Source organism: Miscanthus floridulus, chromosome 14 (genome assembly GCF_019320115.1).
Source record: "Miscanthus floridulus cultivar M001 chromosome 14, ASM1932011v1, whole genome shotgun sequence".
Classification (NCBI taxonomy): Eukaryota; Viridiplantae; Streptophyta; class Magnoliopsida; order Poales; family Poaceae; genus Miscanthus; species Miscanthus floridulus.
Window position 1 is genome coordinate 38,719,818 of NC_089593.1, and position 60,948 is coordinate 38,780,765.

The 60,948-nt window shown below is 43.7% G+C and overlaps 4 protein-coding genes and 2 long non-coding RNA genes across 6 annotated transcripts; 4 read left to right on the forward strand and 2 right to left on the reverse strand.

Moving 5' to 3' along the window:
* The first annotated feature begins 30,559 nt into the window (after window positions 1-30,559).
* LOC136505307 (uncharacterized) lies at window positions 30,560-33,360 on the forward strand. Its single transcript, XR_010771167.1, has 3 exons — window positions 30,560-30,927; window positions 32,211-32,358; window positions 33,094-33,360. It is a non-coding gene; the product is annotated as an uncharacterized lncRNA (long non-coding RNA).
* A 6,772-nt stretch (window positions 33,361-40,132) lies between these two features.
* Window positions 40,133-42,596, forward strand: LOC136504877 (glucuronoxylan 4-O-methyltransferase 3-like). The gene has a single exon (XM_066499914.1). The coding sequence runs from the start codon at window positions 40,637-40,639 to the stop codon at window positions 41,579-41,581; it is 945 nt and encodes a 314-aa protein (XP_066356011.1). The 5' UTR covers window positions 40,133-40,636; the 3' UTR covers window positions 41,582-42,596.
* An 835-nt stretch (window positions 42,597-43,431) lies between these two features.
* LOC136504196 (uncharacterized) lies at window positions 43,432-45,150 on the forward strand. The gene is made up of 3 exons (XR_010770808.1): window positions 43,432-43,570; window positions 43,701-43,860; window positions 44,857-45,150. It is a non-coding gene; the product is annotated as an uncharacterized lncRNA (long non-coding RNA).
* Window positions 45,151-49,176: 4,026 nt separating this feature from the next.
* LOC136502535 (putative methyltransferase At1g22800, mitochondrial) lies at window positions 49,177-52,266 on the forward strand. Its single transcript, XM_066497805.1, has 10 exons — window positions 49,177-49,596; window positions 49,730-49,868; window positions 50,355-50,424; window positions 50,540-50,604; window positions 50,705-50,783; window positions 50,997-51,084; window positions 51,351-51,415; window positions 51,516-51,605; window positions 51,771-51,907; window positions 52,001-52,266. The coding sequence occupies exons 1-9, from the start codon at window positions 49,269-49,271 to the stop codon at window positions 51,885-51,887; spliced, it is 1,041 nt and encodes a 346-aa protein (XP_066353902.1). The 5' UTR covers window positions 49,177-49,268; the 3' UTR covers window positions 51,888-51,907; window positions 52,001-52,266.
* Window positions 52,267-52,799: 533 nt separating this feature from the next.
* Window positions 52,800-57,987, reverse strand: LOC136502534 (probable serine/threonine-protein kinase At1g54610). The gene is made up of 9 exons (XM_066497804.1): window positions 56,771-57,987; window positions 55,956-56,410; window positions 55,595-55,879; window positions 55,200-55,517; window positions 54,482-54,709; window positions 54,277-54,377; window positions 54,081-54,183; window positions 53,495-53,821; window positions 52,800-53,400 (listed from the first exon to the last, which is right to left on the reverse strand). Exons 2-9 carry the CDS (start codon window positions 56,379-56,381, stop codon window positions 53,257-53,259), a joined length of 1,932 nt encoding a protein of 643 aa, XP_066353901.1. The 5' UTR covers window positions 56,382-56,410; window positions 56,771-57,987; the 3' UTR covers window positions 52,800-53,256.
* Window positions 57,988-58,223: 236 nt separating this feature from the next.
* LOC136502533 (pentatricopeptide repeat-containing protein At1g71460, chloroplastic-like) lies at window positions 58,224-60,516 on the reverse strand. The gene has a single exon (XM_066497803.1). The coding sequence runs from the start codon at window positions 60,471-60,473 to the stop codon at window positions 58,383-58,385; it is 2,091 nt and encodes a 696-aa protein (XP_066353900.1). The 5' UTR covers window positions 60,474-60,516; the 3' UTR covers window positions 58,224-58,382.
* Window positions 60,517-60,948: the final 432 nt, after the last annotated feature.

The window sequence follows — 60,948 nt, forward strand, 5'->3', positions numbered from 1 at the left end:
GATACCCTCTGAGAGCTTCTGTTTTTCAACTTGGAGAGCTAGACCAAGCAACAAAAGACAAGTCAGTAGAAAGGCAAATCTGAATACAAAAGGAAACAAAAAAGAACTCACAATACCATGGCACTCTTTCTTCATGGCCTCCACATTTTTCAAGGCCTCCTGGGTAGCTACATCCTTCTGCTTTTTTGCCTCAACTACCTAGGCACGAAGAGCCTTCTCCTCCTTCTGATGCGTCTGACGCTCAGTCTCCAACTCAGCCCAACAGAGGTCAAGCTCTACCTTTAGGGTACTCACCTCAGAAGAAAACTTTTTCTCGGTTTTAGACGAGAAAAAGAAGCCGGTATGATCATGAGAAAAAGACTGAGCAAAAAGAGAGAAAAACAAGACATAAGGACAGAAGAAAAACAAACATCCAAAGAAAGAACTTTAGAAAAATTTACCTGGAGCTTTTCCCCAAAAGAAGTCACAAGGGTCGACAAGCTTCCCTAGGTGGCGGTTAGCTCTGACAATCGATGAGTGGCATCAAATTGCTGCACCACGTCATCGGCCAAAGGCGGACCGCCAGAAGCAAGAAGAGGAGAGGGAGAAGCTGGCCGATGCAAAGAAGGCACGACCAGGGCAATCTCCTAGGAAGCCACGGTCAACCCCTCAGATGAATCCGCCGCCATGAACATGGTCACCTCAGGAGTCAGCAATTCAGCGGCTGCGTACTCTGTCCCCCTCACAGCCACCTCGATGACCGTGCATTCCGAGTCCTGAGACTCAGTACATAAGGGCGCACCAGAGGTCTGACAAGAAGTCGACTGAGGGTTCAGGGAAGACGAAGGCCTAAAAGTTGATAAGGAAACTCGCCAATAAGAATAAGAAAAAAGGAGAACAGAAGCGAAGAAATAAAACCAGAATTCACTCACTCAGCTATCTTCTTCTTCATAAAGCCAAAAGAAGACCTCGCAGGGGGAACCACAGCAGCAAAAACATCACCACCACCCCACGATGGGAGTAGCACGGCTGGTACTGGAGCCCTAGAAGAACTCAAACCCGATGACCGCTTACTACAAGGGAACAAAACCAAAGTCAAAACAAAAAGAGGGGTTCAACAATAGGAAAACAAGAAAACAACACACCGACGAGTGACAAGGGTGGCATCATCATCCTCCTCTTCTTCACTCTCGACTAAGGCCGCCATAGCACCAGCTGAAAAAGGACAAAAGTACTCGATCAAAGATAAAAACAAACAACAAAAGGACAGAGCGTATTAATATGCTCACCTAAGAGCATGCTAGCTACAACTGGAGTACTTGGATGAGTACTCGACTGATGGGACTTCTTGGCAGTAGATGGAGCAGAAGAAGAACTATCCGCTTGCCCCCTCTTTCCGAAAGTATGAGGAGCTCGAGGAACTAGACGAGGAACATACTCTTCATATACGTTAGAAAATGCGGAAGAAACACCAGGAAGCATCATGGTAGTTTGAAACTTACTGGTCAAGGATGCCCCAGCAAGACTACCCCCAGCCTCCACATTTGCAGGGCAATCATCAAGGGGAATTGGATCGACAAAATTACACCCCAATTCCTATAAAAGAGTAAAACAACAACACAAGGAAGATTAAGCAAAAAAAGTGGATACAACAAAAGACATTCAAAAGTACCCGCATAAGAAAAGAATAACTCACAGTAGGGGCGGGTTGTTAGCACTATACTCAAGGACAGCAAGTGGGACAACGCTTACTCCTTTCAGCATCTTCTGAAGATGCTCGAGCACCTCTTCATCAGTCAACTCAAGGGCAGGGACCATATGAGAAGGGTCCTCTGCCTCGGAGTGCTCAAAACCGAAATGTTCTCGCTCTTTCAAAGGTTGAACTCGGCGATGAAGAAAACTAGAAATAATCCCAAAGCTGGTCAAGCCTTGTTGTTTTAGAGTGCAAATCCTCTCAAGAAATGGCTTGATCGCCTAGAGCTCAGCCGCCATCACAGGATTATTTTCCCATCAGTCATTAACCAAGGGACCAGATCCAGAATGAATGGAAAGAGGAGGAATCAAATTGGCGGCATAAAACCAGTCGGTACGCCAATCCCTCATAGAATCAACCAGGTCACAGTCAAAGAATTTGCTCTTAAGACCCTGGTGAAACTGAATCCCGCAGCCACCAAGAACATTGGTGTCATCGCGGTGGGGTTGTGGCTTCAGACGAAAGAAGTAGCGAAAGAGAGAGAGAGAAGGAGGAATTCCAAGGAAAGTTTTGCAAAGATGAACGAAAATAGAAAGATGAAGGACAACATTAGGAGCAATATGATTTAGGCTAATCCCAAAATAGTTGAGAAATCGGTGAAGAAAAGCAGAAGTAGGAAGGCAGAGACCGGCATGGATAAAGGAGACGAAAAGAATAATCTCACCAGGACCTGGAGCAGGGACCCGATGCTCGCCTGGAGCTCTCCAATCAGCAATACCATTGCTCTAAATTAGACCATCGCTAACGAGCTCGCGAAGCTGATCTTCAGTTGTTGTTGGAGCCGGCCAGATCTTCTAAGCAGCCCTCATCGCCATGAATTCTTGATTTTCAATAACGGAGAGCGATGCTTCCTCATCGACAAAGGTCGCCTAGGACATACTCGTCGACTTCTTCCTACCCATATACTCACTAAGAATCGAGAAGGCTCAGACGATAGGGCTTAGATGACGGCAACAATGGCGGCAGCGGAAGTTTGAAGACTAGGGTTTTGAAGGAAAATTAGGGCAGTAAAGAAGAAGAAGAGGAAAGGCCCTTAAATAGATTTTACACCAGTAAAAACGCGGCCCACCAGGCCCGTTTTAACACGGCATGAGGACGCAACGGTCCATTTACTGACACAGCTAAAATGACGGACACCATAAATCCACACAATGGTATAGTTCAACAGGTGGATTTTAGACTTATCCATCCAGCGCCACGGCAGAGTTATCATATTACTACAAAAAGAACTCATCAACAATGAAGCAAAGAAGGGTTACCTCACAAGGAATGCAACAACCTGGTCCTTATAGAAAGAACTCGGGAATCTCATCAATAATTGGGACATCAGGAGAATAAAGAATGATAACTCAGAAGACAAGATTCTTTCCATTATAAATGGTTTCAAAAAATAGAAGATTACACATCTTACAAGACCCAACGAACTCGGTACTACGACAAGCAAAGTAGCAAAGAGGAACCCAGATACGGCTAGGCTCTGGAACGACTATGTGTTCCAAATTGCTACTCGGTAGAACAAACTGCTCTCAGCTATACTATTTTCTTCAAAGGACAGACGTAGTGCATCCAAGGCAGAAATCAGCAGCACGGCGGGACAACATGGAGCAGAGAAGGCCGGTAGGCATCTGTCTACCCAAGTCTGATGTGATGCTGGATATGGTGTTGATCTGCACCAGACAGTCTTAGGGCAGGCGATGAGGATCAACCCAGAACTACCAGAGGAAGGATCGTATCCCACATCACAAGACTCCCTCCAACTACCGCCATGTACTTCCAAGTACAATGCTGCTGTGGGATTAGCCTACCTCTAATCCTTATCACAAGACTCCCTCCAGCTATGGCAAGATACACAAGAACGGCAAAATACGTCCGGAGGCTGCTCTACTTCACAAACTACCATATTCATAACTACGGAGATTTCAGACCACGCAACAAAATGCTCGATGAATCAAAACAGCACACAAGGAGGATATTTATAGGCCAAAGAAGCGGTGCACCTAGACCAGGAGCACCAGCAGAACAAACCTAACAAAGGACACAGTGAAAAGATAGAATTCAATGAAAGAGGAGTCAGGCGTGAAGGAGCAGTACTCGAGAACGAGCATATTCAGAAGAATATACCAATACTGTACAACTCGTGAACAACAGCATTTACTATCAACCACCACCATACAACTACATTTGACAACAGCAGACCACCAGAGAACATGCCAAGAACCTATATCCAAGTTCTTTTTTATAAAAGAACCCAGCAAGAGACTCGGGGGCTACACTCATAGAGTGCGCTTTTTTCAAAAAAAAAGCGCACATCACTCAGAAGACTTCCTCAAGACAATAGTTTTTCAAACGACATAAGATTCAAGATCCTCCAACTTTTTGTTCCAAATAGCAAGAGGCTCAGGGGCTACACTCAGTGAGTGCACTTTTTCCTTCAAAAAAGTGCACATCACTCAGAAGACTTCTTCAAGACAGACCACTTCAAGGCCACATGACAAAAAGAACCCGGACATAGCTATATCTGAGCTCTTTTCGACAAAGAACCCAGGTATATGCTCAGGAGCCCTTCGACAAAGAATCAGGGCGATTTCAAGAAAAGACCCTCCAGCTCCTTGTGCCAAATAGCAAGAGGCTCGGGGGCTACACCCAAATGGGAGTACTTTTTTCTTCAATACGATGGCGGATGAAGATAATTTTTATATGTAAATTGTAGACCTCGATGAGATCTACAACTTTGTAGTTTTAAGTTTTTTCATTTGAGGACAGTAAGATGCTCGAAAAAATAATATAAAATTTCAGCACCATAATAATCGTCAACTAGCGCTTGCCGCATTAGAGCACTAATATATTATTTGTATGGAGTTAAATGAAAATACTTTTTATACCAAGGTTGTAGCTCTCAATGAGATCTACAACTTTGTAGTTTTGAGTTTTTTTTATTTGAGGACGTTAAGATGCTTAAAAAATAATATAAAATTTCGGCGCCACCTGGAAATATCAAAAGTACTGTTCATACGCAAAAACCGCCTAGAAGGATGAAAGTTGAACTTTTTCAAGAGTTGGAGGGCCAAAGTTATCCGGTTTTGAAGTTCTAGGTTGAACCAGGTACTTCCTTTAAATTATCTTAAACATGTATGTACCTGAGGTATGTTCTCACTTCAAGACCGATTTGTAATATTCACATATATATGAAAGTAAGGTGTCACTCTTTGATTTCCTTGATTGTAATCTCCTTTACTAGTAAATGAATTGGGAGACAGAGAAGGTTCAAAATTGGAACCTGTATTTTCAGTTATACGTTTATGGATCCATATACTTTTTCCTCACCAAGTTCATGTCCTGTGTTTGGCTATCAGACCATAGTAGTCATATATATTTACAAATTTACTGATCGACCGTGTACATTGTGATTCCTGCCCACCTTGACCTGTGAGGCATCGCCAGATGAAAGAATCACAACAATACATGACACTCAGACACTGCATATGTACCATACATACTGCAATGTCTCACATGCTAGTAAGGGCAAAAGTGATTATTGGCCCTGTTCTACGGCACTACTTCAGCATTACTTTTTAGTGAACAAATAATATTCTATTCTTATAATAAATCAGTATAAGCATCAGCATAAACCAAATTTTAGCGGAAATATCACACCCCTCGTGCTGATGACACGGTCTTCAATCAAACAAATTAAACCTACGTGCTCCTCTTTCCAGATAGCAGCCATACCGGACGACCTATCCGCTCCGGCACCGAGCAGGAGTCAGTGTCTCCGCTGGACTCATCCGAATTCGTCAAAAAGAAATTCCAGCATACAGGCCCCATAATTGCTGAAAAGTCTAGGTCACCAACCTACGCACAGTACTATGCAATTATTAATTAAGTATAAAACTAGTGTTCGCCTAAACGGCCCGTTTAAACGGCCAGTAAACGATAAATGGTGGTAAACTGTTTTATTTAGGGGATAAACGGAAATTAAACGGCTGACCGTTTAAACGGTAAAAAAACGGGAAAAATGGTCTAAACGGAACGGAGATAAACAGCATTAAACGGGCTAAACAGCTGTTTAAACGGCGGTTTAGGCGAACACGAGGTAAATCTAGTTCAGTTTTGTATGGATAAATTTATATACTTAAATTTATTATATTTATAAATGTGTACACTTGATATGTTACATGCATAAATATCTATATTTGGTTCTTTTCATAAGCATAATATATATACATACCAAAATAATTGATTTTTACTCGGATAAATATGTATAAATGCTAGAATACTTGATTTTTTACAAGCACATATATAATTATATATATGTATTTTTTTTAAAGTACAAAACCGTTTAGATCGTTTAACTTCATTTAAACACCGTGTAAATAACTTAAACGCTAAACGAAGGGTGACCGTGTAAAGATCGTTTACTGTTTAGAAAAACATTGGCTATTTGTTGAGTGTCCATACACTTTTGATGGCACACACTTTGCACGGTAAAAAAATTGGATGACATGTAATTTTAAGTTTATTTCTCCTCAAATGTGGTGGATCGTAGATGTGAGCTTTTCTCATGCTTTGAATAAAAAGAATGCAACTCAAGCGTAAAAGAAATGCCTACATCTCAATTGCTAAGCTACTAACATATTTTATCAATCTTTGAGTGATAAGATATTTGGGGAGATCATGTACATGAAGACTGCCCATGATATTTGGTTATATCTCAATTTGATATATGGGAGGGTCTCCGATGATGATGATGAGCCCAAGGAGGAGGTACATGAGTGTGTTGAGCATGACCACAATTTGGTGATTGTGGTAGATTACTCCACCTTATGGTTAAGTGATGATGATGATGACGATCGATCTACCACAAGTTCACTTGACAAGATGGATGGTGATGCCCCAAATGATGCAAATGATGATTCTACCTCAAGCGCACTTGGTGATGATGGTTCATGCTCGGGCCATGATTGTGATGCTACTACAAGCTCATCCACTACACCACATTGCTTCATGTCACAAGGTGACACCAAGATATCTAATGCTAATGTGGTTGATCATGTTGGTTCATATGATGAGCTTGTTAGTAGACTTGCTAGTATGACCATGTCTTTAGAAAATAAGAAAGCTAAAACATTAAAATTGGAAAATAAAAACTCATTTCTAAAGAATTTATGTGAAGAACATAAGCACTTACTAGATGTTCTTAAATCTTCACATGATGAGCTAAAATTAACTCATGAGAAGCTTCTTGTGCCTCGTGAAGAATTATTAGAACAACATGCTTCTCTCATTAAAATATTTTCAAAGAAACTTAAAAATAATGAGAGCTCATCACATGAGTCAAGTGATCAAATGCAACATGTGACTAACTCTTGTGATGTAGGGAAGAAGCATGTATCCACCTCGTGTAATGATTTATTAGCTATGCCATGTTCTTCACAATTAGATATGTGTTCTACTTCTATGTCTTATGAGACTAACCTTTTGAAGGAGAAAAATGAGCTCAAGAATGAAGTAAAGAAATTAAGCAACAAGATAGAGAGATGCTACAACTCCAAAGTCACCTTTAAGCACATGTTGAAGACTCAAAAAAACTTCAGTGACAAGAGTGGCCTTGGCTTCAACAAGAAGATGACAAAGGGTGAAAGAAAAAGTGAAAAGAAGACAAAGAAGGAAGCACGAGACAAGCTCTCTCATTTCATGTGCTATCGATGCCATAAAGTGGGTCATCTTCATGATCAATGCCCTAACATAGAGAAGCTCAAGAAGAAGAAAGAAGAAGAAAGGCTCAAGCATGTCAAGTGCCACAAGTGTCATCATTAGGGTCACTACACCTTAACATGTCCAACCAAGAAATTGGCAAAGCAACAAGTTGAGCCTCAACCAAAGCCACAAGATGAGCAAGAAAAGACACCTCAAGAGCAAATCAAGATCAACCATAAAGATGGTGGTGACTTGATAATGAAGAAGAATAAAACAAGAAGGGGTGAAAGAGCAAGGCACCCAATGCTTGATTAAGATGCCAAGATGATGAGCAAGACTCAAGATGAGAAGAAGGGTTTGGAGTGGATCTTGTCAGCTATAGTGCAGCAGTTTTCAGCATATAGCAATGTGGAAGATGTGAAATCTGGTAGCAACCTAGAAGTCCAATAAAGATAAAAATTTTATATATGCTAGATGACTTAGTGAAGTACATCTCCACAAAATTTCGTGGCATTTGGACCTGTACATTGGGAGATATGAATTTTTCTTTGAAGGGTATAGAATTTGTCAGAAAAGTGACAACTATTGAATTGATCAAGAGTCACTTTGATTGAAAGATCCTTAAGTTGAAAACATGTTTATAAGTGGTTGAGGTACCTAAGTTTGGTTTTGAGATTATCTAGAAGTATAACAAGCAAAGAGTACAATGCCATTTGATTGTAGAGTGTACTTGGCACACCATTGGTACTCAAATTGGAAGATCAAACTCAAGATAAAGATAAAGTTTAAGTTCTAGTGATAATTAGAAATCATTTGGTAGAATGAAAAGGATCAAGTAGAAAGAAAAGAAGTTAAAGAAGGATTCATGGTTACTCATCAAATTAAGTCCACCACTTGGGTCAATCAATCAAGTCATTTCAAGTGAGTATCAAGAATAATTCTTAGAGAGAGATCACTTCTCCCTATGTGTAGGGGCTTGCCGCCTTTTGTAGGTAAACCAAGTGTGGTACTTAGAATGCTAACATGGAAGTGGTGATCTAAGGAATATTTGAGGTGCTTAGTTGAAGGAAATCAAAAGGATTGATCTAGAGATCGAGCAAGCAACACCCAAAAGAGAGCTAGTCATGGCAATTCAGGTAGTATTCTAAGTAGTTGTCTCATGCAAGCATTGATCAAGAAATGAAGCAAGACAACCACAACAAGAAGTGCACTTGATCATTAGTGGGTCTTAATTTATATGGGTGAAGAATGGATTTCATTATTGATGATTGGTCTTCACCAAACTTATAAATTAGACTTCACATTGCTATTGGAGAAATGAATTGGAATCTAATGACTATCCTCTACTCCAACATAGCAAAGGTATCATTGTAATGTGCATGATCATTTTTATCCCTTACTAGTATGTGGTTAGTGCATATAGTACATGCTTATAGGATCATGCATGACAAATAAAATTTTAAATTCATAGCCTACCACTATTGCTTGAATGGTTGATTGATCTAGTGGTAGTGTATGAGTTTTGTTCATGAGCTAGTGAACCTAAGTACTTGATTTATTTTGGATTGCCAACAAGTGACGACTACAACATTGGCAAGATAACCCTTGTAAAAGGTGTGAAGAAGCTTGGCATTGGTTCAAACCGAACTTGAAAACTTAGGCAAATCAATTTAGTTCAAGTCAAGAATAGAAGCACTTACAAGTGGTATCCTACTAGTGGTACTCATAAAGATAGAAAATATTCAAAAAATGATTTTTATTGACAAAATCAACAAGTGGCTCCATGATAGAAAATTCTTCCAAGTGGTATCACCTTTCTACACGTGGTATCAATCATACAAGACGGTGGATCCATAAGTGATCCATAACTTTAAGTGATCATCAATGAAGCAAGTTCCCTCACATACAAGAGCTCAAGATTATCAAGTGGATGACCCATGCTATGACATAGGGGGAGGTGCCCCACTAATTGGTATCAAGGTCAAAGATCCTACATGTGGTGTCATTCCAACATTTGTGGTGATTCCATAAAAAATGCAAGATTCAAATGTCAACCATCAACCCCAATGCAATCATTTGTATCAATAAGAAGCACATCTTTTATGGAAATTGATGACAAAGAGGGAGAAGTTGGAACAAAGATATGTAAATGCATCACGGAGATAAGTAGTAGTGGGACATGGACAAAGAGGGAGCAACATTGAAGAATGGAGAAGGATCAAAATTCTTGGACAAGAGAAGCACACAAGAAGGGGGAGCAAGCTCATAAACTTTGATTGATTGCATTTGATATGTGCATATTCATGTGCTTGCTTGCATTGTGTAAGTTTTTGAATCTGATATGAATGCTTGTGTGTTGTATGCTAGTAATAGAACTTGAATGATGATATGATAACTAGCATGCATAGGTTGGTAGCTAAACTTGTGTTTTTTAAACAAAAACTAGAACCTTGCTTATAATGTTGATCTCACGGGGTTTCTAGTGTTATTGTTGTCTAGCTACTCATGATGCTAAGGATTGTGTTAAAAGTGCAACTCTGATTGGTATCATGCTGAAAGGTCCTTGTTTGGTTTTGGTAATTGAATGACAACCTTAGGTGGACTAATATGTGCTTGAGTGAGATACACAGGTGATTAGTCCATAGGTACATCATGAGTGAGCAACCTTTTGATAAGGACATGAGCTCCATGCATATGACCATGCTTGGAGATAGAGGATGAGGAGATCAGCGAGGGTGTCCTAACCGAGAAGGAGGCCCGAAGTTCATCCGGTTCGAGTCACCAAGGTGGAGGCCCAAATCAAGTTCGAGGTCATCTCGGGTTCCTAGATCAATCTGTCATAAAACTAGTCACACAGGCGCATCTAGGCTCTATTTTCAACGATCCACATATGGATAGAAAGCTAATTAGATAAGGAAGCCAATGTAAGTGGTCTCACATCAAAAGCCCTTCGGAATCAACGGGGATCATCAAAACAAGTCAGCGTCCAGAATTTACCAGGGTGCTGTGACACCGTCTTTTGGTCCGTTGGACCGTATATCGTGTTTGGGCCCATTAGGGGTGCGTCCAAGAGGGGTGACGTTCAGGGCTCTATAATTAGCAGTCGTCGCTCTCCTTAGGGTTTAGGGTTTTGTTTAGTTCTTGATTTCCTCATGAAACAGACATCGTTTTACTGCAACTATGCCGCCAAGGCCGCTTGCTGTGGACTAGGGCCCCTATTCTTGATCTTGTTCACCTATGACGATTAGTCCTTTCAAATAAAGACTTGAACTCCTTCTCGTTATCATAAGCCTCATATTTATTTGCAATTTCAAATTGCGTTCATCCCGTTCCTGCTTGTGTTCTCAATTCGCTTGTAGGAAAGCCTTCTCTGTGAGGTCAATCGCGTTCGCATGGTTGATAACCAACGGAGCAGTGGTGTAACGGTTGTGAGGGTCCGAATTGGTCTTGGTTCAAAGCCTAGATCATGAACGTCGAGTCTCCACCAATCGACGCTATCGTACCTATTAGAAGATCGGGCCTTGTCTACATCACCTTTGCCATGGAGGTGAAATGGCTTGGAGATGTTACAAAGCTCACACATGTGATGAAGGAGCTCATTGCATATGAGACATGACATGGAGTCATGTGATCAAGGTGGAGAAGATCAAGTCAAGGCTTGCGGCAGACCGGTTGCAAGAGTGTAGGGCAAGTTGAGTGATGACTTGGCGCCGATGGACCGAGGCAACGATGAAGGGCAAGTGAAGTCAAGATCAGGAAACCAATATGGTCACATGATGATATGAAGTGGATCATATCACTTGTGATTGGTTGGTGCTTGTGTTGCATCAATATTGGAGGAGATGGAATGGAAAGCGCAAGGCAAAGGTATAACCTAGGGACATTTTATTTCACCGGTCATAGGTGTGTAGAGAAGTTTATGACTGAATTTATGATAGATGGCCATACTATCAAGAGGAGCAAACTTGTTTGCATATCGGTCATCTAGTGCCACTCGAGTGATCTAACTTTGCATCGTTGCTAGGATTGAGTGGCGTGGCAAGTTGAGTGGCTAACTCCTTTGGAAAAATGTTTGTGAAATGCTAACACATGTTCACAAGGTATTGTACACTTGGTGGTATTGGCATATTTGCAAATGAGAAGAAGTTGGAGTTGGAACGGATCAACTTGGAGAAGAAATGGAGGCGAGGAGTGTCACTCTGAGTGACTAGACGCTGGCCTCAGCAGGACTTGCATGTCCGGTTAGTAGCAGCAGTAGGGTGCAGTCTCGGTCAAGTGACTGGACGCTGGCACGTAAAGGTGACCTGATGCCTAGGGGACACGTCCGGTCATGCATGACATACGCTGACGTAGACGAGGGATGCGAGGCAGAGGAGGATTGGAAGCAGGAGCATGTTCGGTTAGGTTGGATCTGACATGCCCGATCATGTTTTGACGGCTCTGGGAGCTCTCTGTTGTTGATCGGATGCTGCTCGACGCGAGTCTGGTTGTTTCGTAGAGATGCGTCTGGTCATTAGCTGAAGGCACGCGCGAAGTTAGCCGTTTGGTGCTAATGGCTACATTCAAGCGGTCGACACGGGAACTAGCGTGTTGGCAAGCACGTGAACCTCAGGATAAAATCACCATGTCATCCTTGTCTTTCTATTGGTTTGCATCCCCTTTACACAATCTTGCAATTACTTTCATATACATTATGCTTGTGTAGTTGCTCTTGTAATTTGTTTGCTTGTGTAGCTTGCTACTTACCTTCTTGCTTGTGTAGCATAGAAGTAGCTCCCTTGCGTGGCTAATTTAGTTTTAGTAACCTTGTTAGTCACATTGCTTAGTTTGGGTAGCTAAGTAATTTGCGCTCTCTAATTTGGCTTTGTGTAGCCTTGTTATTGAGCATTGCTAGTGATCTTAGGTGGCTTTGTGCTTTTGCTTACTAGATTGTGTAAGAGCTTAACCGGTTGTTTGAAGTACTAGTGCATAGGTTTGTGTGACCTTGCTCTAGAATTGATTAGAGTATCTTTGTTGCCTAATTAGGATCTTTTTAATGTGCTTGAGAACTTAGATAGAGGGGTATAGTCTTGGCTAGACCGATAGTTTTAATTCCGCATTTGTTTTGGCTAGCCATCGTGTTTAGTTTAGAAAGAACTATTCATCCCCCCTCTAGTCCACCATCTTGATCCTACAAGTGGTATCAGAGCTAGGTCTCTCATTTGTGGTTTTCACTGACCCGAGAGGATGGCGACTTATGGGCTAGATGTTGACTGCCCACACATTTTTGATGGCACACACTTTGCACGATAGAAAATTGGATGATATGCAATTTTAAGTTTATTTGCCCTCAAATGTGGTGGATGATAGATGTTGGCTCTTCTCATGTGTTGGATGAAAATAATCTAACTCAAGCACAATAGAAATACCTAGATCTCGACATCCAAGCTATTAACATCATGTATAGATCTTTGGATGATTGCATATTTGGAGAGATCATTAACATGAAGACCGCCCATGAGATTTGGATTCATCTCAATAAGAAGTATGGGACGGTCTTCGATGATGATGATGATGAGCCCAAGGAGGAGGCACATAAGGTTGTTGAGCATAGCCACAATTCGGTAATTGTGGAAGATTGCTCCACCTCATGGTCAAGTGATGATGATGATGATTCTACCACAAGATCACTTGACAAGGATAATGATGATGCCTCAAGTATTACAAATGATGATGCTACTTCATGCACACTTGATGGTGATGATGATGGATCATGCTCCGGCTATGAGAGTGATGTGTCTACAAGCTTATCCACTACATCACATTGCGACATGTCACAAGGTGACACCAAGGTATCTAATGCAAATGTGATTGATCTTGATTCATATGAGGAGCTTCTAGATAGATTTGGTAGCATGATCAAAGCTTTAGAAAAAGAGATGGCTAAACCCAAGAAATTGAAAAATGAGTTACTACTTGTTCACATGAGGAGCTAAAATTGGCTCATGAGGAACTTAGTGTTACTCATGACAACTTGGTACAAGACCATGTTTTTCTCACTAAAGAGCTTTCAAATGAAAAATCTAAAACAAGTGAGAGCTCATTACATGGGTCTTTTGATCAATCACATGTTGTTGCTAACCCTTGTGATGTAGGCAAGAAGCATGTATTCACCTTTTGTGATGAATTATTAGCCATGCCATGTTCTTCAATTATAGATGTTTGTTCTACTTCCTTATCTTGTGATACTAACCTTTTGAAGGAGAACAATGAGCTCAAAAATGAAGTGAAGAACTTGAGCAACAAGTTTGAGAGGTGCTACAACTCTCAAGTCACCTTTGAGCATATATTGAAGACTCAAAGAAACTTTGGTGACAAGAGTGGCATTGGCTTCAAGACTAGCAAAGTCAATCATCAAGAAAGCCGCAATGACATGAGTGGCATTGGTTTCAACAAGAGCAAGATCAAGGGCAAGAGATGGGGCAAGAGAAGATATGAAACAGAGATGAAGAAGCAAGAACAAGACAAGCTCTCTCATTTCATGTGCTTCAAATGCCATGAAGTGGGACATCTTGCAAATGGTTGCCCAAATGAAGAAAAGCTCAAGTTGAAGAAAGAAGAGAGGCTAAAGCATGTCAAGTACTTCAAGTGCCGCACATGGGGTCATCTCACCTCTATGTGCCCAACCAAGCAAGTGGTGAAGCAACAAGCAAAGCCTCAACCAAAGCCACAAGTTAAGCAAGAAAAGACATCCCAAGAGCAAATCAAGATCAACCATGAAGATAGTGATAACATGAAGAAGAAGAAGAAGAAGAAAACAAGAAGGGGTGGAAAAGCAAGAGAAAGAGCAATGCGTCCAAGGATGAATCAAGACACAAAGAAAGTGAGCAAGAACAAAGAAGAGGAGGTGAAGGAAGTTGCTCACATCAAGTGTCATAGTTGTGATGAATTGGACCACCTAGATTTGGGTTGTCCAAACAAGCTTGAGAAGATGGCTCAAACAAACAAAAGGAAGTAAGGCAATGAGAAGCACTACATGAGCACGGAAGAAAAGACTCAATCAAAGAGGAAGTGCTACTCATGTTGGGAAAGGGGACACATGGCACATTCATGTCCCCTTGGTAACATTTCTAAGCCCATTTCAATTGATGATCATGATATGCTTAGGAAGGATGGCAATGGTACCTCATTGGTTACAATTGCAAAACATCCCGCTACTCATACTAAGGCAATGTCTAAGTATATTGGTCCTAACTTGAGAGGACCCAAACTTGTTTGGTACCATAAAAAGTGGATGAATGTGTATAGGTACCATGGCATTAGAGGCTTGATTCAATGGAATTCATATTGACCATCATATGTTGAGTTAAGTATTGAAGCTTAATGCAATGCTATCCCAATGCCAAGCCAAGAATTAGTGAGGTCCAATTATGCTACAACATAGAAGTGTCATATTCAAGTTGTGGATGATTTATTAGATTATTTGATGTCTTACAAAGATATGAGTTGTGGATGATCATGAGCCAACCAAGGTATATCTCTTGTTGATCATTTCATTTGGGTGCATATGAGTTGATTGAATTGGATAAATATGCAATGTTTCTTGCTATAAGATGATTAAATGGATAAATGCTTAGTAATCAAGTTTGGATTGATTTGTGTTGGATAAATTCATAAGATAATCTTTAGTAAGTGGATTGAATGGATATATGTCTTTTGAAAGTATTCAAATAAGTTAGTTTCAAGTTTGATTCACATTTGATGGAATATAACTCAAGTGATTGAAATATGTCCTATGTTTGAAAATATGAGTGGGCTGTGATCATAGCCATGTTTGGGTGATCAAAACTTATTGAATTGTCATAAAAATTTGTGTACATGCTCTAGACTTATGGTACAAGTTTCTATATGAATTTCATGCGAATTGGATAAGAGATACTTCTGTTTTGGAGTGGATCTTGTCAGCTATAGTACAGCAGTTTTCAGCATAGAGCAGTAGTGGAAGATTTGATTACTGGCAGTTCATATGAGGTCAAATGAAACCCAAATATTTACAGATGCTATATAACTTAATGAAGCACATCTCCACCAAATTCCGTGGTATTTGGATCTGTACATTGGGAGTTATGGACTATTCTTTGAAGGTTACAGAATCTGCTAGAAAAGTGACCATTATTGGATTCATCTAGAGTCACTTTGATTGAAAGGTCCTCAAGTTGGAAACATGATTATAAGTGGTTGAGGTACCTAAGTTTGGTTTTGAGATGAGCTAGAATCATGACAAGCAAAGAGTACAAGGCCATTTGATTGTGGAGTGTTCTTGGCACACATTTGGTACTCAAGTTGAAGATCAAGATCAAACTCAAGATGAAGATGAAGTTTAAGTTCTAGTGACAATTGAAGATCATTTGGTATAATGAAAAGGACTTAAACAAGTAGAAAGAAAAGGACTTAAGTAAGGATTCATGGTCACTCATTAAATTAAGTCCTTCACTTGGATCAATCAATCAAGATATTTTAAGCGAGTGTCAAGAATGGCTCTTTGGAGAGAGGTCACTTCTCCCTAGTGTAGGGGCTTGCCGCCTATGTGTAGGTAAATCAAGTGTGGTACTTGAAAGGCTAATATGGAAGTGGTGATCTAAGGAGCATTTGAGATGCTTAGTTGAAGCAATCAAAAGGGTTGATCAAGAAAAACAAGCAACACCCAAAAGAGAGCTAGTCATGACAATTCAAGTGGTATTCACACTCATAGTTCTCTCATGTATGTATTGATCAAAAGAAGAAGCAAGCCAGCCACAACATGATAGTGCACTTGATCTTAAGTGGTTCTCAATTTATATGGGTGAAGAATGGACTCTATTCATGATGATTGGTCATCACTAAGCTTATAATTGGACTTCACATTACTATTATGGAGCTTAATTGGAAACTAATGACTATCATCTACTTCAAGATAGCAAAGGTATCATTGTAATGTGCATGATCATTTCATCCCTTACTAGTATGCGGTTAGTGCATATAGTACATGCTTATAGGATCATGCATGACAAATGAAATGTTTAAATTCATAGCCTACCACTATTGCTTGTTTGATTAATTGATCTAGTGGTAGTGTATGAGTTTGTTCATGAGCTAGTGAACCCAAGTACTTGATTTATTTTGGATTGCCAACAAGTGACGAGTACAACATTGGCAAGATAACCCTTGCAAAATGTGTTAAGAAGCATGTCATTGGTTCAAACCGAACTTGGAAGCTTAGGCAAATCAATTTAGTTCAAGTCAATATTAGAAGCTCATGATAGTGATAAGAGTACAAGAACAAGACAACAATGCAAATGGATATCTAGTTTTTCAAGTGGTATCTAGACTCAATTGATATCTTCAAGTGGAATTTACAAGTGGTGTCTAGATCAACCTACAAGTGGTACTCATGAAGATAGCAAGTGTTCAAGAAATGGTTTTTATTTGCAAATCCAACAAGTGGTTCAATGCTAGTAAATTCTTCCAAGTGGTATCACATTTCTACGCATGGTATCAATCATATATGATGGTAGTTCCATAAGTGATCCTCAACTTTAAATGATCATCAAATGAAGAAGGCATCCCTCACATACAAGAGCTCAAGTTTAGCAAATGGATGACCCATGCTATGACATAGTGGGAGGTGTCCCACCAATTGGTATCAAGGTCAATGATCCTACATGAGGTATCTTAAAGGCTTCAAGTGGTGTCATTCCAACAAATGAGGTTGAATCCATTAAAAATGTAAGATTCAAGTGTCAACCATCTACCCCAATGCAACCCTTTGTATCAAGAGATGCACACCTTTTATGGAAACTGATGATAAAGGGAGAGAGATTAGTACAAAGATATAAAATATGCAAGAGGCATTAGGGAGAAGATGGATTCGGATATGGATATGGACAAAGAGGGAGCAACATTGAGGAATGAAGAAGGATCAAAATTCTTGGACAAGAAAAGAACACAAGTAGGGGGAGCAAGCAAAATTCTTGGACAAGAAAAGCACATAAGTAGGGGGAGCAAGCTCATGAACTTTGATTGGTTAAATTTGATATGTGCATATTCATATGCTTGCTTGCATTGCATAAGTTTTTAAATTTGATATCCTTGCTTGTGTGTTGTATGCTGGTTATAGAACTTGATTGATGATTTGACAACTAGCATGCATAGGAAGGTAGCTAGACTTGTGTTTTCACAAGTGGTACTAGAACCTTGCTTATAATATTGATCTCACAGGGTTTCTAGTGTATTTATTGTCTAGCTACTCATGATGCAAAGGATGGTTTTAAAACATGCACTCTGATTAGTATCACGCATCAAAGGTTAACTCTTTATACCTTAGCATTATTGGTAGTAATTACTCTCCCACAATTCCCATCCATGCATATGTGCGAGCTTCAAACCAAACACTCTAGCACATATGTAGGGAGAGCTAATACTACCAATTTGGGTTTATGGTACTTGTTCAAAATCATTTACACAAGGTAAAATCACTTGGGCAAGTAACATGAATCCAAAAGTGCTTAATTTCCATATCTTTATAGAGTTGTCATCAATTAAGATTGAAAGGTCCTTGTTTGGTTTTGATAATTGAGTGATAACCTTCGGTGGACTAATATGTGCTTGAGTGAGATACACTGGTGATTAGTCCACAGGTACATCATGAGTGAGCAACCTTTGCCATGGAGGTGAAATGACTTGGAGATGTTGCAAATCTCACACATGTGATGAAGGAGCTCATTGCATATGAGACATGACATGGAGTCATGTGATCAAGGTGGAGAAGATCAAGACAAGACTTGGCTCGATGGACCGGTTGCAAGAGTGAAGGGCAAGTTGAGTGGTGACTTGGCGCCGATGGACCGAGGCAACGGTGAAGAGCAAGTGAAGTCAAGATCGATGAACCAATATGGTCACGTGATGATATGAAGTGGATCATATCACTTGTGATTGGTTGGTGCATGTGTTGCATCAATATTGGAGGAGATGGAATAGAATGCGCAAGGTAAAGGTATAACCTAGGAGCATTTCATTTCACCTGTCATAGGTGTGTAGAGAAGTTTATGACCGGGTTTAGCATAGATGGCCGTACTATCAAGAAAAGTAAACTTGTTTGCATATCGGTCATCTAGTGCCACTCGAGTGATCTAACTTTGCATCATTGCTAGGATCAAGTGGAGTGACAAGTTGAGTGGCTAACTCCTTTGAAAAAATGTTTGTGAAATGCTAACACACGTGCACAAGGTGGTGTACACTTGGTGGTGTTGGCATATTTGCAAAGGAGAAGAAGTTAGAGTTGGAACGAATCAACTTGGAGAAGAAACGGAGGCGAGGAGTGTCACTGTGAGTGACCGGACGTTGGCCTTGGTAGGACCTATGCGTCCGGTCAGTAGTAGCAGTTGGGCATGGGCTTGGTCAAGTGACCGGATGCTAGCGCGTAAAGGTGACCTGATGCGCAGGGGCCGCGTCCGGTCATGCATGACATACGCTGACGTAGCCGAGGGAAATGAGGTAGAGGAGGATCGGACGTAGGGGCGCGTCCAGTCAGGTAGGATCTGACGATCGTGTTTTGATGGCTCTAGGAGCTCTCTATTGTTGATCGGACGCTGCTCGACGTGAGTCCGGTCGTTTCGTAGAGACACGTCCAGTCGTTAGCTGAAGGTGCACGCGAAGTTAGCCATTGGGCGCCAATGACTACATTCAAGCGGTTGACACAACAAGGACTAGCATGTTGGCAAGCACGTGAACGTCGGGATAAAATTGTCATGTCATCCTTGTCTTCCCATTGGTTTGTATCCCCTTTACACAAGCTTGCAATTACTTTCATATACATTGTGCTTGTGTAGTTACTCTTATAATTAGTTTGCTTGTGGAGCTTGCTAGTTACCTTCTTGCTTGTGTAGCATAGAAGTAGCTCCCTTGTGTGGCTAATTTGGTTTTAGTAACCTTGTTAGTCACATTGCTTAGTTTGTGTAGCTAAGTAATTTGCGCTCTCTAATTTGGTTTGTGTAGCCTTGTTATTGAGCATTGCTAGTGAGTTTAGGTGACTTTGTGCTTTTTCTTACTAGATTGTGTAAGAGCTTCTCCGGTTGTTTGAAGTACTAGTGCATAGGTTTGTGTGACCTTGCTCTAGAATTGATTAGGTGGGCTCTAGCTAGCCCGGCATCTTTGTTGCCTAATTAGGATCTTTTTAAGGTGCTTGAGAACTAGATAGAGGGGTGTAGTCTTGGCTAGACCGATAGTTTTAATTCTCCATTTGCTTCGGCTAGCCGGTGCATTTAGTTTTAGAAAGGACTATTTAGCCCCACCCCCCCTCTAGTCCGTCATCTCGACCCTACACATGCTTCAAAGGTTATTCTTTACACCTAAGTATTATTTGGTAGTAATTACTCTCCCACAATTTTAATCTATGCATATGTGCTTGCTTCAACCCAAATACTCTAGCACATATGTAGGGGGAGCTAATACTACCAATTTGAGTTTGTGGTACTTGTCCAAAATCACTTACACCTAGTAAAATTGCTTGGGCAAGCAACATGAATCCAAAAGAGCTTAATTTCCTTATCTTTGTAGAGTTGTCATCAATTACCAAAAAGGAAAATATTGAAAAGTCCTTGTTTGGTTTTGGTAATTGAGTGACAACTTAGGTGGACTAATGTGTTTAAATGTGAGATACATAGGTGATTAGTCCATAGGTACACTTGTGTGAGCAACCCATGCCATGGAGGTGAAATGTCTTGGATATGTTGCAAGGCTCCACATGTGATGAAGGAGCTTATTATTGCATATGAGACATGACATGGAGTCATGTGACTAAGGTGAAGAAGATCAAGACAAGACTTGGCTTGATGGACCGATTGCAAGTGTGAAGGGCAAGATGAGTGATGACTTGGTGCCGATAGACCGAAGCAATGGTGAAGAGCAAGTGAAGTCAAGATCGATGAACCAACAAGGTCACGTGATGATATGAAGTGGATCATATCATTTGTGATATGGTTGGTGCATGTGTTGCATCAACATTGGAGGAGATGGAATGGAATACGCAAGGCAGAGGTATAACCTATAGGCCATTTTATTTCACCGGTCATAGGTGTGTAGAGAAGTTTATGGCCGGGTTTAGGATAGATGGTCGTACTATCAAGAGGGGCAAACTTGTTTGTATATCGGTCATCTAGTGCTACTTGAGCAATCTAACTTTGCGATGTTGCTAGGATCGAGTGGCGTGGTGAATTGAGTGGTTAACTCCTTAAAAATGATTGTGAAAATGCTAACACACATACACATGGTGGTGTACACTTGGTGGTGTTGGCACATTTGCAAAGGAGAAGTTATTGGAGTTGAAGCGAATCAACTCGAAAAAGAAAAGGAGGAGTTTTAGGGGGACCAGACTCTGCCTCGGCAGTGACCGGACTCTGCCCCCTGTGTCCGGTCATGCCGCGCAATGAAGGTGTCAGGTTCATAAACCTAGGGTCCCTGATGGACCTACTTTCTAGCAAAAGCTAGGCCCAACAAATGACATTGTGAATGACGTGCAACTCCTAGGCCGGCCCAAAAACCTGACGATAGGCCAGAAGGGCGATCTAGTCTCCAACCAGAAGGCCTGGCCAAAGAGGAACAGCGCTAGCTTCCGACTCTGACCGGAGGGCCTGGACAACGCCCAGCTCCACGCTCCAACTCCGACCCTCATCTCCAACCGGAAGGCATGGCCAAAGCGCTCCGCCTCTGACTCCAACCTGCGTCTCTGACCAGAAGGCCTAGCCAACACCCACCTCCATCTCCGAGTCCTACCCGCTTCTTTGATTGGGGATACACCGAACTCCTGCTTACGGCTCTTCTCTGACCGACGCAGTCAGAGCCGACTGGGACCAACCGACCGGGGATGCCCGCTCTGTAAGGACCCAGGAAACAAGCAGAGCAAGTAAGGCAGGACACTCAAGACAACCGCAATACCAAAGACCGAACCCTGCACACCTGCAGGACAGTACTGATAGGACACATGTCAGAAGGGTGCCCTGCAACCTTCTAGACATGTCAGAACCCAAACAGTGTTGAGGGCGTCAACATTTGCCCTACAGTGTTGTGGGTGCCATCAATTCCCATACCAGGCCAGCATGGTAAGGCCCCCCACATGCATCTAGGCATCCACAATATTGTGGGCGCCGGTATTTACCATACCTGGTGCAACACGGTAAAACCTCCCACATGCGTCTAACATTAACAGTATTGTGGGTGCCTACAATCATCTTGTACCCGACGGCGTGGGCAACAAGACTTAGTAGCATACGTACTCTCTCTCTTGTAAGGTCGTCCCCTTCATCTATAAAAGGGGATGCGCTCCCTCCAAAAGCAGGACGATCGATTCAACACACAACAACAGAACTGCTAGGTTCATACCTAGAGCACAGGCTCAAACACTCATTGCACGTAGGAGCTCCTGTCACTCTTGGCCCTTCAGACCAGAGTCCGACCAGATCTCTTGCAACCCCATCTTACTCCCTCTCATTTCTAACCCCACAGCAAACTTCGAGCACCTAGGCTCAGGAATAAAGTCACCAACCGACTCAAACTGGACATAGGGTACGTTGCCTGAACTAGTATAAACCCTGTGTCATTGAGTGCTAGGCCACATCCGATCACAACGTACGGCAAAACTACAAATATTCACTTGTTGGTCATGTTCTGCACCGACAGTTGGCGCCCTCCATGGGGAAGACGTCGTATGTTCACGCTTTTGGTCAACGGATGGCCCACCTTTCCACCGTCTTCGGCATGGCGGGCTCAGGCGATATAACTCACTTTGGCTCGCTGGACTTTCCCACGCTCCCACCTATTAGGACATGGGTTCCTCCCATCTTGGGACATCCCAGGCCTTCCTCTTTGGAAGCCTAGACTTCATCGCTGACTGGCTCAGCATGCTTCACCTTCACAAGGAGGCGCCTATCCTAGCACCTGTCGGAGGAGGAATGCCCTCTGTCATCTCTGAGCCACCCAGCGACCTCAACAACGAGGCGCCTGTGCTTCACTCTAAGCACATGCTGGGCTCAAACCCCACTGTGAGTAACGTATGTTTTGTTCTTTACTCACTATTTACTATCTTCCGCCGATTATCCGAAGGGACCCCATTGTCTACACCGCAACCACCATACGGTCGGTTCCCCTATGGCCTCACGTCCCCCATGGATGCGTACACTTGGGGGCTCTGAAAGATGCTGACGCCACCCCCTCTCACATCCGAATTCGTGGGGATGGCGAGCTACGCTCCCACCTCCTTCGATGACCTCATGGATGATGAGTTTGAGAGCGACGGCTCCAGCATCGGTGATGTGGCACCTAGACAACCTCTATCCTAGGAGTGTACTATGGTGGACACCCCGGGACAGCCACCGGTGGTAGCAGAGTCCCTATAGACACATACCCCTCTGAACCCTCATGTGGAAGCCCTCGTGTGTGCACAGGAGCATGGTGAGGAGCTGCGACAAAGGTGGCAGAACCAGCCGCTGCATGCACCAGCATGCTCGGTGCAGCACTCTGCACCGCACGCGTGTAACTCGGCGAGCGGCGCCCGAGGGAAGAGATCCCCCATAGTTCACTCGGGCTGGCCAGAACATCGCCATTGTGGCGATGCTTCTGCGCGGCCTTCCCGAGCCCATCGACCCCAGAAACAGGCGATCCACTAGAACCTCCGAGCGCTGGTGGAGACCGCCGCCGTTCAACAGGCGGAGAGCCCTGCATCACGATGCTGACTCATGGTCTCTTTCCCCACTGAGGGAATGGGGGCACACCAGTCCGGTCGCTCCAACCACTCACTGCAGCAGCCGCCAAGCGCAGCACAGGAGGCCATAGCCGCGCCACGGCCAGACCCGGTGCCCGCTCCACACCAACCGCCAGTGCGCGAATGCCTCGGTCTAAACTGAGACGCTCGCAGTGTCATCAACAACTAGCGTTAGGCCTAGCATGATGATGATGTGCACTGAGCGACGACAAGAGCAGGCAGCATGAGCCTCGGCTAGACCATCGATGGAAGCGGCGACACACGCCCCAAGTATGGTCACCGGTCGGATGACCAGAGTCCCAGCCTAGACGGCTTGGGACCCTGGGCCTTTGGCCGTCGCATCTAGAGAGCGTCGTTCCCACAACGCTTTTGACCACCCACCAACATCGCCAAGTATATCGGGGAGATGAATCCTAGTATATGGCTCGAAGACTTCTGACTTGCTTGCCGAGCCGGTGGAGTGGATGATGACCACTTCATCATTCAGTACCTCCCCATCTGTGTGGGGAACATGTCTGAATTCGCCCGGGGGCTCGGGGGCTACACCCACGGGTGCGCTCGCGTGCACCCGCTGTCAAAGCAAAAAAATTCCCTCACTGACAAGACAAAATACCCCCTAGGCGATTCCACCTGAATCGCCCAGGGGCTTAGGGGCTACACCCATGGTTGCGCTCGCGCGCACCCGCTGTCAAGACAAAAAATCCCCCAGACGATTCTACCCAAATTACCAGGAGGCTCGGGGCTCCTGTCAGGTTCATAAACCCGAGGTCCCTGATGGACCTACTTCCTAGCAAAAGCTCGGCCCAGCAAACGACGTTGTCAACGATGTGCAACTCCTCAGCCAGCCTAAATACCTTACGACAGGCCAGAAGGGCAATTCAGTCTCTGACTGGAAGGCCTGGCCAAGGAGGAACAGTGCTCGCTTCTAACTCTGAATGGAGGGCCTAGCCAACGCCCGCCTCCGCGCTCCGACTTCGACCCGCGTCTTCGACCGGAAGGCATGGCCAAAGCGCTCTGCCTTCGACTCCAACCCGTGTCTCCGACCAAAAGGCCTAGCCAACACCCGCCTCCGTCTCCGACTCCGACCCGCTTCTCCGACCAGGGATACACCGAACTCCTGCTTACAGCTCTTCTCCGACCAGCACAGTCGGAGCTGACTGGGACCAACCGACCATGGACGCTTGCTCGGTAAGGACCCAGGAAACAAGCAGAGCAAGTAAGGCAGGACACTCAAGACAACTGCAATACCGAAGACCGTATCTTGCACACCTGCAGGATAGTACCGACAGGACATGTCAGAAGGGTGCCCTACAACCTTCCAGACATGTCAGAACCCAAACAGTGTTGAGGGCGCTGACATTTGCCCTATAGTGTTGTGGGCACCATCAATTCCCATACTAGGCTAGCATGGTAAGGCCCCCCCACCACATGCATCTGGGCATCCACAGTGTTGTGGGCGCCGATATTTACCACACCTAGTGCAACACGGTAAAACCTCCCACATGCGTCTGACATCAACAGTATTATGGGCGCCTACAATCATCTTGTACCCGATGGCATGGGCAACAAGACTTGGTAGCATACATACTCTCTCTCTCTCTCTCTTGTAAGGATGTCCCCTTCATCTATAAAAGGGGATGCGCTCCCTCCAAAAGCAGGACGATCGATTCAACACACAACAACAGAACCGCTAAGTTCAAACCTAGAGCACATGCTCGAACACTCATCGCACGTAGGAGCTCCCATCACTCTTGGTCTTTCAGACCAGAGTCCGACTGGACCTCTTGTAACCCCCATCTTAGTCCCTCTCATTTGTAACCCCACAGCAAACTTCGAGCACCTAGGCTCAGGAATAAATTCACCGACCGACTCAAACTGGACGTAGGGCACGTTGCCTGAACCAGTATAAACCCTATGTCATTGAGTGTCAGGCCACATCCGATCACAACGTACGGCAAAACTATAAATATTCACTTGTTGGTCACTTTCTGCACCGATAGAAGGCGTGGCTCAGGGTTTATGACTAGACGCTAGCAAGGTTGAAGGACCGGATGCGGCGCTTGTGCGTCCGGTCGTGGTGACATGGCACGACAGAGACAGCGTGGGAGGGCTGGACTCTGGAGCACATCCGGTCATCAGTGACCTAACACATCCAGTCAGCCTTGGGAGCTCTCAGTGTGGTTTCTGACCATGACTGGACGCATGCTAGGGCGCGTCCGGTCAGTTGCTGGCTGAGCATGTGAGTGCACAGGCGCGCGCGATCAAACTCTAGGAGGTTGTGTCTGGTCATCGCTTCGGCACGTCCGATCTTTGCTAAGGCGCTTGCGCGGGAGAAGTAGCCGTTGGGATTGGGTGGCGCACGTTCAAAGCAGTGACATGTGGTGAGGATCCCATGACTGGACGCAGTGCCTGGCGCGTCCGGTCGTCCTGAAATCTGCCCAGTGAAGGGGTAACGGCTCTTTTTGTTCGTGGGGTTATAAATAGAGCACTTGGCCGGCCTTGGGCTAGTAGCTGAGCACCCTTAAGCCTGGTGGCTTGTGTAGGTGTGCTTGGGAGCCCTCTAACTCACATGCGCTTCATAGTGATCATCCGATTGAGTGTGAGTGGGATTCTAGTGCGATTGCTTCATGAGGTTGCATCGAGTGGTACTAGGTGATCGAATTGCAAGCCGGTGGTGCTTATTACTGTTGGAGGTTGTACCTCCTAGACGGCTTGGTGGTGGTCTCCGTTGAAGCACGCAAAGAAAATTATGCGATGCTTTGGAGAAGTGATTGTGAGGGGGATTGTGCTCACCTACGGGAGCCGCGAAGAGCAACTCTAGTAGAGCGAGACGCGAAGAACGACAAGTGGTCCAGCCGGATCAAGTACTAGAGCTTTTGGTAAGCACTTCACGTGGGAGAGTGTGACTTGTGGGTTACCACTAGCAAGAAGACCGGCGGCAACCTTGGAGCTTATCTCAGCGGGGACTAACGTGTTGGTAAGCACGTGAACCTCGGGATAAAATCACCGTGTCATCCTTGTCTTACCGTTGGTTTACAATTCCCTTACACAAGTTGATAATTACTTTCACATTCGTTGTGCTTGTGTAGTTGCTCTTGTAATTAGTTAGCTTATATAGCTTGCTAGTTATCTTTTTGCTTGTGTAGCATAGAAGTAGCTCCCTTGCGTGACTAATTCGATTTGAGCGACCTTGTTAGTCACATTGCTTAGTTTGTGTAGCTAAGTAATTTGTGTTCTATAATTTGGCTTCTGTAGCCTTGTTATTGAGCATTGCTAGTGAGCTTAGGTGGCTTTATGCTTTTACTTTATTAGCATGTGTAGGAGCTCACTGGTTGCTTTAGTACTAGCGAGCATAAATTTGTGATCTTACTCCTAGAATTTGTTAGGTAAGCTCTAACTAGCCCGGCACCTTTGTTGTCTAATTAGGATCTTTATAAGGTGCTTGTGAACTTAAATAGAGGGGTATAGTCTTGGCTAGACCGTTAGTTTTAATTCCGTATTTATCTCAGTTAGCCGACGCGTTTAATTATAGAAATGACTATTCACCCCTATAACCCACCATCTAGACCCTACAGTGGTGTAGTGATTGGACATATATCACAGTGGCCAACAACGACCTTCTACCCACGATTAAGCCTCCCCTCTAGCTTAGCACATGCAATTAACATAGTAATTAAGATGAGAACAACAATGCACAATTTGGTAGACTAAGTAGTAGTAGCTTTTCCTTTACGATTACGAAACCGATAGGGTTAGCCCGTACGTCCTGTTTAGAATAATGGCGAATGGGAAGGACTGAAAGAAAATACACACTAGACCGTCGTCTTACCAGGTTTAATTTCTAAGGAGTGGTATCTAGAAGAAAGACGACATTTTCCACAACGAAAACCCACTTTTGGAACATGCCTTGAGCCCTTTGGCAATCGATAGATCTACTTTGTTTCTCAACCACAACCACTCTACTCTAACCGAATCATTGTCCTTTCTCTTCGTTTCACTCCTTTACTCCAAAGAAAAGAGAAGATAACGTCGTCCAAAGGTCCACACATACTTATTCTACTAGTAAATAACCTCAAATCGTCAGTCTAATCAAAGTGCGAGCAAACACCCACCTCATCAGCTGCCAACTACCTTGTGGGAAAAAGTAGGCACTTTTTTTGATTGATTATGGCTCCGTTCGCTAGTCTGAACTTTGGCTGAAACTGGCTGAAAAACACTGTTCCGGCTGAATTGTTGTGAGAGAAAAATACTGTTCCGACTAAAAAAACAAGCCGAACAAGCCAAATTTAAGACAAGCGAACGAGGCCTATATTCCAATCCAACGTCGTCAACCTCATCAGGTCACCTCCTGCCGACTGTCTCTGGGCTACAAACTATTGTTATTGTTATACATTTCTCAATTAATTTATGTCCCCAATTCATCAATTTCGGTAGAATGTTATTATTAGGAAATTATTGGTCTTCACATTTCTCCGACGATGCAAATTCTTGACCATACCCTTGCTATTCATAAGAATACCCCTTTCGGCTGCAGTTTCAGCTGCCACAAGAATTGTGGCCGAGCGGAGTAGAATTTCAGAACTTTCTGCACGGATCCTAGAAAAGCGAAACTGTGAAACTGAATTTCAAATTTGTGTACACAAATCCTAGAATAACAAACTGCGAAATTAAATTTGGATGGGGCGGCAATTGGCACGTACGACATCCAAGTCTAAGATGAATGATGAACATCCCGTCAACTTCTTGAAAGCACTGCGCCAAATTCTCACTTTAGAAACAGGGGTATTTTTACTGTAGGGGCAGCTGGTGATTGAGCCGCCCCTACAGTGGACGTCTTCGGGCCCCAGCAGTCCAGCCGCCTCTACAGATGGCGCTATAGGGGCGGCTGGTAACCTAAGCCGCCCCTACAGTGCTCACTTGTCTTTTTTCAAATTTTAAAATTTGAAATGTTCAAATTTAGTCAAATGATAAGATAACCAAAATAAAAGTTGTAGATCTTGATGAGTTGAACAACTTTTGTATTCATCACTTTTACATATGAAATCATTTAGGGTTTGAAAATTTGGTTTGAACTTGTCAAATTTCAAATTTTAAAATATGTAAAACATTGTCACATTCAAGTTTGATCAAACTTAATTGCTGAAGCACGATTTTAGCAATTTTCAGGAAAAAACCATCACATTTGGAGTTAGTACGAGGGAGAACAACTAGTTACAAAGTTTACCCATAAATTAAAAAGAGAAATCACACTGTTCTAGATGATCCTTACATGATCATAGTCATCAGTGTGATTTCTTTTTTTAATCTGTGGGTCAACTGTGTAACAAGTTTTTCTTCCTCATACTGACTCCAAATCTGATGATTTTTTTCCTAAAATTTTTTAAAATCATTCTCTATCAATTTATTTTGTTGGTTTTGTCAATATATATATATGAAAAGTTTGAGCAATTTAAATTTTGAATTTCAAAAAAATGCAACTTCAGACAAGATTTTGGTTCCCTAAATGATTTCGGCTGAAAAGTGATAAATACCAAAGTTGAATAACTCATCAAGATCTACAACTTTTGTATTGGTCATTTCTTCATATGACAAAGTCGTAACGATATTGTTCATAAATGTGACACATCTCTCGTAAGGTTTTATAAACTATATGAGACATGTGTAAGATTAGTGAACAACGTGTACTAAGAATTTGTCAAATGACAAAATGACCAAAATAAAAGTTGTAGATATTAATGAGTTGAACAACTTTGGTATTCATCGCTTTTTATGTTAAAATCAATTTGGGTCTCAAATTTTGGTTCGATCTTGTTGTTTTTCAAAATTTCAAATTTGAAAGGTTCAAATTTTGTCAAATGACAAGATGACTAAAATAAAAGTTGTAGATATTAATGAGTTGAACAACTTTGGTATTCATCAGTTTTTATGTTGAAATCATTTTGGGTCTCAAATTTTGGTTTGAACTTCTCTTTTTTTTAAATTTCAAATTTAAAAAGTTTAAATTTTGTCAAATGACAAGATGACCAAAATAAAAGTTGTAGATCTTGATGAGTTGAACAACTTTTGTATTCATCACTTTTACATATGAAATTATTTAGGGTTTGAAAATTTGGTTTGAACTTGTTAAATTTCAAATTTTAAAATGTGTAAAACATTGTCACATCCAAGTTTGATCAAACTTAAATGCTGAAGAATGATTTTAGAAATTTTTAGGAAAAAAATCATCACATTTGGAGTTAGTATGAGGAAGAACAACTAGTTACAAAGTTTACCCACAGATTAAAAAGAGAAATCACACTGTTATAGATAATCCTTACATGATCATAGTGAACAGCGTGATTTTTTTTAATCTGTGGGTCAACTTTATAACTAGTTTTTCTTCCTCGTACTAACTCCAATTCTGATGATTTTTTTTCCTAAAATTTTTTAAAATCATTCTCTATCAATTTATTTTGTTGGTTTTGTCAATATATACATATAAAAAGTTTGAGCAATTTAAATTTTGAATTTAAAAAAATACAACTTTAGACAAGATTTTGGTACCCGAAATGATTTCAGCTGAAAAAGTGATAAATACCAAAGTTGAATAACTCATCAAGATCTATAACTTTTGTATTGGTCATTTCTTCATATGACAAAGTGGTAATGACATTGTTCCCAAATGTGACACATCTCTCATAAGGTTTTATAAACTATATGAGACATGTGTAAAATTAGTGAACAGTGTGTGCTAACAATTTATCAAATGAAGAAATGACCAAAATAAAAGTTGCAGATATTCATGAGTTAAACAACTTTGGTATTCATCGCTTTTTATGTTGAAATTAATTTGGGTCTCAAATTTTAGTTCGAACTTGTCGTTTTTTAAAACTTCAAATTTGAAAGGTTCAAATTTTTTCAAATGACAAGATGACTAAAATAAAAGTTGTAGATATTAATGAGTTGAACAACTTTGGTATTCATCACTTTTTATGTCGAAATCATTTTGGGTCTCAAATTTTGGTTGGAACTTGTCATTTTTTAAAATTTCAAATTTGAAAGGTTCAAATTTTGTCAAATGACAAGATGACCAAAATAAAAGTTGTAGATCTCGATTATTTTTGAAACTTTGTAGCAGACGTTTTTTTCCATTTGAATTCATTTACAGTTTACAAAATTAATTGCAATAGTAACTATGAATTTTACTAGAAATTAAAAATAAAAATAACACAAGACAGTAATGGGCCTAAACCTCAAAATGAACCCGTTACTATGCTCAGCCCATAATTGCTCACCATCGATTCAAGATCCAACGGCCTTCGTTACGCCCATAGAATATAAAATGGAGTGAAAACCCTAGCCCTCTCCCCATAGCCCCGCACACCGCGCCCTCCCCATAGCTCCGCGCCCCTCGCCGCATCCCGCAGCCACGCCCTCTCCCCAATCCCCCGCACCGCGTCCTCCCCACAGCCCTTCACCGCACCCCTCGCCGTAACCCGCAGCCCCGCACCGAGCCCTCTCCCCACATCCCTGCGATGCTCAGACGTGGATCCGGCGAGGGAGGCATGGATCCGGCTATCTGTTCCTCAAGGCATGTCGGCGCAGTCGGGAGGAGGCAGCTGCAGCGGCAGCGAGCGTGAGCCAGGGAGTCGGCAGCGGCGGAGGGCTCTTGACCGCTCCTCCTCTGCAGGCGGTACTTCGTTCCGTGGCCGCTGCTGCACCCATCCGGCAAAACTCGAGCTCACAGGTACATGTACTCGCACGCCCCTGCCTACTTCCTTTACCATTCCGTGTCTGCATTGCATATACTATGGAAGATTTTTCAGTGTGTACTAGAATGTAGCATTGACTATTGTAGTACTAGAATGGGTAATTACAAAGCAGATATCAAAGGTTCATATATATCTTCGTGAGTTGGCAGTATATGTTGAGAGCCTGAGATTGGCACCTGAAATGATAGTCTAAGAGTAGAGAGTTGAGAGCTAAGTATTGTGCTGAGGTGTTGAATTTTCAGCAGGAAAACATTTGAGAAACAAATCTGAGCAGTAGTACTTGAGGAGGTTCCAAAACAAGATGATTTATCAATCATATCATATATAAAGAAGACATTAATTTTGTATAAATTATATGATGAAAATATGGTTCTTTTGTTTTCTTCCCTTTTTAATTATGAATAGAGGCTCTGTTCATCTTTTTTTCCTTGCAGCTTCCTGCGTTCTTATATCATTATCTCCATAGACTATTGTAATAATTTGATTTACACCGAAAGGCATCAGTAGAGCAGCAAAGCAAACTTTCAGGAGCTAAGTCAGAAGTTAATCTTATTTCTTAGGTTCAATCTAATATTTGGTAAATCAGTTCACTTGTTGCTTCAGTTCTAGCCACTATCTTATTAATATGGAATCAGGACATCATAGCTCTACTAAAATAAGATATGCTAGTGTATAATGAAATTTCAGATTTTGGAAAGCAAAGATTATGCTACCATAAATTTTTAGGAATAGAAATATAAAGATTCTGCATACACGGAATAGACATAATATGGAATCAGGACATTATAGCCTTTGCACCATACTATGTTTTAGGTTTCGAAAAGTAAAGATTCTGCTACTATAGATTTTTAGGAATATGATTTTAAAATGCAAGATAACATATCTAGAAATTAGATGAGGCATTGCTCCATATTATGTTGGGCTTCAGATTTTGAAGGGCCTGAATGCCTGAGAGGTGATGACTGCTCAGTGATTATTTGTTCCTCTGGACTTCATGCAGAACAATTCTGTAACTTGTTGACTACTCAGTGATTATTTATCTATACTTCATGCAGCCAGCATTATAATTTCTTTCTTTACAGATTTTTTTTCTATGCCTATTAGTACCTTCATATCCAGTATGTTCTTTATCTCGCATTAGCATGATAATTTGAACCTATTTGGTTTCAAGTTAACTTTGACCATCGTGAAATTTAAATTACCTTGCAGCCGTGTTCTCGGCCTATTCTGTAACTAAATTAATTTTGTGGTCACGTAGAGATATAAGTTTGTCTCCGAGAAGGCTTGGCGGCACGGGGCTTGGAGCCCGGATTGATACAGGGCGCGGCGACCTCAGCGGCCAGGGAGCTCCTCCTCCTCCGGCAGCTACATCCACAGCGAGCCCCATCCCCGGCGTACATACTTTCGTGGGTACCCATGCTTTTAGGATCTCTCTGTGCACTCTGCAAGCAGAGACATCAGCTAGGCCCTTTTTATTCTACAGTGAACAATCTTTATATTAACTTGTGCTTTGTTTGTTCCTCTAGCCAGATATGTCATTTCAGTTAATGCATATGCTAGCACTTAAGAATTACTTAATTCATTCATGTTGTTTAGTGCTTGTCGGTTGTTTTTTTAAGCTGGATTCTGTTCATAAATGTTTTGCATAGCAGCATCTGCAACTGGCTTGTAATGATGAATAGGAATTTTTGGCTATTAGTCTCTCTTGCACTAAGCTTTATAGAATGCTTGCATGTGTGTTGACGGTAGCACTAGATCAATAGCAGCATATGTGTTGACACTAACAGATTTATCGTTGTTCTATTAGCTATCAATATAGTTTAAAACCTTAAATATAGATTAAAATCTTTAACTTTAGCTAGTTCAATACAGTAGCAGCAGTGCAGTTCTGCAGCACAACAATTAAGCACCTTTCATCTTGATGCAGTCAAATTAATGTCATCATTATTTCTAGAAAGCAGTTCATTTATGAACATAGGCTACTTATTTCCATTGATGCAGAAAGCAGTTCAGTTTGAGTAATTTATTTAGTCATAAATCTTGCTCTGTTCGGCAGCTATTATTGCTTGAAATATAATGTAATTTAGCAAAATCAGATTCTTAGCCTATTCTGTAACTTCATTCATTTTATGGTCATGTAGGAATATAAGTTCGGCTCCGAGAAGACTAGTGCTTTGAACACATGCTGTACGTGGAGAGGCAGCATAAATTGTAGCCATGAAGAGGATGACAACATAAGTATCTATATGTCCTATATATATGTATGTACTACTAGAACTTATTATGTTGAATGGCTAGGACTATGAACCAATATTATCTTTTAATGTAATGGTTGAACACTTCGATGAAGTTGAAATATATTGGGATTTGAATCAGATACATATATCCATGTATTGGTATTTATTGTATTTGTGTTCTGAATTGACATTTGGACCATATGTGTGCATTTGGAATTTGAATTATTATTTTTTTGCTAGAAAATCCACTGTAGGGGCGGTTCTTGATTGAACCGCCCTTACAAATACATACAGCAGGAGCGGCTGGTGATATAGCCGTCCTTACAGAAGTCCACTACAGGGGCGGCTGATATTACCAGCCACTCCTACAGAAGACATTGTAGGGGCGGCTGAAAACACCAGCCATCCCTACAGAGGGCATTGCAGGGGCGGTCAGGAAACCTTGGGAAGGGTGGCTGACGTAGCCGCCCCTATAGAGGCTCTAGAGCCGTCCTACAGTAACATTGTGTAGTAGTGAAGCCCCCCTACCAATCTGCTAGACGTTTGGACACGTTAGTGACCAACGTTAACGCAGCACGCACAGTGCACCGATTCGCTTCGTCCGCAAGGTCGTTTGGTTCCCTAGCAAGCAGATCCGCATGCAGATGGTTTTTTTTTTTTACAACACCGCATGCAGATGGTTGGACGCACTCACAGGGCAGAATAGCATCTGCTCATCCGTGGCAGTTTCGCAATGTGCAGTTGCCGAGAGGACACAACTTTTCGATTTCGCCCCACATCCTGTCCTGATAGTACAAAATTGATCAAATAGTAATTCACTCTTTGGGAGCCCCAACTGATAGTGCAATCATACATTTACAAAGCTGGATGAGGTCGCATGTTCGTCACAGCTTCTTCATAATTACTTCTACGGAGAAGACGAAGCAATCCTAAACCCTAAACTCTAAACCCAACTATTAGTCTAAAAACTGCTCCGGCCTATCGACTTGCATCTTGCATGCATTTGTGGCTCCCTGGCTTGGATTCTTGCGCATTCAAGACAGTGTGCCTTTGATCTGCCTGCCCATGTACTAGGCCATAGGAACACAGATCCAGAGGGAAAACGGGGGTGACTGGAATCTTCACTGCTAGCGGCCGAGGATCAATTTTTGTGTGCCTTGAATCGAGGCCCAATGTCTATGGCAGGTGACTGAAGCTACTCATGTTTCATGGAGACTTGGAGAGGATCGGAGTGAGAAATGTGAGGAAGAAGGCCACTTTGTTTTTTTTATTTATTATTAGGAGTAAATTGGTGACGACATTTTAGTCGACACAACAAAAAATCACTAGTCCATTTTTTTACTATTAGGCAGGTTGCTGGGTCTCTGTGTGCATTAACTCGATCGGCCGAGAAAATTGAGGTGTCCAGCAGCGCCTGCTGCGTGCGTGCGTGCGTTTTCTAAACACAAGGCTGCATGCGACCGTGTTCTTCGCTAGCTGAGCGAGGTGCGTTGCGCGCGGCGGGCGGGGCTCGCGGCGTGCACAAGCCGTAGGCAGCCACCACGCTCGACATTAGTCTTGAATATAGACGTCTAATAGCAAAACTTAACTATATATAGCCTTCTAATGGTTGTACTTATATTTACAGTCCCACCTATCAACTTATCTATGTAGTATTTGGCTCACTTATAACCTATTTTTTTCTTTCACGATGTTCTTGGTTCTTGTGCATCGATCAGTTGACTGTAAATTCGAAGTGTATTTGGTAGAGATCTGGATTCTCGTAAAATGTTTCAGATCTAGATTCTCTTAAGAAACTTTTCGGATGATGAATTATAATCGCTTTATTACAGTAGATTGTTTGGCTTTTGCTAACGTGAAAACTAACAGAGAATGCTCCTTTTTTGGCCTTAGGATGAGATAATTAAGGCAGGTTGTTTGATTTTCTTTTCTCCAATACCCAAAAAAAACTTATACTCTCTTCGTTTCCGAATACCTAAAGTTCGACCTTTTGCTCACGCCCATGCACGATTTATACACTCAATTTAATACAATTCAAATTCACCTTTGATGCACCGGTGGAGTAGAGCAAAAAAAAAATGGTCTTCGACTCCACAAGCAGCTTCATTATTGATGTGATGAACCTATTTTGGGGAAAACGTTAATATCTTCTGATAGTAGATAATAGAGAAGGAGTAAGGTAAAGCTAGTATTTTCAGCTGAGAGCGAGTTTTAACAAGCTTCATTTGAGGAGTTATTCCATTTCAACCCGTTTGGAGAAAAATTTGCTCCAAAAATCTCCTAAAACTGCCGAAGAAGCTGCGCCAAATAACTCCACGTGTGTATATATACTTGGCACAATGAAGCAGCTGATAAATATGTGACGAGTGGACGTTGGTTGCACGAAGAGATCGAGGGTGGGGTGGAACTGATGCTGCCCATAAACTTGCACGGCCGGCGAAAATAACAGATCACTTGGCGGTTTCGTGTTTTAATTCGTTGGTGTGTGCTGAGCAAACTATCGTTTGAGACTAGTATAGTACAATATCCGAGTGGTTAATATATCTCTATTTCATGAAGAGAAAAAAGAATTAACTAATTGCCAGTGTCACATATACTCCGTACTTGGCCCTGTTCGCTTCGCTGAAAAGCCAGACTGAAAAGTACAGTTGAGAGAAAAACAATGTACCATGGCTGATAAGTCAGGCTAATAAGTTCAAGCGAACAGGGCCATATAGGGTGTGTTTGGTTTGTTTCCCTGACAAGCCTAGCTAGAAAAACTAAGACAGGCTAGCCTTAGCCTACTCTAAGTAAGCCAATTCGTAGTTGTTTGGTTGTCTGCATTGTGTAAGCCTAGCTAGACACAGGTTTGTTTGGTTGGATGGCTTGCTTTGCGTAGAGTCACCTGTTCTTTGAGAAGGTGAGTTCACCCCCTTTAAGGCATTTTGTAGAACAGCCGGTGGGCATGCTCACCTGCACAGCGCAAGGAAGTAGCGCTCGGCCGGCGACCACCACCACCTGCTCCAACACCGGTCACCTCCTCCAGCTTGATGCGGCAGTCGAGCTCCTTCTCACGGACGCGGACCTCCTCGGTGAAGAAGGGGTATTGGATTCGCTCCTCTTCCTCCTCGCCGGCGCGCATGGCCTGGTCGTCCTCCTGCGCGTGGAGGAGACGGTCGACCTGGCCATCGGCCTCGAGCTGGACCATGAGGGCTTGGAGGCGATCGCAACGCTCCATCTCACGCTCGACGAAGAGCCCGTTGGTGGGCACGACCATGGCATAGGTGGAGTCGTTGGTGGACACGGCCATGGCGTAGGCGCGGCGCCGCTGGAGGAGCTCCTGCACCGCGCGCTCATGGCGCTCCCGTGCACCGTGGTGGTCGTCAAAGATCTCGTACTCGGCCTCATGTCAGCCCCTGGTGAAGGAGGTAGAGGTGGTGGCCATGGAAGCGGCAGAGGGACAAGGATGGGGGCGAATTGCTACTGCTTGCCATGTGACGAGATCCTAACATATGGATATGTTAAGCCTCGGGTTCAATGGTTCCCGAATGAAGAAGACCCCCTAACCGACCCCTCTAGGATTGCCCGGGGCTTGGGGGCTATACCCATTGGGTACGCTCATGCGCACCCTTTGGAGGAGAAACCCTGTAGAGCCTGACAACCCCGCAACCTCCGCGTAGGGCTCAGGGGCTTGCCCGAGCCCAGAGGCTCCCGATCTATGCCAGCACTCCGGGCCAGCCCTTGGCTCCTGCCCGGCCAACAACGCCAGCCAAGGCCTGGGCGCAAGAAGACACGCCCTGAGCTACCAAGGCTCGGGGGCTCCCCGGCGCTGTCCCTTGGGCATGGCATTGCCGGCCACTTTCCCAACAAGGTCACGCACGGGACGTGACACAAGAAGACAAAAGCTTCCCCGCGGCCTCCAGGGGCTCGGAGGCTCCCGGGCCCGCGCGTCAGCTCCTGGAGTCGACCTCCTTCACCACCAAGAACACTCCAGAAGGTCCACCTGGGGGAGGCCGCTCTAAGCCGACATAGCCTGACACGTAGAGTGTCAGAACAGAGCGGTCGGACGACGTCCAAGGCTTCTTCGGCTCCATGACACCGCCACGGTCCATAGCGCGTCGCTGCAAGGCCCTCTTGGACTCTGGCGCATGTAGACCGTAGACTCGTTCCCCCAAACCGCCATATACCCGACCTATCTCGTTATATAAGGGATAAGGTCGGACCTAGGGAGGGGGGACGATCATCAGAAGATCATTTCATTCCTTGGCCTCTGCTCAGCATCGAAAGCAAGGCAACCCAGAGAGGGGCACCGAGAGCTCCTCCACCGTCTTCCTTCACTCCGACGAGGAGAAGGCTCCACTAGCGGTGTGGCAATCTTAGGATTAGCACTGAGCTAACCTCCTACCAAATCTCTCTACAACCCTGTTGTAACCCCCCCGATTTTAGGTGCTTTTGAGCACAAGGATCATCAGCTACTGAACATAGGGCACTGATTGGCCCGAACCAGGATAAACCATTGCGTCTTCTCTGTGATTCTTGTATTCTTGAGTCCATCCGAGCCACCGGAGACCCATACTCTGACACCGACTCGAACAACAATGCTTGTCGCGGTTCCAACCCCACGACACCATGGCTGCGTGAGATGCTAGCCCCGGAGCACAACATCGGCGGCGGCGGGGAGCGGCGTGAGCCCGCGCCGATGGTGGCGGCCTGGTGGAGAGCTGCGCGAGGGAGAAGATGGCGGTGACTTGATTCAACACGCTACGTCGCTAAGCCTGGCTAGGATAGAATGACCATCCCGAGCGTTTCCCATAAGCCAGGCTAAAGGGGCCTCCCAGCATTAGCTAAGCCAGGCTACGGGTACCAAACATGTGGAGGATACATCTAGGAAGCTTGGCTAGGGGCTAAGCCAGACAACCAAACATACCCATAATATCATGTCTAGCTGTCCAGAAGATAAAAGCAGAGGATTTAACTGAAATGATTGTTGAGAAACCTAATCCATATATCCATACGGCCATCGGGGGTATCCATCTCCATCCACCTCGGCGTGTGCATGAATGCCGCGCCCGAATGCGAACCCAAAACAACCCCAATCCCGACCCTCGTGTGGCAGGAGAGCATGCAGGCCTCTCTTTGTATAGTACGTAGCAGGTCAGGTCCCTTGTCATCTTTCTCGTCTCCAGAGTATGCCACTCTGCCAAAAACCTTAAGCGCGTGTTCAGTTCCACCCCAAAATCCCAAAAAGTGCTACAGTACCTATCACATCGAATGTTTACGGCCCATGTATGGAGCATTAAATGTAGACGAAAAAAAACTAATTGCACAGTTTGGTGGGAAATTGCGAGACGAACGTTTTGAGCATAATTAGTCCATGTTTGAACACTAATTACCAAATAAAAACGAAAGTGCTACAGTAACCCAAAATTCCAACTTCCTGAAACTAAACATGCTCTAAATCGTTTAGCCTGCCTAATTAGATCGAGTAGCTAGTAACACCTCGCCAACCCCAACAGTTTATCGAGCTTGCTCAGATCAGATGGCTTTTGTTTGATTCTGAGAACTGATCAACCGAGGAGAGTAGCCCTGAAGCAACAGAAAATACGCTTCCCATGGAGAAGTTTCATACCAGTAATAGCCTAGCAGGCGAGTAATCGCCGTCAGAGTCAGAATCGATCAGAGGGCACCTTGTTGGTTCATTTTCATCCGTGGCGATTTTCGGTTTTCCCCCAACAGTTTGGCGGCGACAGAAGAGTTCCCGTCCCAAGCATGCCACCACATGCATCCTGCTGCTACTTTCGCTGAACATAGGAGGAGCATCTAATCTAATAATTGATTGGCGCATTGCATTGGGTGCCTGAACTTGAAACTGATGGTGCAATCATCCCTTTTGTGACTGTATTTGTACCCTACCCATGTGTCGATCTCATGCATTCTCATCTGAGCGAGCTTTCATTGCAACCTACTCCTCCTACACAAAGGTTGGTTTGGCTTGATTGTTAGGCAATCACGGCCTAATTAACCTTTGGACAAGGTCCACATGAAATGCAGTAGGAGTACACTACGTACGTGTTTTTTTTTTCCGACTATGATATATTTGATTGATGTAGCGAGTAGCTATTCTCATACCATAGTTTTTTTTTTTTTTGTGTGGGGCAGGTGACTGATGGTTTGCTAAACATCAGTCATGTTTTATGATGTATTTTGTGATGTTCACAGGATACACATGTAATGTTTATATAGTATACATGTGATGTTCTATGATGTCTTTTGCGATGTAAGTGATACACATGTGGTGTCATGTTATGTTCTATGATGTATTTTAATGTTCTGTGATGTTCTCAGGCGGCTGCTAAAATACTTATGATGTTCTGTAATGTATTTTATAATATTATGTGATGTATTTTAATATTTTGTGATGTTCTCAGGCGGCTGCTAAAATACTTATGATGTTCTGTGATGTATTTTATAATATTCTGTGATGTATTTTGTAATACTCCAGCAGTATACATATGATGTTATGTGAAAATTGACCGACGAGAAAACAAAATATCAGCCGGAGCCCCTCATTTTGTCCCTTAGCTTAGCTTTGGACTATGGAACGGCCGATCTAGTCTGGTCTTCAAATTCAGTGGACTTGTGCACATGAGACCCAATCCATATTGTTCCCTAGCGTGGGTGTCCCGTGGAATTTGAGGATATATCTCGTCTCCAGGTATAGCGTACAGCGAGTGAGCAGGGTTTCAAAAGGAGGTTGTATTGTGTTGTAACTCCAACCCTTACGTGTCCCACGGGCCAAGCTCTACGTTCCTTTCTTTCTTGGTCCCAATCCAAATAGGTGGCACTCATTCATTTCCTCAGCTAGGAGTATACATCTTCCTCAACAGTAGAGCATCAAATCAAAAAATATAAGTACATACCAATATAAAAATACAGTATATGTATATCCATCTCACATGCATATGCATGATGCATCACCACCATCTCTCCCCAAATGGCATCCGCACGGCCGGCGACCATGAATAGCCCCACATCCTCCACTGCGAGCAGCTGAACTGAAAGCAACCACCCCACCCCCGGCGAGCACGTCACGTACAGGCACAGCAGAGAGGCAGAGGCGCCCGCGGCCCGCGCCACCAAACTTATTAATAATAAGCTTGGAGGTGAGTCGTCCTCCTCCCCTCCCCAGCCAATCCTCTGCTCGCTCATCAATCGTCTTTTCTTCGGTTGCCGTTTGCCTCTCCTTCACTTCACTTCACCTAACCTCACTCGCGCTCGCGCCATCATTGCCATCGCCCGCGGCGTCACCAATCAAACCACCAAATCTTTCTTCTTTGCATGCAGTTGCAGCGGCGGCGGCGGCAAACTTTATCACCCCGCCGCCATAGTAGATTAGATTGATCTCTCAGAGGACGGACCAAGCCAACAGGGAGGAGGAGGAGGAGGAGGAGCAAGCGCCGCCATCGCCATGTCCAGCCCCATGCACGTCCGCAAGGCCATCCACTTCGCCTCCCTGCGCGCCAAACTCGCGCAGCAGGGCAAGGCCGGCCTGGCGCTGCGCCTGCTCCCCGCCGCCGCGCTCGCGGGCTTCCTCCTCGTCTTCGCCGCGCGCACCCTGCTGGTCTCCTCCCCTGCCGCCCCAACAACCTCTCCCTTTTCCTCCTCCTTCTCCACGTCCCAGCGGCAGCAGGATCATCAGGACACGGCGGAGTGCGCCAAGGCGACGGGCCTGCCGCTGCCGGTGATGGAGGCGCTGGTGCACTACACCACCTCGAACGTGACGCCGCAGCAGACCGCCGACGAGATCGGGGTCTCGCTGCGCGTGCTGCAGCGCCGCGCGCCCTGCAACTTCCTCGTCTTCGGCCTGGGCCACGACAGCCCGATGTGGGCGGCGCTCAACCACGGCGGGCGGACCGTGTTCCTGGAGGAGGACGCGTCGTGGATCGCCGCCGTGCGGTCCACGCACCCGGCGCTCGAGTCCTACCACGTCGCCTACGACACCGTGCTCACCGACGCCGACTCCCTCCTGCAGCTCCGCGACCACCCGGCCTGCGTCGCGCAGCCGGACCTGACGGCCGCCGCCGAGGCGTCGTGCCGCCTCGCGCTCAGGGGCCTGCCGCCGGTGTTCCGCGAGCTCGAGTGGGACCTCATCATGGTGGACGCGCCAACGGGGTGGACGCCGCAGGCGCCGGGACGGATGGGCGCCATCTACACCGCCGGCATGGCGGCGCGCGCGCGCAGGCCCGGGGATGGACCCACCGATGTCTTCGTGCACGACGTCGACCGGCCCGTCGAGGACGCCTTCTCCAAGGCGTTCCTCTGCGAGGGGTACCTCGCCGAGCAGGTCGGCCGGATCAGGCACTTCGTCATCCCGTCACACCGCGAGAAGGACGGCACGCCATTCTGCCCTTGAGAAAACTTCATTTCAGAGTTGCATTCAGAGCCATCCATCTATCGATCCTCCTTTGCATTGCCTTTACATACATACAAGAGGATAAAATATTACAGCAGCAGCAGCCATCACGAACGGGAGCTCCTGGATTCATCATTCTTTCTGTACTATTACTGTTACTACGACTACTCTAGACCTGTTGCCAAAAATCAAAATGTTTCGTGATAGAATTTTGGTGGGTGACACCACACCATGCTGGAATTCGGAGACGGGTTTGCGCGCCGATCGGGAAATGGACGGGCAAGATTCGGTGTAATTCTTCTTCTTTTCTTGGTCGCAATTGCGTTGTTCTTTCTTCTTCTTCTGGCTCTGCTTTGGATTGGATCGAACGGTGCACATTTGCCTGGTGCCTGGTGGCTCATCAAGATCTGGAGCTTGTTATGTGATGTGGGTGTAGCCACCATTGCTGTTGCTGGATGTTTATGATAGATGTTGCTTGCAATTTTTTATTCTAGAGTTCGTGCCATTGCTAACAATGCAAGGAGATATCATCATCTACACTGAGTGGCTGAGAGTTGGGCAGGAAGAACAAGACATTCCTGATGGAAGTGTCACACCTTCGATGTTGATTTAAGATTTCTTTTTCTTTTTTGAATGCAACTAACACAAAAGGACGAATATTATACAATGTAAAGTTGAGATTGCATTGTCTGCTGCTCGGATGAAAATTTCAGGGTACAAATCTAGGTACAGATTGGAGAGAAACAGCTAGAAGCCATGGCTCTGTCCAGCTGCAGTGCAGTGCAGTGCAATTTAGCCAATTATTACTACTGGTGTCTGGTGACTGGTACCAGTATCGTCTTGGAATGTTCCTTTCAGGCGCATGGCCTTTTGATGAACAACAGAACTAGGTCTTATTTAGATTGAGGTTAGGAATCAGTATTTGGTATTGTAGCATTTTCGTTTGTATTTGATAATTATTGTCCAACCATGGCCTAACTAGGTTCAAAAAATTCGTCTCGTAATTTACAATCAAACTATGTAATTAGTTATTTTTTTATCTACATTTAATACTCCATACATGTGTCAAAGATTTGATGTGATAAAAAGAGAGTGAAAAAACTTGCAATCTAAACGAGGCCCTACTAGTGCCATGCTTTGTTGGGCGTTTTGTGAGCAGGGGTTTGATTTCCATGGCACTGTGGCCAATGAACAGAGGAAATCAATCACCTTGTGAGTCGTACCTAGTTCATTCATGGCGGCCATCCTATGTGGTACCACTACAAGTACGAGCGAGTTTCACTGGAGAAGAGAAAGGCCCACAAGGTACGTCCTTCGTTCTAAATTATAATTCATTTAACTTTTTTTATCCTAAGTTTAACCGCTCATTTATTAAAAAAATTTATGCAAACATAGTTAAATTTAAGTTATTCTTGAAGAACTTTTGTTAATAAAGCAAGCCACAACAAAAAAAGTGATATTTAACATAAATTTTTGAATAATACAAGTGATCAAACTTGAGGTCAAAAAAGTCAAACGAACTATAATTTGGAACGGATTTAGTACTACTCTACACACTAGAGTAACAGTACGATGCAGGTACTCTGTCTGAAAATACTCCTACCAAACATGACTCAAAAACAGTATTAGAGAGTAGTTTTTAGAGGTTGAGTGCATGAATCTCTTATGTTTACATCTGGTGACAAAGAGAAGATTTTGCCTAAGAAACATTTCATCAAGAGTATGTTTCTGAGATTTTGCAAGTCAGGAGATGTTATATCTCGAGAGAGTGCTGAGAATTGGGTACAGATCTGACGGTTTTGATGGTAGTCTCACACCTAAGATGCCATTTGAAATAGTACAGTGTTTTTCTCTTACAACAAATCAGTATCAGATGGCTTATCAGCTGAACTGCAAAGATGAATCATGTGAACGTGCATATACTGGGATGAAATATTCAGGTTGGAAAGCTGAATATGAGTTGGCGCCCGTGAAGAGGCAGGATTCCAGGTACTGCCAACTGATGGATGAAAGTTCAATTACTGCTGGTATCCTAGGAGTACTTGTATGTGTTGTCTTTGCCTCATTGGCCAACTGGTGAGTGTGACTTGGATTTGATGTCTTTGGAATGTTGCTGCAGTGCATCCATCACCTGTTGGCTGTTGCTGAAAAAGTGACAAGCTCGGTTGGGCAAGAGCACGGCAGGGACTAGATTTCCATGGCACGATGGCCAGGCAGAGAGGAAGAAATCACATGGGAAGTTCTACCTACTAGTTCATTGATGAAATAATCCTTATGTGGTACTCCCTCTGTCCTATATTATTTATCGTTTTCAGTTTTCGTGCCACAAGTTTGACTTGATTTATAGAAAATACGTACAACATTTGTATCTCCAAATAAATTTATTAAAAAACTAGATTCAAAGATCTTTTCAATGATACTAAGGCCCCGTTTGGCAGGGCTTCTCCACCGGCTTCAGGAGCCGTTTGGAGCCGTTTTCTACCAGACGGGGTAAAGTAAAATAGCTTCACTTGTGAAGCCCCTAAAAACATGCTCTCATAGTGATTTGGGGTGGGATGGAGCCAAAAAAAAGTAGCTTCTCCTGGCTCCTCCTCCAGGCCCCTAAAAACATGCTCTCACAGGGAAGTCATTTTGCCAAACGGTTTACCAAAACCGCTTCAGCTCCACCGGTGGAACTGTTCGTGGAGCTGAAGCCAAAAAAATGGCTTCACTAGTGAAGTGAAGCCCTGCCAAACGGGGTCTAATTATGTACCATAAATATTAATATTTTGTAATATATATTTTATCAAAGTTGTTTATCGGGAAGCGAAAGCGACAGATATTTTGGGACGGAAGGAGTAGTACCGAGTGTCAGTGGATTATTAGCCCTTTTGCAGAGGCAGGTAGCAAGTGATTTACAACTGCACCTACCACTAACCACTCCGATAGCAAATTCTAGCATTTCCTTTTATATATAAAAAAAGAAAGGTTTTATGAAATACTAGTAAAAGTAACAAATATTCTACGAGACATGGCCCAAGGTAAATGCAAATGCAAATTTTAAAAGCTTCACCGCACGGATCTCTCTGCAGTTTATGTTTAGAGAGTAAGAAAGTGCAGGTTTCACCTAAGATACACTTAGGGCTTGTTAGGGTCCCTGGGATTCATTCTCTGGAACGATTCCTAGCTGGAATAATTGGCTAATTTACATAACAATTGATCAGCCGGAATGTTTCCTAGCCTCATTTCAGGATAACCGAACGAGCCCTTAAAGCATGCATTATATTTTATTCCAGAATCTATGTGGTTGCTGTGGATATGTTACCATCTGAAGTGAGTGGCTGCGAGTTGTGTTGGATTGGGACACTGCTTATCCAAGTGCCATGTTTAAGATGTCAATTCAGAGACAAACACTTTATTGGAGATCATGGCTGAAAAAAAACAGGGCAGGGGGCTAATAGTATCGACTGTACATACTGAGTTTTGATGTTTTTGGGTGTTCCTACCCAGTTCGTTCATCACTCCTTTTGTTGAAGAGAAGATTATTATGCCTGGTTGGGTTTTTATCTTTTTTTTTTATTGCGGGAAGGGTTTTCATTGATTCTGTAAAGATTTGATTGTGTGATTACTAAGGACATGTCACCATCATCTGGACTGAGTGGCTGAATCGGGTGGTACTAGGACAAATGGACAATCGATCCTTATGAAATAAAGTGTTACCGACTAAGTTTGACTAAAGATGAATGATGTTCACCTTGCACAGTTCGCTATAAGAAATTCAGGTTTCTGGTTACATATCAAAGGTAGGCCGGACTCAAGCCCCACCATGACTTCAGGTTCAGGCTCTACACACCATCAGAAGAGTTCAGTTGCTGACTTTGATGTCCTAGGAGAGGGTAAACTTTCAAGATTTTGTCTCATGAACTACCCTGGAGATCACAATTTACTAACTGGGTACTGTATACTTTACCGACGAGGTATGCATTTCAAAAGTAGGATAAATTTCTTTTCTTGCCATTGCAATTTTACAACATCTCTTATTTGCCACTATTAATGACACATGGACCATGTCACTGACACATCAATGCAAAATATGGGATTGCAAATTTTATAATGCAAATTGAGGATAGGATTAAATAGTTTGATTTCCGGACAACTAATCATTAACCCAGTACACACTTTGACATGTAAGATCTAATTCACCGGACTTTAACATGTATAAGAAATCCTATATTCTGTATGGATGTATGTGGAGGTACGACCCCAGATACCCACGGCAGACCACATGGGCTGCGCCCTCAGGGACGGCCCAGCCCACAAGAAGAAGCCTTGCGGGGCACGACGTTGTTCGGTGTCTCCCGCAAGACACTTGGAAGATATCCTGAAGATACTACAAGATCTGTTAGGATATGTATGATCCCATGATTCCTATAATTTGTTATTACTTTTCGGTTATCTTCTAGATCTAACCGATTTGTAATCCTGCCCTCCGGACTATATAAGGCGGGTAGGAACCCCCTCCAAACTCACGCAATATCATACGATAGCCAATACAATCCAACAGACCACAGGAGTAGGGTATTACGTCATACCGGCGGCCTAAACCTGTCTAGCTCGTATGTCTCTATTGCCTTCTTGTTCTCGATTACACGCATCTCTGCCGATCATTCTACCTTCGTGGGATACCCCTCGGAGGAATGCCGATGATATTCTGTCGACAGTTGGCGCACCAGGTAGGGGTGTGTGTGCTGTTTTTGGGAAACCGCTCCGCGATTTGCGCCTCTCCGAATTCTCCGAAACAGCGTGGTGGGCCGTTACCTGGGCTTTCACGCAACAGCAACCCATATCGCCCATTTATCGCCGCAATTTATTGCTACTCATCGAATATTCATCGACTTCTCCGCCATCTGTTATGGCTCAGTAATTACTACTGTACAGCCGTTACTCCGATTTTTTCTTCGCGGCTTGTTTTATCCAAGATTTCCACTTGTGGCTCGAGGACTAAGTGGGCACACTTCACCTTGCGGTGAATGTGCTTTTCTCATTTCAGGGTTACACCTGGGGATTGGCTGCCTGCTCGGCTGGTCTTGTGCTTTTCTTTACTTTAGACCCTGCACCACGTGAATACGTCACCTACTGTTAGGCTCGGAGACTAAGTGGGCACACTTCACCTCGTGGTGAGTTGTGTTTGCTTTAATCTGGAAGACTATGCGCCTCCCGAAGCTGAAGAAGACTATCTCCCTTTCTCGTGGTCGGACTCTAAGTGGGCACACTTGGTCCACTGCGAGAAAATTTTTAATTTTGAACTTGAGCTCCTTATACCCTTATGGCAAGCTGTACTTGGGTTACACTGCTCGGTGACGGTTCACACTGCTCGGCGACGGTTCACGCTGCTCGGCGACGGCTCACAACTGCTCGGCAACTTATCACGGTGGTCGTACTATGAGTTTGACTGTTCGGCTTTGTTCGCACCTGCTCGAACAAGCTCGAGACGGCGTTGCACAACGGATGCAAGGTGCTCAGGGACTAGCTGTGGGGGGGTACAGCCCTGGATACCCACGGTAGACCACATGGGCTGCGCCTCCAGGGACGGTCCAGCCCACAAGATGAAGCCTTGCGAGGCACGACGCTGCTCGGCGTCTCCCGCAAGACACCGGGAAGATATCCTAAAGATACTACAAGATTTGTTAGGATACGTATGATCCTATGATTTCTGTAATCTATTATTACTTTCCGGTTATCTCCTAGATCTAACTGACTTGTAACCCTGCCCCCAGACTATATAAGGTGGGCAGGGACCCTCTCCAAACTCATGCAATATCATACGATAGCCAATACAATCCAACATATCACAGGAGTAGCGTATTACGTCATACCGATGGCCTGAACTTGTCTAACTCGTGTGTCTTTGTTGCCTTTTTGTTCTCGATTACACGCATCTCTACCCATCAATCTACCTTCATGGGATACCTCTTGGAGGACTGCCGACGATATTCTGTTGATAATGTACTAGGCCACTAGCAATGATTTAATAACATAATAAAGCTGAATCCAAAACGAATCACGTCATTTCAACTTTATAGCTATCAGACTAACACTAATTTCTATGATCTAAGTCTTGTTTTGGTTCAACTTTGTAATTCTGACTTTGTTTTACAATCCAGAGCTACAACAAAAGGACATGTTTTGCAAGCAATTATTTACAATTTGGTCACTATATTGCAACAATATAGCAATCCCCACCTCCCACCAGTTTGCATCAAAATTTGGACTGTCAGATAACCAAATTACCCATCGGGATTTTGGTAAATACTGTTCATGCCCATGCTGGCCCCACGTTTTAGCAAGTGTGTTACAAAGATTCATGTGTTTTTCATTTAATGGAAAATGAGATCCATCCTCTCACGGTCAATGTTGCCAAACAAAATATAGGTTTTTGTGATTGAGATTTTACAATCTAGATTTTTATAATCCTTGTTTCACAAATAAATAGCTTAAGTGTATATACTATTCTTCTTCTCCTCGCCTACTGAAGGGGCACATGAGCCCAGGAGGAGGTAAATTGGGTCACTTAATAACTAACACCTAAGTTCAGCTGATCTCCACTAGAAAGAACATAATGAACTAGCATAATGTGCACCTTAGATTTGCCTAGTGTGCTCTATCTTAACCAATCTATAAAGAGTTTTGTAATAACCTAGAGGTAATCCTACCAAGTAGCTTATGTTAATCTATAGGAAAAATGAAGGTTGCACAATGCAGTAGCTTAAATGTGTAAGGTAAAGAGCAAGTCAAAAGAGGACAAACTCCTGGAGACAAAGATTTGTCTTGTGATATCAGTTATCAAAACACAACCCTTAGTCCGTGTTGGTGCTCCATAAAGGATATGATCCAGGTCACCACGCCTTATCTCGCTCATGGTGTTGGGTAAGCAACAAAAGCCACCACTACCAAGATGAGTGTCGTAAGCCACTAAGGCTCACCACTTGTCACCTGACTCTCCTAGTCACCAATGTGACGTCTACTACGGAGCTTCTCCACCAAAGAAGAGCCTCCTCGTCCCCCACACGATGAGTCACACAAAAAAATCACACGACTTGTGACTTTACAACCTTGAGAGTGCATGGTAGGATCTTTCCTCGATTTTTTTTCTTTTTTTTTTACAGTGATTTTACACTTTTTGGGAAATGATTATCACTGCTAGTTTAAACCGGTAGTGATAACTATGGTCATCATCGACAATGATATATCACTGCCGAGGGACAAAGCCGGCGGTGTTGGACAGTTATGAACCAGTGATGATAACATTTTCGCAGTAGCAAGCACACACTTGCCTTTGCCTTAGTTCATCGCTAGTTAACTAAATACTGCTCCTCCCATTCCAAATTGTAAGTCATAGGTACATGAGTTTTGCTATGTGCCTAGATCTATATTATATTTGGATACCTAGTAAATACTATGCATCTAAAAAATTACAAAGACCTACAATTTGGAACTGAGGGAGTAGATGTTTAGCTCATTTTTTGAAAAAAAAAATAGAAACAAGAAGAAAAAAAAGTAAAAACAAACAAAGTTTTTTTTAGTGGAAGTAAAAACAAACAAAGTAGCCCAGTTAAGACTTTGTGCTCGAGAAAAGCCATAGCGAGGCCCAAAAGGCTCCCAGCAATCGTGGCACCATCTCCTCCAACGCCGGTGCTCCCGAGTCCCGATGGCTTCCTCGGCCGCCGCCGCTCGCCGCCTTCTCCTCCTCCGCCACCGCCATGGCCATCTTCTCCCCAAATGCCACTTCTCTTCCTCTTCCGCTGCCGACGGCCTCGACGACGGCGGTGGCGGCGGCCGCGTCAAGATCTTCGACCGCGACCTGAAGCGCCGGCACCGGGACCGCGCGGCGTGGGCGATGCGTGAGACCGACGGGCTCGTGGATGCCGTCGCCGAAAACCTCCTCGACCGCCTCGAGGACTGCAGGAAAGCCTTCCCCTCCGCGCTCTGCCTCGGGGGCTCCGCCGGTGCCGTCCGCCGCTTGCTCCGCGGCCGCGGTGAGCCACCTTGCATCCTGCTCCGAGTCTTCTTGTGCGCTTCTTTATTTTGTACTCGTCACCAGATCACGCCATGCCGCCATCAAGGTTCCACCAATTTTGCACGGAAATGAACTGAATGCCTTCGTCGCAGGTGGAATTGAGAGGCTGATCATGATGGACATGTCAGCCGACATGGTGAAGAAGTGGCGAGAGTCAGAGAATTCCAGTGGTGACGAACCTGAGACGCACTTTGTTGTCGGCGATGAGGAGTTCCTTCCCATCAAAGAGAGGTGACTTCACTTTCTCGGTGGTTTCAATTTCATGTACTGTATTCATGATATTGAGAGTAAAATGTACAAAACCCACAACTACTTTGCCGAGATTGCAATGTACCTCCCATGGGGTCTGCCAATCAACTGCCAGCTGTACACAGGTGATATTGTGCAGTTGAACGACCACAACTTAAAATTTATAACATATAGAATATAGAATTGAATATGAAAAAAAAACAGATGTTTATCTTTCCAATTCTCATGCGAAAAAAAGGAAAAGTATTCTTTCCTTCAGCGGTTCAGCTTTCAACTTCTCTCCCCCCACCTTGCTTATAGATCAAAGCATACATGATGCATGAGGAGAAAAAATGTAATTGCTTCATGCTTGTGTGATTTTTTATTCTTGTGCCTAAGTCAGTCTGTTGTAGTGTCAAAAGCATAATTATAAACACACAGGCAGGTCTTGCAACATTTACTCATTAGTGTGGTTCATGGGTTCTGAAGTTCACAGGATTTGATAATAAGCTGTCTTGGACTTCATTGGACAAATGATCTACCTGGAGCAATGATACAGGTAAATTTCTTGACCTGAACCTGTTTATATTACTATGTTCCTATAATGGTCAGTTATTTACAAAAGGAGTACCTTGACTATTGATGTCCGGTTAACTGTTACCTTTTCCTTGCAGTGTAGGCTGGCATTGCAACCTGATGGCCTTTTTCTGGCAGCAATTCTTGGTGGAGAAACACTGAAGTGATAACCTGTCAAATTGTAGATAAAACTTGGATTTTCCATTTGTTGTCATTTTTTTACTTCCTTATCTGACTTGTCTTGCCTCGATTTCTATTATCAGGGAGCTTAGAATTGCATGCACAGTTGCTCAAATGGAACGTGAAGGGGGCATCAGTCCTCGAATGTCCCCTTTAGCGCAAGTATGGCTACTTTATGTTCTGAATTTTGCTCTAGGATATTTGTTTGTACTCCCTTTACATATTTTTTATACCACTTCATGGTAAAGTTACTACTTCAGTAGACTGCAGACTTTTACAACAGTCAGAATGAATCTTACATGCATACAACTATTCTATCTTGTCCTGTTATGTGTCCATTTGTTGTAACTGTGTTTTTTTATTGCATTTTTCAAGGTCCGTGACGCAGGAAACCTTTTGACAAGGGCAGGTTTCACTATTCCAGGAGTTGATGTTGATCAGTATACCATTAAATACAATAATGGTTTGTAGAAAAATAAAACCTAAATTTCTTATAGTGATGTGTATTGTCCAGCTTCTCTTTTCCTTACAATATTGCATGATGGTAGAAATAGACATGTATTTCAACTTTTATGCTTGGCTGTTGTGTGATTGCTGTACATCTATTCAGTTTAGAAATAATATATGCTATAAGAGTTCACTCAGTATCAAAGAAATATGCTGACTTTGATTATGGAGATTTACGGGTTACCTATCCATGCTGATGTTTTTGCTACTTTGGTCAACTAGCTTTTGAACTTGTTGAACATCTTAGAGCAATGGGGGAAACAAATGCTCTCTTTCAAAGAAATCCTGTGAGTATCTTACATATCATACTCGTCTATTGAAAAATGTCTAAATCTAATTGTTTTAATTATCCTAGTAATTGAACTTGGACTGATTTTGTGTTATCAGGTGTTGAAAAGGGATACAGCCTTGGCAACTGCAGCAATTTACCAGTCAATGTTTGGGTTAGAAGACGGATCTATTCCAGCAACCTTTCAAGTTATGAACCTGCCTCATTAGAGTAGAGCACAGCACACTTGACCTTTATTTGAACCTGAACTGATTCAGCAAAATCCTTTTGTTTTCTGGGCTAGAGATAATTAATCCCTGTAAGTGATACACAAACTGGGCTACTGATTGCCAAATATTTTCTTGTTTGCGCAGGTAATTTACATGACTGGCTGGAGGGAGCATCCATCACAGCAAAAGGCTAAGAGAAGGGGTTCTGCGACCATATCATTCAGTGATATACAGAAACAATTTAGTCTCAGTGAGAACTGAGCCTCACTGCTTCAAAAATGGTAGGTGAATACTGGCACTAAGTTCATTTTTGTTATTTTTCACTATCTCTTTGCGACTGATCTCTCTGCTAACTCTTAGTTTTTTGATACCAGTGTTCCCAAACCCTTGATCTAAAATAAAAAACAACACTTGAGGAAAGAAAAGAAATCCTCTGGTGGCTCCACCCTACGGCTTTGTATTCCTGAAGGTTGACGTTTGTGGTGGGCTTCTGTTGGCTGTGTCAATTTTCTATGGGAAATCACTCAATTCGTATCAGTCATGATTCTTCTGCAAGTGTCAGTGCATGGAGAACCGATGTTGCCTGTTGTATGAACATACTGAGTTTGATGGAATCCAGAACTTGTGAAATTCATCTGTAGTGTTACTCCATCCACAATGTTCATAGCTTAAGGCCTTGTTTTGATGCGCATGTGGATACACATGCATCCAAACAAGGCCTAAACGGTTCGGTAGTGGTGTGCTACAATGTTACAAGACACCACTACAGTTGTGGTAAATCTGTGAGTACAAAGAAACTCCCTTAACAAATGTGTTCAAGTTTTAGCTGGTGATATGGCTTAGCAATCCTTTTACATAAACTTCTGAAAGCCGCAGAATTCAGAACCTGATGATAATACTCATATGAAACAGTGATTTTTTTTATTTTTTTGAGAAGCCACAGCATTTGATTTTCTTCCAAACTTTCAGATTGGAAATGCAGATTCTACCTTTTTAGATTGTAAGCTTTTCCACTTACTATGTGATGCTCGTGATAGACTGATAATTATCATTGACGACTCATTCGTTAAGAATTTTAGTATCCTTAAACACATCATGCTATTCAGGCTGCAATCAGGTCTTGAAGAACCATGAGACTGTTCGTTTGAAGTTTCAAATCCAGCTCCTGTTGTTTTTCATAATCCAGAATTGTCAGAAAAATGGATGAACAACTTTACAGTGGCAACATTCTGCAAAACTTACAAAAAAAAGGCATAAATTCAGGTGTTCCTCTTTACAAAATAATGGGAAAAAAATCTATTGACCCAGGCTCTGCAATTCCCCTTCCTGATTTCTCTGCACCCTTCAATTTTAAAAGGTGATCCTACCTATGAACTTACTGATCTTTGCGATGTAATCCACTCATGCTCTGGTATATTATGATGCTTCCATCTTACTCATCTCCAATGGCATTGACCAAATGACCAATATAGCCTGACCATGTTACATGTGCCAACTCTTGCAGCAGCTCGATATGGCAGTTTTGCTGATGAGTGCTATTTTGGCATTCCTAGTCCTAAAACGGTCAGCCGCACCATTGAACCCTGGTTCATCTTCTCCTAGGACCTTCAGCTGCTCTATGTTCTCCTAGCTATTTGCTTCCCTTACAGAGGCGCGCTTTGCGCACCGCTTCTTGGATGTGCCTCTCGTGCTCCTTGAGCATATCTTCGATGTTCCCACCTGGTGGCATCAATGGTCCAGAGTAGTGGATCCTTTTGTACTTTCTTCCATGGTCCTGATCACAACAATTCACATACATAAGATACAAATTGACGTGAAATGAAAGAAACGCCTAGTGTAGTCCGCTTTCCTAACAGTAGAATACTAACCTCCTGCTGGTCCTTCTGAGAAGAGACAGGCCTATCTACTTGCTGGTTGTGATCAGTAATCTCAATACCATTCCTCAAATCTGCAGCGTCATACTGTGGTATATTTGAATTTGATGATCCTTTCTTCCTTGCAACACGAACAGAGCTGTACACACGACCGAGAACCGAACCATGATCGGCGTAACCCCCTGTTTTATTCCATGTGGATCCACATTCAGGAACCTGCACTGAGGTTGGCAATGCCCGCGGCTCTACCCGGAACCCTGGCACACTGTCCTCGGTGTTGAACTTCTCACAGGTGCTCTTCGAAGTGGTATGTGTGGGTTGCTGCAAGGTGACAACAGAGGTGGTTAATGTGCTCCTGATTGTGCAAGTCCATAGGAGATGCTGCATTGATATGGTTAAGACGCCATTCTTTGAGTAACTGTTCTTTAGTCTTGCTATAGTTTTAGGCATTGAACTCGAACATTAGAAGTATAGAGCTTATAGAGCAAGCAAAATTGTTCTCTAACCGGATTCTTTTTCCTGTCCTGATATTTAACAAAGTCTACTAAAGCAATTTGGAAGGTCCATCTATCATACTCACCTTAACTTCAGCAGCAATATCAATGGCGCGACTGGCCACATGATTCTCATTTCCAGGTTTGACCGATTCAGCTCCTTGCCCGCCAAGTGCTGCGTTTCTTTGCCTGGGTGAACAGAATTAGGAAGACCAAACGTCAGCATCACAATGAACCCCAAATCCACAGATGGAAGGGGAAAATAAGGTCTGCATCATGTACCTCCTCGCTTCTTCTTGCCTAAGTCTAACGTCATATTCTTTGCTTGGTGGGAGTTTTGGAAGGCTTGAAGGGTCGCAAGCAAGTGGTTTGGTTCTGAAAAACTGAAAGAGGTTGAAACATGCATTGCATAAGTGCTACATATCCAAACACAAGTTCTGGGAGCCAGGCAGGCCTCAGTACACAAAAGGTTAGGTGCAAAACTTACATCACTTTGAAGAGCTGAGGCAGCTGTTCCACGAACTTCTGGTTCTAGTGAAAGCAAGGAATCTATGAGAAGTACAGCTGAAGGGGGCAAATCTTTGAAAGTCTCGGTAACACACCGCCTATATTGCTGCTGAGGCTTGAACATTGCTGTTTCTGGCACCTTTGATTTCTTGCAATAATTCTCAGATGGGGAGCCACATAGCTTAAAGATCTTGTGAATTTGCTCCACCTAGCATAATTGGGCTCATTATATTAGAGGTCAACCAATAAAGACAAACATAAGCTGCAAAAAGAACTTAGGGGCCGTTTGGATCCCTTCATTTTGGAGGAATTGAAATCTACTTAATGGAATAGGCTATTTGGCTTGGAATTTGACATTCCATAACTTTCCCAAGCTCACAAATAAGCCTATCTCAAATTCATAGGGTGGGAGATGGAAATGGATTCTATAGATTACTACGCTATAATTCTACTCTCCAACTTATAGCACACTCTTCAACTCACTTCCTTACAATAGAAATGCAATATATAAGTATGTCCCTTGTATGTCTAACAATAAATATACAAATATATTCTATATAGAACTATATTAGCTTAATTAATCTATGTCTAAATTGTAATTATTAAAATGAATTCAATTCCAAGGATCCAAACGGGCCCTTTATAGTTTGTTATTATTATTGGTGTCTGAAAGCAAAATAACAAATACTAGTCTATACCTCAGTTCTTCCTGGCATGATTGGTTTGCCAGCGAACAATTCTGCCACAATGCATCCTGTACTCCACATATCCACCGCAGCACCATACTCTGTGGCACCCAGCAAAAGCTCTGGTGGTCTGTACCATAATGTCACAACACGGCTTGTCAGTGGCTGTGGATTGTTGGGATCATATGATATTGCCAAGCCAAAGTCTCCAATCTTGAGCATTCCGTTGCTGTCAATTAATAGGTTTGCGCCTTTGATATCCCTATGCAGAACCCCGTGTTTGTGGCAATGATCGAGGCCATGGAGCAGCTGCTGAACGAAGCATTTTATCTGATATTTGTGTTATAGTTTTAGTTCATGTAAGTGTTCCAAGTGATCGATCGATGGAAGAGTAGTATGACAACCACCTGTGGCTCAGTGAGCTTGAGGCCTGGAGTTGCAACAAGACCAGCAAGGTCATGTTCCATGTACTCGAAGACAAGGTAGAGGTTCTGCGACACACGAGATGTTACAATCCCTTCAAGCTTTATGACATTTGGATGATCCAGTTTCCGAAGAATGTGGATTTCTCTGGCCATGAAGCGCACACTTTCGGGATCCATGTTGACAAACCGCACCTTTTTTAGTGCAACAATCTTCCCAGATTCGAGATCCCGGGCTTTATACACGATACTGTAAGTTCCTTGCCCAATCTGCCACACAAAAGAATCTATGCAATTATTCAAGTAATTTGCATGCATTGAGATAGTTATTCACTCAGTAATTTACCTTGGCCAATTTCTCAAATGAATCTGCTCGCCGAGGCAACCAGCCTTCTACTGCTTTAGGCGCCACATTTACGAGCCAAGATGGCCAACCAGCAACGACATGCTCAACAGAGAGCCCTTTCAACTCTGCATTGTTACCACTGCTGATCCTAGCATCTAAAGCTACTGCCACTTTTTCTCCACCATACAATTTTTCTTTGGTCTTTGCATTAAGCACTGCTGAACTGCCATTGTTCGAAATTGCATCAGCAGCACTTTTCCTTGATGGTGTTCTGCGTCCAGAAGTGGCATTGGCATCATCTTTGGCGCCTTTGGAGCAAAGGCAGCCCATAAGATGCAATGCCTTCTTCTTGAACGAGTTAATTGCACCGAGACCAATTTTTGCAGTTTTTCTTGCTAATCTCTGCACTTGACAACAGATGACCATTGCCTGAACTTCCCAATCTTGCTACAACCCTGATTGTATTCGTAACCATATCATTGAAAGAACATCAAATGAGTTCTTTATTTTATGCCTTTCCTATGATCTTGAGAAACAAACTACAAGTTTCTTCAACATTTTTGGGCGGAAAGAACACAGGCCTATTCTCTAGGGGGAAAATTAGGTGAATTGGCACAGATGTATAGATATTGGAGGGAAACTGAAATGCGTGAAAATAATGTCAAATTGAACCATATTGTAACAGTTTGAAGGCCAGCAAAAACGTTTGGAATTATATGAATCAGACTAATATATCAAAACCAACTATGTAACACACAAATTATTTACAATTCAAATAATTTAATATGAATCACTAGATGTGATAAAAACTTTACCTTGCGGAGGAGCAGAACTCTGACCATATGGGCAGTAAGTTGATTGTGCGCAATGATTAGCTCTTTGAAAATGTGATCAGGAGCAGGAAAAACCAGCCAAATATGATGAAAATTGTAGCTTGGTGTGAAGGCATCCCCATCAAAAAGAACCAAGAACCAGGTATCAATCTGTTTTTTCCTTTCAGTAAACCATTATGACACCAACTCCCCATTTCGGTCCTTGGACAGAGAAGAGTGAGTGCAAGAAACAATAATACACAACAAAGTTGGATTGCAAACAACAGATAGGGATTTCACAGCAAGGGAGTTTCATAGAGAAATTTCTTTATTTTTTCTATCTCTAAGGCAATACTCAAAAAATTAAAAAAAAAATCTCAAAAGGAAACGAACCAAACCATTAGAAATTACTAACGACCAGGTGTTCAGAAAGGAATGGATGGGAGATATTGTGAGAGCTAAAATTAGCTAATGGTTATGCTTCTTATCTAAAAATAGTTACCAGTCATGTTTCTTCTCTTTCATACGATAGGAGCAAAGGGAAACAGAGTTGGTTGTTTGATCACCATGTCATGGAAAAGATAAAAAACAATAGATGGACAGGAATTACTACCTATTCATTATTTATGTCGAGCTAGTATCGTCTTTAGATGCTTGTGAGAATTGGTGCATTGTTACACCATTTGTCTGCTGAAGATTCCCTTATCCCTGTGAAAGCAAAACATAATATCATTAGTAATTTGTGTAACATTCTGGAAGCATATGAAAGGTGTTCAGGACAGCAACTACACAATATAATATTTTATAAATATTTCAAGCGAAAGAAGATTCTAAACTTTCTGAGGGCATCAGGTGAATCAAAGAATGAGAGAAATCTCGTCCTTGTGTATAAGTAGAATTTAAGTCCAAACTCTTGAGTACAGCAAACCAAATATTTGAGATCGAAAGGATTCCTATAACCATTGACCCCCACTCAAATTGATGTATGCCAAGCTAGTAACAAAGTCCGGCACATGAATCCTGCCACAGAAAAGGATCGTGTGACACTGACCTAGCTCCGAAAGATGCAAGAGAGCTACAGAATTACAATGAGGAACCAGGGAGAGAGCAATGTCAAGAAGCTTTAACAGTAAAACTCTGTGACTCGGTGGTGTCCTTTGGCAGCACCATGGACCACCAAACTTTGTCTATGTCCTAACCTCCAACAATTTGGCTATGTGTAATGGGTAAATGGTAATGTAATTCATTTTCCATCTAAAAAACTATTGTAGCAAAAGAAAGTTCTGTAAATTGTAATGTGACTATATTAAATTACACATTTGCAGGGCAACTTTGTTGCTTTTAGCATATTATAAAAAAAAAAAAGAACTCCTGAAAACAGTGTATAATCAAACAATTGATAATGCTAACAGTATTATTTCTCCTTCAAAATTTGCTACTGCACTGATGTCAAATTAGTAAATTACACACTCAACAAATGATGGCACTGTCAGTTGGTCAGAAAGAATGTTGCTTTGCAACAGGTTTACAACCACAAAAAGGACTATCAGTATCTCTTTGAAAAATCATATAACAAATATCAGTACAATGTAGAAAGAAAAGAATCTGTACAAAATCAATCCTGTTCAGTGTTCAAAACTGGAGTTGGTAAATTAAACAGAGTAGATTTCAGGTCAGCAAAGCGCTGTGCTTCAGAAATCCTGCCAGCACCAGTAAGGAGGCGGATGATGCAGTCAAAATTCTCTTGGGATGTTTCTAGGTTGTATTCTTGGACCATAGAGTTAAAAATTCCAAGGGCTTCATCGTGCAACCCAGCGGCATCGCAGATTTTCAGAACCACATCGAATGTGGCCTTGGTAGGAACAAATTTATTTGACAACATCCAAATAAAGAGATGCAGCGCCTCCTTATGGCGTTGGTTGACTGCATAAGCTTCTATTATCACAGTGCAGGTCATGGATCCCTTGGACTCTGTTCGATTAAAAACCCTCTGTGCTGCTTTGAGGTCTCCACACCTACCATACATGTTTACAACTTCTGCTGCAACTAAAGGGAGTTGTTCCATCCGCAACTTTAGCACCTGACCATGCACTTCTTTGCCGAGTCGTAATGCTCCAATATCACAGCAGGCACTCAACATCCTGGTGACAGCAACGGCATCAGGCCTGCGGTTTGTCAGCAGCATAGATCTGAACAAATTAATAGCAGTTAATGGGTCTCCATTCTTGAGGTAGGCATCAACCAATGCAGTCCAAGCTTGTACAGTCTTCTTGTCCATATCATGAAATACTCGGTGAGAGTATTCCAAGTGATCACATGTGCCGTACATGGTGATCAGTGATGTGCATAAAGAGACGTTGGGCAAGAACCACCTCCTTAAAGCATATGCATGGAGCTGCTTCCCCTCCCCCAGCGCTTTCAACTTTGTGCAGACTGGGAGAACAGTCCCCACAGCAATGAGGTCTGGTCTGATTCCTTCTTGCTGCATCCAAGCTATGCACCTCAGCGCCTGGTCTGGCCTACCATTAGATGCATACCCAGACATCAAAGCTGTCCACGACACAGCATTCCTCTTCTTGCTGCTATAGAACACTCGCCTACCTGAGATCATATCACCGCATTTGCAGTACATGTCAACCAAGCCCGCCTGGACCTTTGCAACATCTTTACGATCTCCGAATTTCTTCAACACAAATCCGTGAACCTCTCTACCCAAGTTGCGCGCCCGCAACTCTCCAATGACTGGCACAATTGACGTGAGCACCACACAATTCACCTTGACCCCATCCTCCACCATCCACCGGAAATGCTCCAGGGCCTCCCTCTTCATCCCCTTGTGTGCAAACCCAGCAATGGCTGCCCCCCACGCGACCACGTCCCTCTCAGGCATTTCCTCAAACACCCTCACAGCGAGCTTCACCTTCCCGCACTTGAAGTAGACGTCCATAAGCCCAGTCATCAGCATCCCGGGCGCGCCCGCGAAAGCGTTCTTGACGAGCGTCGCGTGCGTGGCGGTGGCCATGGTCATCGACGGCCTGGCGCTCCCGGAGATGGACTTGAGCACGCAGCCGTACGTGTACTCGTTGGCGCTGGCCCCCGCCGCGCGCATCTCCGCGAACGCGTCGGCGACGGGGCCCGCCGCCTCCCCGCGTCCCCGGCGGACGTGCCCGTGCAGGAGCGCGTTCCACGAGTAGGCAGTCGCGCTCGCGCCGTGCTGCTGCATCCCGTCGAGCACCCCGCGCGCGTCGTCGGTGGCGCCGAGCGCGAGGTAGAGCTCGACGAGCCTGGCGAGGAGGAACTCGTTGGTGTCCAGCCCGTGGACGCGAAGGTGCGCGTGGATCTGGCGCGCGTGCGGGAGGGAGCGGCACGCCGAGAGGAGCGCGGCGAAGGCGGAGGCGGTGGCCGGGACGCCACGGTGGGAGAGGTGGTCGAGGAGGGAGAGCGCGGACGGGAGCCGCCCCGCGCGCGCGAGGCGGCGGAGCTCGGCGGACAGCGCGGGGGCGTTCTTGGAGTCCGGACGGAGCTCCGCCTGGGAGGTGCGGGGGGTGGAGGCGGCGCCGACGAGCTGCGGGCGGGGTGAACGCCGCGCGGGGAGCGGATGGGTGAGTGGTTTGGGAGGGGAGACGGGCTTGGCAGGGAGAAAATGAGGGTGGCTAATTGCTGCGAGGGAGGAGGAGGAGGCGGCCGAAGACGCCATGGATGGCATCGCCGTCGCCGGGCGGGGAGGTTTGAGCGTCGCGGTTTACCGAGGGAAGGAGGTTGGTTTGGATAGCCAAGCGGATCAGATATTAACGGCAATATAAGGGGGAAAAAAACAGATGTGTTTTTTCATTCAGAAACGAGAAAAGACTGCTCAAATCAGAGAAAATGAAAGTGTTTAGCTGTTACATTCATTCAAACAAGAACACACGAATATTATATATTGACCTAATTATGTATATATATAAAAACAAGCATGATAAAAAAAAACCATGCCATACACATATAAAGAGAATATAAAGAGAGAAAACTAGGTGCTTCCCTCAAGGGGATGTCATCAAGCAGAAATGTTTTATAACCACAAAACTCCAGAGTTTCTCTTTGATTAGGAAGCGCAGTGATATCACTTGTGCGTGTAGCAGTAGAAGTGTTGGGTCTTTATTCAACGCACCTCTTCCAAAGGTTAGCTAGCAATGAATAGT

Excerpts from the sequence above, each read along its gene's own strand:
- LOC136504877 (XM_066499914.1), top strand. The coding sequence starts at position 40,637 with ATGTCCAGCCCCATGCACGTCCGCAAGGCCATCCACTTCGCCTCCCTG.
- LOC136502535 (XM_066497805.1), top strand. The coding sequence starts at position 49,269 with ATGGCTTCCTCGGCCGCCGCCGCTCGCCGCCTTCTCCTCCTCCGCCAC. Across the intron at positions 50,605-50,704 it reads CTTGGTGGAGAAACACTGAA|GGAGCTTAGAATTGCATGCA; the intron begins GTGATAACCTGT and ends TTCTATTATCAG. Across the intron at positions 51,416-51,515 it reads CTCTCTTTCAAAGAAATCCT|GTGTTGAAAAGGGATACAGC; the intron begins GTGAGTATCTTA and ends TTGTGTTATCAG.
- LOC136502534 (XM_066497804.1), bottom strand. The coding sequence starts at position 56,381 with ATGGTCATCTGTTGTCAAGTGCAGAGATTAGCAAGAAAAACTGCAAAA. Across the intron at positions 54,710-55,199 it reads TCATGCCAGGAAGAACTGAG|GTGGAGCAAATTCACAAGAT; the intron begins GTATAGACTAGT and ends CAATTATGCTAG. Across the intron at positions 53,401-53,494 it reads CTCAGAAGGACCAGCAGGAG|GACCATGGAAGAAAGTACAA; the intron begins GTTAGTATTCTA and ends TGTTGTGATCAG.
- LOC136502533 (XM_066497803.1), bottom strand. The coding sequence starts at position 60,473 with ATGCCATCCATGGCGTCTTCGGCCGCCTCCTCCTCCTCCCTCGCAGCA.